Source organism: Schistocerca piceifrons, chromosome 2, assembly GCF_021461385.2.
Source record: "Schistocerca piceifrons isolate TAMUIC-IGC-003096 chromosome 2, iqSchPice1.1, whole genome shotgun sequence".
Lineage (NCBI taxonomy): Eukaryota > Metazoa > Arthropoda > Insecta > Orthoptera > Acrididae > Schistocerca > Schistocerca piceifrons.
Genome location: NC_060139.1, coordinates 870,288,249 through 870,360,337, shown reverse-complemented (window position 1 = coordinate 870,360,337; position 72,089 = coordinate 870,288,249). Strand labels below are relative to the sequence as shown.

The following is a 72,089-nucleotide window of genomic DNA, read 5'->3' as shown; positions in this document are numbered from 1 at the left end:
GCCACCCACTTCACTACCCATTCACTTGATGGATGTGTGAACCTATTCTCGCTGAACATCGCTGACACTCAGACAACGAATTGTATAGGATGGCACCAATTCCGGGAACGGGATCGGTCACATGGGGCTCTGGGGTGAGCTGGGGAGCGTGGGCGGCGTCTTCCCAGCCAGCTGTCGAACTGTTCACACCTGTCTTCCGCTCCTCTCCAGCCACGAGGCCCCTCCTTGTACAAATATTTCAGATTTAATTACTCTGTCCCTTAGAGATAGGTAATAAATCCTACCACCATTCAGCTTCAATGGAAAGTCCTTGTTTCACACCCTCCAACCATCTCCTAGATGTCAGATGACCCAGCCGCTCCTGATGTACATCCCTCCGGCCAAACGTACTTGCAGAATTCGATTGCAATTTGAAAGCGCTACAATCGAGAAAATCTTGTGAGTACTGTTTTTAGCCGTCTGTCTGTTACATTATTACTCCAATCCACGACAATAATCAGTAAGTGAAATCAAATATATCAAAATTATTATAAAAAAGCAGCTACAAGTTAAATTCATTTTGAGACTTAAGCTACTGGAAACTATCACAAATTTCTGTATTTGTGACAGGTTAAGCTGTTAAAACTTTGACGAAACTCAGTTACGTTTGGGCTGTTTACAACACGCACTGTCTAGACAATTAGACTGCCAAGTAAGTCAGTCTAGTTGGCAGTCTTGTTGCCGGCATGACGGCGCGTGCTCAAAGTGTTGTAAATAGGCCACATTTGTGTTCAGGAGCTGACATTGGCTATCTGGCTGTTTCCTCCCAATTCTCTGGGACTTTTAATCACGTTTGGTGCCTCGGATAGGAGTAGGAAGAATGTTATCGTTGATGTAGTGAAGCATCGACTGTACCTATCTGGCTGTTCAATCCCAGTTCTATGGACCTTTAATTACGTTCGACGCCTCGCTCACGATTAGCAAGAATTTTTATCGATTGTCTGATGATGCGTAGAACAGGTTAAAAGCGCCACATGTGCAATCAAGACTTTTTTCTGCATCTAGAGATCTATTACTGTTGCTCTACCAGTGCCACCGCGGTAGTTATGGAAAGGGGTGATTTTAAGTAAACGAATAAGGTTGCCCCCACCTGTTGTCCCCGAGCTACAACCACCCGGTGAATGTCACGCCTGACCTTTGCCAAGATAATCACAAAAATGTATGTCATTTTATATGCATGGCCCTCTCTTAGTTGCAGGTCTTAGAAATTCAGCATTCGTGTCCGCGCACTCCATTATACTTTGATACATTGTGGTTCAAAACAACACTCTTCCTAAAATCAAATTGTAATTAACAAATGGTAGCCCAGTACCCCAGCTGTACTATTGACACTGTCCACTATAATGTGCAGTTTAGATGAAGTAAGATTCATGACGATATCTGTTCAGAGAATATCAAATTATTCGTTTACAGTGTCCCCTTTATACGCAAACCATGTGGCTACTCCCTGTCGGGTAAAGGTGAAGGGGACAGATACAGTACTTGGTACGACCACGTCATAAACATATTGCTTCATACGCCATTCAGATATTTTGGAAGTGGCACGATCTTTAGTGATCTGACCCTTCTCAGGGGCTATTAGCCTATCGATTGATTGAGTTAGGTGGTTGTTCGATCGATAGGCAGCGAAAGCTAGCTGTCAAGTGACGGTAGTACAACGGGCAGTTCCTGCATACACAGTAAGAAGGATGTAACACTTGCATTTTGCACTTATGGGAAATGAGCTGACAATTTAACGGTAGACGTTATTACCTCGCAGCTGGAACTGTTCTATAGGAGTCAAGTGCCCATAAATGTGACTCGGTAAGTCTCAGATGCGAAGATAGGATTATATCAGAGCAGAGCTACTGCAGTTGGCTGTGGTACAGTGTACAGAAGGCTGTTGACGACGTGCACAAACACTGGATCGTGCACCATTACGACTGAGCGGGCGCAGGGAGATGCTTTGACTTCCTTTAGGAAAAGAGCCATTTCAAACTCGGGAACGCCGCTGTATAACTCTGGAGCGTATCACAAGTAAACTTTCACATGCCTGTGTAATTGTAGTTCGGTGGACTACATGACTGACAGTGCAATCAATTGCACAAAAGCGGATTGTTCAAGTGGATTCGTGGAACTTGCTTAAAGTTCACGTACATTGATGAACATTCACTGAAGACCCTAAGAAACTGGTACACTTGCCTAATATCGTGCAGGGCACCCGCGAGCACACAGAAGTAACACAACGTGACTTGGCGTGAACTCGATTAATGTCTGAAGTAGTTCCTGGAGGAAATTGACACCATGAAACCTGCATGACTATCCAGAAATCCGTTAGTGTACAAAGGGATGGAGATCTCTTCTGAACAGCACGTTGCAAGGCATTCCAGAAATACTCAGTAATGTTCATGTCCGGGAGTTTGGTGGCCAGTGGAAGTGTTTGTCCAAGTCTGTCAGAATGCACGATGGACATGAATGGAAACCGGTGATCAGACAGGATACTTACGTATGTGTCACCTGTCAGAGTCGTATCTAGACATATCAGGGGTCCAACATCACTCCAAATGCACACGCCCCACACATTACAGAGCCTCCACCAGTTTGAACAGTCCTCTGCTGACATGCAGGGTCCATGGATTCATGAGGCTGTCTCCATACCCATACACGTCCATCCGCTCGATATAATTTGAAACGAGACTCCTCCGACCAAGCAACATGTTTCCAGTCATCAACAATGCAATGTCGGTGTTGACGGGACCAGGCGAGGAGTGAAGCTTTGTGTCATGCAGTCATCAAGGATACACGAGTGGGCCTTCCGCTTCGAAAGCCCATATCGATGTTGTTTCGTGGATGAGTTCGCACATTGACACCTGTTGATGGACCAACATTGAAATCAGCATCAATCTGCGGAAGGATTGCACTTCTGTCATGTTGATCGATTTTCTTCAGTCGTCGTTGGCACCGTTCTTGCTGGATCTTTGATGTTTTACCGGACTCGTAATATTCCACTGAACACTCGTGAAATGGTCGTACGGGAAAATCTCCACTTCATCGCTACCTTGGAGATGCTGTGTCCCACCGCTCGTGCACCGACTATAACACCACGTTCATACTCACTTAAATATTGATAATCTGCCATTGTAGGAACAGTCACCGAACTGTGCCAGACACTTGTCTTATATAGGCGCTGCCGATCGCAGCGTCGCATTGTGCGTGTTTGCATATCTCTGTATTTGAATACGCATGCCTAAATCATTGTTTCAGTGTATTGAGTTACTGTTGGTGTAAGAGGAACATAATTAAATATAAGAGTTTACAAACAGGAAGAACAAATTGAAAATTAAAAGTAGAATATTTCTGGTTACATTAAGGTAACAGTCCTGGTCTTCTGCTCGAGCTTGTCTCAGCCTAGGCAGCCCATGCGTTGCGCACCGCATCAGATTATCCGTCACGTGACAAACAGGAGACAGATGTTCACACAAAAGTTGGTGTGGAAGCTGATCACTTCAGCCCAACTAAATCAGATTAAGAGAAACCCTGACAGAACACAGAACTGAGGTTTTTGAATAACGATAGACATAAAAATACAAGAAATGGCATTTTGTAAGGCGATTACACTGTGGCAGGAGGAAAGCAGAGAATGTTTCGTTTCCAGTGTGCCTATAATTCACTGGGAAAGGACAAGTGTCGGTAATGCACGTGTAAAAAGTAATGTTTCTGTAAATGTATTACCACATAAATCAATATGGTTAATAATGATTAATAATCTGGCACCGGAAGGCCGGTATTACACTATCAAATTTCTTTGTCCAATATCTTTGTCCAATATCTTTGTCAAAGATTTTTGATAGTGTAATAGGGATCTTTGACAAATGTCGTCCAATATTTGATCAAATCTAGGCCGAGGCCGTATATTTGATCAAAGAAATCGCTTGTCTTCTGTTCACTGCAATGCGATATGTTACCACGCGGAGCGCTAGCATCGCTGCAGCGTTCTGTCGTCTGTAGTGTTTTTATAACCATTGCCGGTAAATACAATTGGTGTGTGCCGACAACTACAGAATTAATAGAGATGTCTGAAGCTTCTGAGGCGCTTTACAACGTGAGGCATCCTGAATAAAGAATAGATTAAGAAGATTGGAGACCTAACCTGACCTAACCTAACCTAACATAACATAACCCTCTCCTGTAGCAAGGAATCGGAGTGTTATAGTGAGCCTGTCTTCTGAAGATGTAGCAGTTCTTAAGTGAAAATTGTGCTTTGTGATATGAGGATACACTTCATTGAGCACATACAGAAATGTATGCTCATCCATTCTTAAGTAATTGATGTACGACTTGACGTCTTCCACTGTAAGCTCACTTAACAAGTTTTGTTGAATGCTTTTATCGTGTAGTAAAACCCACGGCTTCACCCAGATTAGATTAGTTTTTCGTTCCATAGATCCGTGCTGAGGAGATTCTCGTGGATGTGGAACATGTCGATTTTTTTTTAAGCTGAAATAAAAATACTAATGGTATGAATAAATACATCATTTGTTTCTATTAAAAATTTCGCCAATGGAGTAGAAGGAGTTGGCCAGTAGTAAGTCTTTCAGGCTCCTTTTAAACTGATCTTTATTTCTAACTAAATTTTTTATGTTTCCTGGCAAATTATTGAAGATGAGTGTTCCTGAGTCGTGGACCCCTTTTTGAACTAAAGTAAGTGTTTTTAAGTCCTTGTGCAGATCATTTTTGTTCCTGGTATTGTATGTATGAACTGAGTTGTTTGTTGGAAAAAGAGTTATATTATTTACGACAAATTTTATTAAGAAGTAAATATACTGAGAGGCAGTAGTTAACCTGCGAGCCGGAAGTATAGTGAGACTGTCATTTGGGCCTACGAGAGTTATAGTTTTTTTTTGTTTGTTTCTCATGCCTAGATAACTGTACAAACATATCGTTGCATGTATTGTAATAATCATTACATATATTGATCCACATGCAACAATATCTCTACGGAAGTATCTAGGCATGAAATACAAAACAAAAAAAGCTAACCTGCAAATCTCGTACGTCCAAACGACAGTCTCACTGTACTTCTGGCCCGCCAACAGTTCCATTTTCTTTCGTATTTTCCCCCAGTACCAATGCAAGAATCTGAAGTACCCAGTTCTTTGAAGAGGTTTCTGCAGGAGGTCCGTGAATTTACTCCACAAATAATACGTATTACACGCTTTTGGACCTTGAAAACTTTTGTTTGACTTCAAGATTTACCCCAAAATATTATCCCATATGACATTATGGAATGAAAGTATGCAAGCTTTTTCATTTTTATGTTGCCTATGTCTGCTAACACTCGAATTGCAAATACAGATTTCTTAAGGCGTTTCTGCAGTTCTGTGGTGTGCTCCTCCCAACTGAATTTATTATCAAGTTGTAATCCCAGGACTTTTAAGACTGTCAACCTCGTATGTATGGTTCCATTTTCTCCCCCCACTTCTTTTCCGCATGTGCACACAATGCAATTGGAGTACGTAGAACTGCTGCGGTTAATAACAAGTTGTTGTCAGCCATCTTGAACTTTGATGAAAAATTTGATGACAGTGTAATACCCCTTGTAGCGCTACGTCAAAGATCTTTGTCAAATATATTGGACGGAATATTGAATCACATCTTTGATCAAATCTTTGACAAAGAAATTTGATAGTGTAATACCGGCCGAAGGGATTGAAGCATAAGAATCTGTGGCGACAATGTAACCGTAATTACGGAAGCAACACCATTATTACTTTTCACAATGACCAGACACAGAGGCTCTATTTCAAATCCTGTCACGATATCTAGTCCTGTAAAATGATAACAGGTGTAAACAGAAAAGGTACAACAAAATTAACTTGAACAGGCTGTTGGAACTAGTCACCTAATCAACTAAAAAAGGGGAATACCTTAAAAATCTATACAATGTCATTAGCAAAACACAGCAAAATAAGTAACCTTGCAAATGCAGCGTAATCAGTCTCAAAATAATATAAGAGAACTTAAACGTTATAACTCAAATTTCAAAGTGACTTGAGCAGTAGATTCTCCACAACGCAGTTATGATTATAGCATTTTTTGCTTTTTCTTACATAAACTGACCTTATTCCGACACAGTTATCCCTTGCTTCGCGTGTGAAGTGAGCGAATTACGGATGCCTCTCTCTCTTTATGTCAACTAGTATAAACTTACTGTGAGCATCCTTCTAGTATCCTTCTTGTCCCTCTATAGTCACATGTTACTGACGCTTAATGAATGTGGCTGTGAGATGACGTGGTGTCGCGCCCCGAAGGTATAGTCACTAGAACTACTTTCATTTGCCAACCTGCGGCTAAATACTGGTTGTTGTAGAGCCGATTGAAGATTTCAGCGTGCAGCGACGATCAGCAATAAGTGACTTACCGTGACAATAGTTCCCTCCTTTCATTTATAGCAGACACTTTATTTATCTGTTTATTTATTTATATTTTGTTGTTTTTTGTGTCAGGATTGTACCCGAGTGGTAACGGATATTATTCTCTGAACTGTTTGATTGGTGTACTGTCAGAATATTTCGGCATGAACTGTTGTGCTTGGATAATGCTCTCGCATGTACTTATCGGAAAAATGGTGATCAAGTGCAGACAGTTGACTTTAGAAGAGAGAGCAACCACGTGGCACATACGAAATCTGTCTTGTTTTCCGCACAGTTCAGTTTTTTGTATTACTTCAAATATAGACGTAAAAACTCCCTGACTGATATAGTTTAAATTACAATGTATCGCTTTACTGTTTTGTCTGATGTGTCGTGCACAAAGCGAAATTTTAATTCCTCGTAATGAGATTTCATTCAAGACAGTTTTAACTTATTAAACCACAGATCCCACATTAGAGTGTACGGAACTGGTCTTTCTGACGAGTGGTGGTTAGAGCAGTGTGTTCGGTAGCGTCTTCAAATGTACCTAGGTCTAATGTTGGCTGCAAGAATTTACGTGTGCCAGTATAACATATATACTTAGTTCTCTAGACTGAATAATAACTGTCCACAGTCGACCTTAGCTAAAACTGTTTTACATAGAAATTTCAAGTAGTACAGTATAAGATTTCTTACTGAATACAGAATAAACTGATAAACAAAGCTACATTCCTACTATTTTGTCGCTTACCCCTAGTGTACTTGGACTGCTAGAACTGGGAATATTACTAGGTCGTGTGTTAGGACATTCGTAATCTGCTCACTTATGTTTACTAGTCAGGAAAACAGATGTTAACAGATCAGTTTTACCGGTTCAATTCACGGCGCAATTACTTAGTTCATTTTTACACTTCGAAAATCACTTCGGGAGGAGTCTCTGCTCTCTTCAACTTCCTGAATATTGTAATAAACTAACTTAGGTACAGCACATGAAATACATTACAGCATAAATCATCGAGCACTTTCTCCCCTACAACTTATTTGTTTGTGCGGTAAGAAACAGGAAACATCCTCTGGTAACCACCAAAATCAATTTTCTTTTATGTATATAAACTGAAGCGGCGAGTGAAGATTTGTACCAAGGCCGGGAATTGCACCCATGTCTTCTGCTTACTAGGGAGGTACGTTAGCCACAAAACCACTGGGGTACAGCGGTTCCCACAACTGCACGGATCACCCTGGCACACCTCCCTCCTCGATCCAAATCCTCCCTACCATCCAGTCTGCTTTAAATTCCCCCTTACACACTAACAAAATTGTCGAGGCTCGCCATGTTCTGGAATAGCACCTTAGCATCGAACGAGGGGGGAGGAGGGGGGGGATCCAGCCTGAAATCCAAATGCAGGTACTTATAAAAATGAAATGACACAATTTCAGAGAATATACTGGTCTCATACAGATATTATTTTATGTATATACACTCATGCTCATAAATTAAGGATAATGCTGATACATGGTGAAACAATGCTCTGGTAGGCGGTTTGCTGGTTTAAATCACCTCGGGGTATGCCCATGTGGTGTATTTGACTTGCGGTCGTCACACGGTGGCGCTGGCAGCAGTCCACATACGCAGAGGTATGTTGGTGCATCTCAGAGTACGGTGCAGCGAGTAAGCGAACAGACGCTTTCAGACGTGCTAATGATGACTGTGTGTTGAAAATGGCTCAAAGAACACGTATTGATGACGTTATAAGGGGGAGAACACTACGGCGACTGGAGGCTGGTCAAAGGCAGCAGGTTGTAGCACAGGCCTTCCGTGTACCACAAAGTGTGATCTCAAGATTAGGGCAACGATTCCAGCATACAAAAACGTGTCCAGGAGCTACAGTACGGGACGTCCACAGTGTACAACACCACAAGAAGACCGATATCTCATCATCAGTGCCCGCAGACGGCCACGGAATACTGCAGGTAGCCTTGCTCAGGACCTTACTGCAGCAGTTTTCTTCAAACACACAGTCTACAGACGACTGAACAGACATGGTTTATTCGCCCGGAGACCTGCAAGGTGCATTCCACTGACCCCTTGCCACAGGAGAGCCCTTAAAGCCTGGTGACAAGAACACAGTACATGGTCATTGGAACAGTGGTCCCAAGTTATGTTCACCGACGAGTCAAGGTATAGTCTGAACAGTGATTCTCGCCGGGTTTTCATCTGGCGCGATCCAGGAACCAGATACCAACCTCTTAATGTCCTTGAAAGGGACCTGTATGGAGGTCGTGGTTTGATGGTGTGGGGTGGGATTATGATTAGTGCACGTACACCCCTACATGTCTTTGACAGAGGAACTGTATCAGGTCAGGTGTATCGGGACGTCATTTTGCACCAGCATGCCCGCCTTTTCAGGGATGCAGTGGGTTCCACTTCCTCCTGATGGATGATAACGCACGGCCCCACCGAGCTGCCATCGTAGAGGAGTACCTTGAAACAGAAGATATCAGGCGAATGGAGTGGTCTGCCTGTTCTCCAGACCTAAACCCCATCGAGCATGTCTGGGATGCTCTCGGTCGACGTATCGCTGCACGTCTTCAAACCCCTACGACACTTCAGGAGCTCCGACAGGCACTGGTGCAAGAATGGGAGGCTACACCCCAGTAGTTGCTCGACCACCTGATCGAGAGTATGAGAACCCGTTGTGCGGCCTGTGTACGTGTGCATGGTGATTGTATCCCATATTGATGTCGGGGTACAGGCGCAGGAACAGTGGCGTTTTGTAGCACACGTGTTTCGGGACAGTTTTCTCAACTTATCACCAATACCGTGGACTTACAGATCTGTGTCGTGTATGTTCCCTATGTGCCTATGCTATTAGCTCCAGTTTTGTGTAGAGCCACGTTGTGTGGCACACAATTCTGCAATTATCCTTAATTTATGAGCATGAGCGTAGATTGAAACGGTGAGTGGAAATGTGTACCAAAGCCGGGATTCTAGCCTGGGACTCCTGCTTACTTACTTTTGTGGAAAATTTGCTGCTCAACTCCGTTTTGCAGCACAGAACAATAACAAAATTACAAAAAGTCTCCAATACGACAACCAATTGAACAGAATGTCTTTCCAAGCTAATACTCTCATACTGACAACAGAACACTTGCAAATGACAAATATACTGACGGAAAAAAATCACAACATCAAGAAGGAGTTGTACGGCATAAACTTAAGTTGATCAGCTGTTTCCCCTTCTGAAAAATGATGTCTGCTCAGATTTCGTGCCAGTCGCACATGAGTAGGGCTGGTAGGATGCAGATCAGGTAGGATGCAGATCAGGTTTGCTTTAAATGCACCTTGTAACAGTAGTCAGCGTTAGTTTCCTTTGAAATCGGACGTGGTGAGTTGACGTTTGTCAATTATGCCTTTAAGGCGACAAAGACGCCATTAACAACGCTTCACTGAGTTGAACAAGGTAGTGTAATAGAGCTACGTGAAGATGGATGTTCCATCAGCGATACTGCAAAAAGACTTGAGAGGAATGTAACTACTGGACATGATTGCTGGCAGGAGGGGTCATGGAAATATATGGTGGCAAGTACATCGGCCTCCAGACGCGACTTGGCACTACCGAGAGGAAAGACCATCGTGTTCGTTGTATGTCTGTGGCGCATAATACAGCATCTGCAGCAGCAGTCTCGAAAGCAGTTGGCATAACAGTGATACAAAGAACTGTTAGAAATCGGTCACTTTAAGGAGCCAGACGTCCTGTAGCATGTATTTCACTGATCCCAAACTAAGGCCATTTACGACTTCATTGGTGTCGAGCGAGAGATAACTCGACGGCCGGGTGGAGGTCTGTGTGTTTTCTGACGAAAACCGGTTTTGCTTCGGTGCCAGTGGAGGCCGTGTGTTGGTTAGAAGGAACCAGTTGAGGGTCCGAAACCAACCTGTCTACGTGTTAGACACATTAAACACACCTACTCGTGGAGTTATGGTCTGGGTCGTGATTTCGCGTGACGGCAGGAGCACTGTCGTGGTAATCATGCGCACCCTCATTGTAAATTTGTAGGTCAGTCTGGTGATTCGACCTGTTGTACTGCCATTCATGAACAGCATTCCAGGGAATGTTTTCCAACAGCATTACGCTTGCCCACATACCGCTGATGTAACCCAACACTCTCTACAGAGTGTCAACATGTTGCCTTGGCCTGCTCGATCACCAGATCTGTCTCCAGTCGAGCACATATTGGATACTTTTGGACGACAACCCCACCGTCATCCACGACCAGCATTAACCGTCCCGGTATTGACCGACCAAGTGCAACAGGCATGGAACGCCATTCCACAAACTGGCATCTGGCACCTGTACAACACAATGCATGTTGGATTTAACGTTCTGGCGGCTACAGCCGTAATTAACGTACCACTATTTCACATCTGCAATGGCTTACCTGGCACTTACGTTAACCTGAAATCTCGCAAGGTTAATCACTTAAATATGTTAAAAAATGGTTCAAATGGCTCTGAGCACTATGGGACTTAACATCTGACGTCATCAGTCCCCTAGAACTTAGAACTACTTAAACCTAACTAACCTAAGGACATCACACACATCCATGCCCGTGGCAGGATTCGAACCTGCGACCGTAGCGGTCGCGCGGTTCCAGACTGAAGCGCCTAGAACGGCTCGGCCACACCAGCCGGCTTAAATATGTTACCTAGACAAATGTATTCCCGAAATTTCATTACTCTACATTAATTATTTTTTATTGTAATAATTTTTTCCGTCAGTGAAGATTCGTGGAATTCACAACACCACTGTTAGCAAAGCTGTACGCAATAAGGCACGGATGTTTGTTTCTCAAAGCAGAAATATGGTCGGGCAGGAGGCCGTTTAATCACTTTCTACTTAGTTTCTTCATTATAGTGTGTTTTCATTGATATGGGCCTGAAGCTGCAACAGGAGGCGGCGGAACTTGTCCGTGGTATAGCTTTAATCTGTCGAAGTGGATAATAACAGCACGGTCAGGTAGCTGAATTTCGACATTGACAGGGGATGTTAAACGTAAAATTGGATAAGGGCCTTCATACGGGGATGAAATTTCTTTGTTTTCCCCTTATTAATGACTGGTTTTCGAAGCAAAACCAAATCACCTGTTTTGTAAGGGGAAGAAAGAGCTCCTTTGTTGCTATGTTACAATCGTCTGGCAGCAGTTTTGACATTGTTCTGTTGCACTCGACGCCTGGTGTCCACTTTGAGCGGTGATTTCATAGGTCTTCGTAGAGGAATATACAGTCGACTAACGGAATCAGCTGTTATATGCAGAAACTACATACAGAATATACCAGTCGCAATCATTGTGTGCGTGATTTACATAATAAGATAGCATTCATACTGTAGTATGGTGCCATTCGCCTCCGTATGGAAGGTCGTCGCTCCAGTTCCCTTATTCGCAATAGCTTTCATACCTCTACAAAAAGGGAGAACATGAAATTCGTTCCGTGGTCGGTAAGGATAGAGTTCGGAATGCCAAAGGGTGAGACCAAATGAGTAACAAATGATCGAGATACAGTTTGTGCTGTCGTATCAGCCAGAGGTACCAAAATTAGATATCTGCAAAAATGATCAGTGATGGACAAAATGTACTTATTAACTTGTGTACTTTGTGGAAAAGTGCCGACAATGTCGACGGCAATGGTTTGAAATGGTGTTGTTGTTTCTGGGAAGGGTTCATTCAGAGGATCCATGCACAAGGCAATTAATTACGGATGTACTTTTACACATCACTCTGTCTACCTCCCCCCCACGAAGGTGTGTCTGTAGCCCTTCGTCCACTGTGGCATGCTTGTAAACTGTCATGGCACTGAGCTATGGTACCTCTCCGGGAATTACCACTATCTGGCCACGGAATCTTATAATACCGTCCTCTGCAACGAAATCAGGTGACAATCCACATGTCTTTCTTGTGCTTCTGGAACTTCTATTAAAACATCGTCTGTCCGCCATCCTTTTCAGCTTAGAGCATCAGCATTCTAGTGCAAGCGACCCGGTTTGTGGTGCTCGTCATGATTATTTCCCGGTGATTTTTATGCTCAGCAGGTTAAACGACTACTGGTGTCCTTTAAACTAACACCCACAAAATGGCAGCGCAGTAAATTTTCTTCCATACAAGTAACATTTAAAATAGTTCACTCCAAATACAAGAGCAAGTAATACTTTTTCAGTTGTTCTTCATCATCATCATCATCATCATCATCATCATTTAAGACTGATTATGCCTTTCAGCGTTCAGTCTGGAGCATAGCACCCCTTATACAATTCCTCCATGATCCCCTACTCAGTGCTAACATTGGTGCCTCTTCTGATGTTAAACCTATTACTTCAAAATCATTCTTAACCGAATCCAGGTACCTTCTCCTTGGTCTGCCCCGACTACTCCTACCCTCTGCTACTGAACCCATGAGTCTCTTGGGTAACCTTGCTTCTACCATGCGTGTAACATGACCCCACCATCTAAGCCTGTTCGCCCTGACTGCTACATCTATAGAGTTCATTCCCAGTTTTTCTTTGATTTCCTCATTGTGGACACCCTCCTGCCATTGTTCCCATCTACTAGTACCTGCAATCATCCTAGCTTCTTTCATATTCGTAACCTCAACCTTGTTGATAAGGTAACCTGAATCCACCCAGCTTTCGCTCCCATACAACAAAGTTGGTCGAAAGATTGAACGGTGCACAGATAACTTAGTTTTGTTACTGACTTCCTTCTTCCAGAAGAGAGTAGATTGTAGCTGAGCGCTCACTGCATTAGCTTTGCTACACCTCGCTTCCAGTTCTTTCACTATGTTGCCATCCTGTGAGAATATGCATCCTAAGTACTTGAAACCGTCCACCTGTTCTAACTATGTTCCTCCTATTTGGCACTCAATCCGTTTATATTTCTTTCCCACTGACATTACTTTCATTTTGGAGATGCTATTCTTCATACCATAGTCCTTACATTTCTGATCCAGCTCTGAAATATTACTTTGCAAACTTTCAATCGAATCTGCCATTACAACTAAGTCATCCGCAGATGCAAGACTGCTTATTTTGTGTTCTCATATCTTAATCTCACCCAGCCAGTCTATTGTTTTCAACATATGATCCATAAATAATATGAACAACAGTGGAGACAGGTTGCAGCCTTGTCTTACCCCTGAAACTACTCTGAACCATGAACCCAATTTACCGTCAACTCTAAATGCTGCCTGACTATCCATGTAAAGACCTTTAATTGCTTGCAAAAGTTTGCCTCCTATTCCATAATCTCGTAGAACAGACAATAACTTCCTCCTAGGAACCCGGTCATATGCCTTTTCTAGATCTATAAAGCATAGATACAATTCCCTGTTCCACTCATAACACTTCTCCATTATTTGCCGTAAGCTAAAGATCTGGTCCTGACAACCTCTAAGAGGCCTAAACCCACACTGATTTTCATCCAATTGGTCCTCAACTAATACTCGCACTTTCCTTTCAACAATACCTGAAAAGATTTTGCCCACAACGCTGATTAAAAGAGATACCTCTGTAGTTGTTACAGTCTTTTCTGTTTCCATGTTTAAAGATTGGTGTGATTACTGCTTTTGTCCAGTCTGATGGAACCTGTCCCGACTCCCAGGCCATTTAAATTATCCTGTGTAGCCATTTAAGACCTGACATTCCACTGTATTTGATGAGTTCCGACTTAATTTCATCCACCCCAGCCGCTTTATTGCGCTGCAACATATTGACCATTTTCTCCACTTCCTCAAATGTGAGCCTATTTCCATCATCATTCCTATCCCATTCTACCTCGAAATCTGAAACATTACTGATCGCATTTTCACCTACATTGAGCAACTCTTCAAAATATTCCCTCCATCTGCCCAAGGCATCCACAGGATTCACCAGCAGTTTTCCTGACCTGTCTAAAATACTTGACATTTCCTTCTTACCTCCCTTTCGAAGACTGCTAATTACACTCCAGAATGGTTTTCCAGCAGCTTGACCCATAGTCTCCAACCTGTTTCCAAAGTCTTCCCACGATTTCTTCTTGGATGCTGCAATTATCTGTTTGGCTTTGTTTCTTTCTTCAACATAACTTTCTCTGTCTACCTGGGTTCTGGTATGCAGCCATTTTTGATACGCCTTCTTTTTCCTTTTACAGGCTGCCTTGACTGTATCATTCCACCAAGCTGTTTGCTTCATCCTACTTTTACACACTACTGTTCCAAGACATTCTTTAGCCACTTCTAGTACTGTGTCCCTGTACCTTGTCCATTCCTTTTCCAATGACTGTAATTGACTACATTCAACTAACTGGTACCTTTCTGAGATCGCTGTTATGTACTTGTGCCTGATTTCCTTATCCTGACGTTTCTCCACTCTTATCCTCCTACATATGGACCTGACCTCCTGCACTTTCGGCCTCACAATCCCAATTTCACTGCAGATTAAATAATGATCAGTGTCATCAAAGAATCCTCTGAATACACGTGTGTCCCTCACAGCCTTCCTGAATTCCTGATCTGTTATTATATAGTCAATGACAGATCTGGTTCCCCTGCCTTCCCAAGCATACCGGTGAATGTTCTTATGTTTAAAAAAGGAGTTTGTGATTACTAAGCCCTTACTGGCACAATAAATCCAAGAGTTGTTTCCCGTTCCTGTTGGCCTCCATATCCTCTCCAAATTTACCCATAACCTTTTCATACCCTTCTGTTCGATTTCCAATCCTGGCGTTAAAATCACCCATGAGCAGAACACTGTCCTTGTCCTTTACTCTAATAACTACATCACTGAGTGCCTCATAAAAACTATCCATCTTATCTTGATCTGTCCCTTCACAATGCGAATATACTGACACTATCCTAATTTTCTTGCTAGACACTGTCAAATCTATCCACATCAGTCGTTTCTTTACATACCATATTGCAACTACGCTGGGTTCCATTTCTTTCCTGATGTAAAGCCCTACACCCCATTGTGCTATTCCTGCTTTGACTCCTGACAGGTAGACCTTGTATTCTCCCACTTCCTCTTCTTTCTCACCCCTTACCCGAATGTCACTAACAGCTAAAACGTCCAGCCCCATCTTACTTGCAGCCTCTGCCAGCTCTACCTTCTTCCCAGAGTAGCCCCCATTGATATTAATAGCTCCCCATCTCATTACCATTTGTTTGCCAAGTCGTATCTTAGCAGTCCCTGGTTGGTCAGTTAGAGGTGGGACTCCGTCACCTCCAAAAGTCCGAGGCATTTTGCTCTGATTGTTGCCAGCATCATATTTAAAGTACCAGGGAAGCAGATTGCTAGCCTTACTTGCCCCGAGTCCCATTGAGTTTTACCCCTAACGGCTGAGGGACTAACCGGTGGATTTGGTAGTCTTTGCCGTATGAGCACAAAGGTGACCACGACTCAGAATATGTCCGAGATGCCCAGCCTTATTCCAAAGTAACTGGTATCCCGACTGTCGGGACCACTTACTTGGCCACTCATACGTTGCCCGTGGTTCATGAACTAGGACATGACGACAGGAACCCACGCCATGAACCACTTTTCAGTTTTTCTGTAGTTAATTTCTGCCTGATAGAGCCTTCGTGAAGTATAGTTAATAGACCTTCCTTCAGCATTGTGTTCTTGACTAGAACTGCTCCAAAAGCAAAATTCGAGGATAAATAGTTATGATAAATCTGGGAAAATTAACAGGGTTGAGTTTATCAACACCTGTTTGTCTTGTTTCATAGCTAAATCATATTCTTCTGTCCATTCAAAAACTGCATGTCTTTTCTGTACTCTTGTTACCATCTTATTAATCGCGGCATAGTCTCTCACGAAATGATCATAGCAGTTTGCTGATCTGAGAAAACACTATAATTCTTTTATGTTGGCAGAAACTTGAAAACACTTTACTGCATCCGGTAAATGGGGACGTGGCTTCACTCCAGAAGGACTGATGATATGCCCCAGGTACTTGACCTGTGACTCTGCAAAAGAACATTATTCTGTCTTTAAAATTGGGTGCACATTTTGCAACCTTGAAGATGCATTCCTCGATCTATGCACATGTTAGTTAATAGTCTTTGAAATAACGACTATTTCATCAAGACAGACATGACACATGGTAGGCTTCAGTCCTCTCAACAATAAGTTAGCAAAGCCTTGGAAAGTAGCTGGCATATTTCTTAGACCGAAACGCATCCACAAAAACTCGTACAAAACAGGTGGTACTACAAAGACGATTTACGATCTGTTGTGGGGTGCCACTGGAATTTGGTGTTACCCAGAATGCATAATGGGGTGGTAATATACCTACAGTTTCTTAATCTGTCCAGTGTTTCGTCGATACGGGTTGTAGGGTTCGTATCCGGAGTCATTACTCTGTTTATTGCTCTCTTATCGACAAATAGATGAAAGATTTTCTCCTCATTGATTGATTTCTTTGGGACCAGAACAATTGCTGAATACCAGGGGCTAGCTGAAGACTGGATGATTCACGCATCTGGCTAATTTTTGATACTATCCTCCACAATTAATTGTAGATATAAAAGTAGTCAGTGTGGTTTCCACGTAATTGGCCTATCATCTCCCGTTGGAATTTCGTGCTGTATGAGGTCAGTTTCTGGGAACTATTGCTTTTCCTCTAACAGTCAAGAATACTCTTCCAGAACAGGATATGACAGGTTTCTCTGTGAGACAGGTAAGTTCCCTTATTCTTCCCATAACTGTTTGAGAGGTGGCACGCCACTCTCTCACTTTAACAACACTGTCAGTCAGATTGACATTCATATTTCAGGCCATGATCTCGGTGTTTCCCAGTACTACATTTGGTATGCGTGGTTTATGACTTTTTACATGAGAAAATAGTGGGCTGAATGTTCATGTAACTGCATCTGTAGCCTGTAGAGAACTTGTGCTCGAGAGTCCGTAGTGGAGGCGACAGAGAACAGGGAGAAAGATGGATTCCCAGCCATAAATGCTGTGTCCAGCGTCCTGGTTGTGCAAGTGATTCTGGGAAGCAACGCTCTGTGTATTGTACCTGCAGAGGTGCTTTGGGCCATGCCACTCCCCTCTTCCCACTTACGGCTGGAGCAGGAGGATGCTGGTTTGCAAAACATTTTTCCTGGGTCAGGCGACAGACCGCAGCAAATATGGTTAGATGGCGGAAATTTGGTGGAGGGAGCCATTTAAGAACGACTGTTGTAATCTGAGCTTTTGTGCAAATGGTGGGATGGTCATAAAACTCCAAGCATTCTCATGTTGGAAGCTGGGACGATACAGACAGAGTGACTGGTGCGTGTAATACTCCCCTGACGACAGGAAGTCGCCAAGTTCTTTTAGCGATTGGTAAAAACATATATTTCATGGTGACGACAGTTTGGTAAGCTTAACAGCCTTCTTTCAGAAATTGAAAGTGGTCGGCCTGGAAAAATTAGATCTCTCCACAAAAAAAGGTAGACTTTTTTTGTCAAAACATGGCCATGCTCATCATGAGAATGACGCCTCCCTTGTCTAAAATGTTCTTTTTGCAACAAGAGAGATTTTGAGTCACTGATTGGCTCCTCTCAGGATCTGTGAAGCACAGGTTTGCTCCCCCAGCGTGGGAACCCCGGTGTTTTGTCTGGATTGGCTACCAGACCCACACAACAGTTAATACACGAGATTCAGTGAGTAGAGGTCAGTTTGCACAAAGTGAAGACTTTTTTTTTTTACTCAAATTCGCCACTGTTATGATTCATACTCCCTCAACTACTGACCGTTTTTTATTTTTTTATGGTAATACATGGATACACCAATAATTTCTGGTTCAATCTTACCAAATTAGTTAATTTCATTAGTAAAATGAGTTCTGAGAGGACCCACAGACGTAGGCAACGGAAGTGCCAAGAGTAAATTCGCTAAGTTCATAAATATCAAGGATGGAAAATCTTAAGGAAGGAAATGGAGACTATCAACGAATAATACTAGCAATAATAATAATGTTGGTGTTGTTGTGGTCTTCAATCCTGAGACTGATTTGAGCAGCTCTCCATGCTACTCTATCCTGTGCAAGCCTCTTCATCTCCCAGTACGTCCTGCAGCCTACATCCTTCTGAATCTGCTTAGCGTAATCATCTCTAGGTCTACCCCTCTACGATTTTTACCCTCCACGCTGCCCTCCAATACTAAATTGGTGATCCCTTGATGCCTCAGAACACGTCCTACCAACCGATCCCTTCTCCTAGTCAAGTTGTGCCACAAACTCCTCTTCTCCCCAATCCTATTCAGTACCTCCTCATTACTTATATGATCTACCCATCTAATCTTCAGCATTCTTCTGTAGCACCACATTTCGAAAGCTTCTATTCTCTTCTTGCCCAAACTACTTACCGTCCATGTTTCACTTCCATACATGGCTACACTCCATACAAATACTTTCAGAAACGACTTCCTGACACTTAAACCTAAAGTTTCAAAATTGTAATGTTACTCATGTAAAGATTACTAACTCTTTAGACGCAGTTGTTGTTGTTGTGGTCTTCAGTCCAGTGACTGGTTTGATGCAGCTCTCCATGCTACTCTATCAAGTGCAAGGTTCTTTATCCCCCAGTACCTACTGCAGCCTACATCTCTCTGAATCTGCTTAGTGTATTCATCTCTTGGTCTCCCTCTACGATTTTTACCCTCCACGCTGCCCTCCAATACTAAATTGGTGATCCCTTGATGCCTCAGAACATGTCCTACCAACCGATCCCTTCTTCTAGTCAAGTTGTGCCACAAACTCCTCTTCTCCCCAATTCTATTCAATACCTCCTCATTACTTATATGATCTACCCATCTAATCTTCAGCATTCTTCTGTAGCACCACATTTCGAAAGCTTCTATTCTCTTCTTGTCCAGACTATTTATCGTCCATGTTTCACTTCCATACATGGCTACACTCCATACAAATACTTTCAGAAACGACTTCCTGACACTTAAATCTATACTCGATGTTAACAAATTTCTCTTCATCAGAAACGCTTTCCTTACCATTGCCAATCGGCATTTTATATCCGCTCTACTTCGACCATCATCAGTTATTTTGCTCCCCAAATAGAAAAACTCCTTTACTACTTTAAGTGTCTCATTTCCTAATCTAGTTAGCATCACCCCTCTTAATTCGACTACATTCCATTATCCTCGTTTTGCTTTTGTTGTTGTTCATCTTATACCTTCCTTTCATGACACTGTCCATTCCATTCAACAGCTCCTCCAAGTCCTTTGCTGCCTCTGACAGAATTACGATGTCGTCTGTGAACCTCAAAGTTTTTATTTCTTCTCCATGGATTTTAATACCTACTCCGAATTTTTCTTTTGTTTCCTTTACTGCTTGCTCAATATACAGATTGAATAATATCGGGGAGAGGCAACAACCCTGTCTCACTCCCTTCTCAATCACTGCTTCCCTTTCATGTCCCTCGACTCTTATAACTGCCATCTAGTTTCTGTACAAGTTGTAAATAGCCTTCCTCTCCCTGTATTTTACCCCTGCCACCTTCAGAATTTGGAAGAGAGTATTCCAGTCAACATTGTCAAAAGCTTTCTCTAAGTCTACAAATACTAGAAACGTAGGTTTGCCCTTTCTTAATCCAGCTTCTATGATAAGTCGTAGGGTCAGTATTGCCTCACGTGTTCCAATATTTCTACGGAATCCAAACTGATCTTCCCCGAGGTCGGCTTCTACGAGTTTTTCCATTCGTCTGTAAAGAATTCGCGTTAGTATTTTGCAGCCGTGACTTATTAAACTGATAGTCCAGTAATTTTCACATCTGTCAACACCTGCTTTCTTTGGGATTGGAATTATTATATTCTTCTTGAAGTCACAGGGTATTTCGCCTGTCTCATACATTTTACTCACCAGATGGTAGAGTTTTGTCGGGACTGGCTCTCCCAAGGCTGTCAGTAGTTCTAATGGAATGTTGTCTACTCCCGGGGCCATGTTCCGACTTAGGTCTTTCAGCGCTCTGTCAAACTCTTCACGCAGTATCACATCTCCCATTTCATCTTCATCTACATCCTCTTCCATTTCCATAATATTGCCCTGAAGTACCTCGCCCTTGTATAGACACTCTATGTACTCCTTCCACCTTTCTGCTTTCCCTTCTTTGCTTAGAACTGGGTTTCCATCTGAGCTCTTGATATTCATGCAAGTGGTTCTCTTCTCTCCAAAGATCTCTTTAATTTTCCTGTAGGCAGTATCTATCTTACCCCTAGTGAGACAAGCCTCTACATCCTTACATTTGTCCTCTAGCCATCCCTGCTTAGCCATTTTGCACTTCCTGTCGATCTCATTTTTGAGACGTTTGTATTCCTTTTTGCCTGCTTCATTTACTGCATTTTTATATTTTGTTCTTTCATCAATTAAATTCAATATTTCTTCTGTCACCCAAGGATTTCTACTAGCCCTCGTCTTTTTACCTACTTGATCCTCTGCTGTCTTCACTATTTCGTCCCTCATAGCTACCCATTCTTCTACTGTATTTCTTTCCCCCATTCTTGTCAATTGTTTCCTTATGCTCTCTCTGAATCTCTATACAACCTCTGGTTTAGTCAGTTTATCCAGGTCCCATCTCCTTAAATTCCCACCTTTTTGCAGTTTCTTCAGTTTTAATCTACAGTTCATAACCAATAGGGTGGTCAGAGTTCACGTCTGTCCCTGGAAATGTCTTGCAATTTAAAACCTGGTTCCTAAATCTCTGTCATACCATTATATAATCTATCTGAAAGCTGTCAGTATCTCGAGGCGTCTTCCAAGTATACAATCTTCTTTTCTTTATGTAAAGACAAATGTTCAAATGTGTGTGAATTCTTAAGGCCCAAACTGCTGAAGTCATCATTCCCTAAACTTACACACTACGTAAGCTAACTTAAACTAACCAATACTAAGAACAGCATACACACCAATGCCCGAGGGAGGACTCGAACCTCCGGCGGGAGGGGCCTCTCAATCCGTGACATGGCGCCTCAAACCAGACGGCCACTCCGCGCAGCTTGTAAAGACAATAACATTTAGCATCACTCGGTGATATATTCATGATTAAAGCAAGCATCTGTTTGCATGCCTGCTGATAAGTGTTGACATGACATGCGCTTTTTTCACGGGTAACTGCTTCTTTTTTTTAATTTTTAAAGGCTTGTCACACTGTAATCCTTTCTCACCTAAGTCTTGCCCACATGCAAGTTCGGTTCCACAGGGTATCTCTACCTCTCGTTGACAAAAATTATTAACACACACAGGAACATTAATCTTGTTTCCCACAACATCTATTTTCGTCTCACTTCTTTCCACGTGGATCTGAAGGTTGACAAGAATGTCGTTCTGGCTGAACAGATCAACCAGAAAGACAGATCTCGGCTGCTGTCGAGTTCTGACGCCGATGCAGAGAAATCTTCTCTTACCACCTTTAATATTGTAATCAGAGTGGTAGCTTTCAACATTCAAGTGCACGATCAGAAGGTACCAGGGAAACAGTGCTTTTGTCACGGATTTCTAGCGGCTGTGGGGTGCGAGCACTTCTGCCGAAAACAGTGAGCTTGGTCGCTGTATCGAACTGTTTGTATGCCGTGATCTATCACACCTCTATTCTGGTGTAGGAAATCATTCGCTAAAATAATATCAAAATACGTCCTGTTCTTCCTCACAAGTTCCACATTCCAATGGTAATTGCTGTTATCAGTTTGTAACTTTAAATAGGATATACCCGCTGGTATTATAGCTTCATCGCCTGATCCCCTGATGTGACAACGTGCCGGTTTCAGCGCTGGCTTATCACTATTAAACAAAAATAAAACACTTACCTTCACACCTGTCTCAGTCAAAATACTGACAGTTTTCCCTTGGAGTTTCGGCTCTAATATTATATTAGCCGCCTCATCTACATCCTTGTAGTGGACAGGGATTATTGTTTTAACAGGGGGCGGCACTGGATGGCGGGAGCAGACCCCTCGCCCATTTCCCCGCTGTGGTTCGTCGTATCGTCTGCAGTCATTCCTTTGCCGATTGTACTGCCCTCGCCTCTGGGGATAGCAATTGCTAAAGCGTCCTGTCTATCGACAATTCGGGCAAAAAGGCGCCCTACACCGAACAGCAGGGTGTCCGGGTTTTCCGCAACGCCCACAATGTGCATCACAAGAAAACATTTGGCACGGCTCCATACTATACGATAGCATGGATTCACATCTTTCAGCCTCTTCGGGCAGCATCGCTACCCCAGCAGCTTCATGCAATGACGTGAGCGATGCCATTTTCACTTCACTACCAATTTGTGGGGGGTATATTACTGCAAATGCCTCAAATTCTTCACCCGTCTTTTGCCGGAGTGTGGACGGCTTGTACAGGGTGTTTCAAAAATGACCGGTATATTTGAAACGGCAATAAAAACTAAACGAGCAGCGATAGAAATACACCGTTTGTTGCAATATGCTTGGGACAACAGTACATTTTCAGGCGGACAAACTTTCGAAATTACAGTAGTTACAATTTTCAACAACAGATGGCGCTGCAAGTGATGTGAACGATATAGAAGACAACGCAGTCTGTGGGTGCGCCATTCTGTACGTCGTCTTTCTGCTGTAAGCGTGTGCTGTTCACAGCGTGCAAGTGTGCTGTAGACAACATGGTTTATTCCTTAGAACAGAGGATTTTTCTGGTGTTGGAATTCCACCGCCTAGAACACAATGTTGTTGCAACACGACGAAGTTTTCAACGGAGGTTTAACGTAACCAAAGGACCGAAAAGCGATACAATAAAGGATCTGTTTGAAAAATTTCAACGGACTGGGAACGTGACGGATGAACGTGCTGGAAAGGTAGGGCGACCGCGTATGGCAACCACAGAGGGCAACGCGCAGCTAGTGCAGCAGGTGATCCAACAGCGGCCTCGGGTTTCCGTTCGCCGTGTTGCAGCTGCGGTCCAAATGACGCCAACGTCCACGTATCGTCTCATGCGCCAGAGTTTACACCTCTATCCATACAAAATTCAAACGCGGCAACCCCTCAGCGCCGCTACCATTGCTGCACGAGAGACATTCGCTAACGTTATAGTGCACAGGATTGATGACGGCGATATGCATGTGGGCAGCATTTGGTTTACTGACGAAGCTTATTTTTACCTGGACGGCTTCGTCAATAAACAGAACTGGCGCATATGGGGAACCGAAAAGCCCCATGTTGCAGTCCCATCGTCCCTGCATCCTCAAAAAGTACTGGTCTGGGCCGCCATTTCTTCCAAAGGAATCATTGGCCCATTTTTCAGATCAGAAACGATTACTGCATCACGCTATCTGGACATTCTTCGTGAATTTGTTGCGGTACAAACTGCCTTAGACGACACTGCGAACACCTCGTGGTTTATGCAAGATGGTGCCCGGCCACATCGCACGGCCGACGTCTTTAATTTCCTGAATGAATATTTCGATGATCGTGTGATTGCTTTGGGCTATCCGAAACATACAGGAGGCGGCGTGGATTGGCGTCCCTATTCGCCAGACATGAACCCCTGTGACTTTTTTCTGTGGGGACACGTGAAAGACCAGGTGTACCGCCAGAATCCAGAAACAATTGAACAGCTGAAGCAGTACATCTCATCTGCATGTGAAGCCATTCCGCCAGACACGTTGTCAAAGGTTTCGGGTAATTTCATTCAGAGACAACGCCATATTATAGCTACGCATGGTGGATATGTGGAAAATATCGTACTATAGAGTTTCCCAGACCGCAGCGCCATCTGTTGTTGAAAATTGTAACTACTGTAATTTCGAAAGTTTGTCTGCCTGAAAATGTACTGTTGTCCCAAGCATATTGCAACAAACGGTGTATTTCTATCGCTGCTCGTTTAGTTTTTATTGCCGTTTCAAATATACCGATCATTTTTGAAACACCCTGTATTTGCAATAACTCACTACTCAATTATTGGAATATATTCTTGGTAATCCGTGCCCCAATGCATCGAATGTTACTTCATCTCTCAAGCATCTCTGGATTCCACGTATTACGAGCATCACCTAACAGTTTTAAATTTGTAACACGTAACTGATAGTCATCAGGCCAGGAACAAAAACCACCGATATCATTGATTTTTCTCTGAAAGGTGTGTACATTTTCATCGGTCTGGCCTACAAACGACGGGATTAATGTAACTGGGGGTAAACTCTCTGCAACAGCTGGCGGCTGTTTTATTTTTTGCTGTCCTACCGTGAGATTCCTGATTCTATCTCAGAGCACGCTCAGCCAGTCATTGTCATTGATCTCAAACGTTGTTCTTTAATTATGAATTCGACTTCTTCCTCACTAGGGAGTTATTCACCCTCATCACTAACATTATGTAGGAAGGTACGACGGCTACTCGGAAAGTAAGGTCCGATCGGGCGCGAAATGGAAACCACAGTGAAAATCCGATGAAGTTTTGCACAGATGTTTCGGGCAGTGTCTCTAGTATGTCCGAAGATCGCGTCACATCTGTCTTTTCAGTTCTGAGCGCACAGTGAATATGTAAGTAAGAGGATACAATGCCCTCCTTCTATGTGGCGAGGAGGAAGCGACTGTGCCTTCCTTGTCTGGTTTCTTTACTACTAACCTGCTGTCTTGCTCCTTTAGTTGTCCCTCGTCGCAGTAGTAGCGCTCAGATGCCAGGTTCAATGTAGGTTTGTGCTCCTGCTGAAATTGGGTGTGTCGGGATGCCAGTTGTTGAAGGTTACAACGTTTTGTAATATAATCGTTTTAATGAAGAATATACTAAAATGTAAAATAATGTAGAATAAGCTGTAGCCAATCAGATGGACGCTTTCAGGAAAGGGAACTGCACTAGTCAGTTGAGCGAGTATGTTCGGCGCGCGGGGAAAGCTGCCGGGGACGGGCAGGGGGAATGCTGGTGCAGACGCGAAAGCGGACAGTTCGGCTGGAGACACCAAAAGGTACAGTACGGATTGAGACGCAAAAACGGACAGTCGGTATTTAGGCAGCTAGGGTCGCGGGATTAGACTCTGAGCGGTGAGCAGCCGCGCGCCTGTTGTGAACTTTTTATGCAAATATCGAGGTGGAGTATTGGACTTGTGTTTCGCGATAAGATTGTGAATGATCGAACTGCGTCAAATGGATTTGCGCTCGAGTGTAATAGAACACCTTCGCTGTTATTCTAACCAAATCGCAACTGTGTGGCTTACATCATTTACAGGTCGTTAATTTAGCTCCCGATATTATTATTACTGTTACTATATGTTACATTAACTTTGTTGCACACAATTTTGCAAACTTGCCATCAGCCAGACAATTTAACAAAGGGAACAAAAGTGTCTAATTTAGGGCGTGTAATGCGACACAAGCGGTTTAACCCCTAGACGAGTTTGGGTCAAGACATTTCGACGTAGAGGAACCGCAGGTGAGCTCGAACATCTTTGGGATGTTAGCTCGCAGTGAGAAGAGCCGACCGGACTTCCCCGTCCACGCTCCTCAGCTTGTCCCAGCGCTCCACGTGACTGATTCCGTTCCCGTGATTCGTTTCGTCGCATACGATTCGTCGGTTGACAGTGTCAATCATGCTTAACCGTGGTGTTACTTTGTCAGCACAACTTCACTCATCCATCACGTGAAGAGTGTGTGCAGTGGACGGCATATGGCTGACATCCAATGTCACCCAACCCAGGCCCTACTGCAGCTAAGGAAAAAATCCAGCCACGGACGAAAATTTAAAAAATAAATCAGTTTGTTGCGTATTACGCCCACCCGCCTTGTACTGCGTATTGCTCCGATATTTTTGTACCTTGGAATATTTCTCTATCCCTGGAAAAAACCTTAACTTACTGGAGCAATTCTTGTAATTTCACAGAAACAATACGACGCATAAATCATGAATGCCATCATTTAAAAATGGAATAAGAAAATCTATTAAACTTCTATTACAGAACTGGTTACAGGCGAAAAGTTTGAGAAGTGTCTCGAAGTTCCCTACTTATGGCGTCATGGTAGGAGACTGATGTCCACATACATAAAGTCTAAACAAGGTTCCCATGTCGAAGGTTCGAGTCCTCCTTCGGGCATGGGTGTACGTGTTGACCTTAGAGTAAGTTAGTTTAAGTTAAATTAAGTAGTGTGTAAAGCTTAGGGACCGATGTCCTCAGCCCGCATCTCGTGGTCGTGCGGTAGCGTTCTCGCTTCCCACGCCCGGGTTCGATTCCCGGCGGGGTCAGGGATTTTCTCTGCCTCTTGATGGCTGGGTGTTGTGTGATGTCCTTAGGTTAATAAGGTTTAAGTAGTTCTAAGCTCTAGGGGACTGATGACCTAAGATGTTAAGTCCCATAGTGCTCAGAGCCAGCCGATGTCCTCAGCAGTTTGGTCCCATAAGATCTCACCACAAATTTCCAACTCTAAACAAGGAAGGAATTTACTGGCTATGCTTAATATGTTTGTCTGCACAGTATAGGATGTAGTCTCGTTTAGGAATACAGCTATGGCCTGCACGATCCCGAGAGACACGAAAGTTTACGGTGGAAACTTTTTACATGTACTTTGGTGGGAACATGACCAAAATGAGCAACAAGTAACGATCTATTGAGCTAATATATATACAGGGTGCTCCATTGATAGTGACCGGGCCAAATATCTCACGAAGTAAGCATCAAACGAAAAAACTACAAAGAACGAAACTCGTATAGCTTGAAGGGGGAAACCAGATGGCGCTATGGTTGGCCCGCTAGATGGCGCTGCCATAGGTCAAACGGACATCAACTGCGTTTTTTTGAACAGTAACCACCATTTTTATTACATATTCGTGTAGTACGTAAAGAAATATGAATGTTTTAGTTGGACCACTTTTTTCGCTTTGTGATACATGGCGCTGTAATAGTCACAAACGTATAAGTACGTGGTATCACGTAACATTCCGCCAGTGCGGACGGTATTTGCTTCGTGATACATTACCCGTGTTAAAATGGACCGTTTACCAATTGCGGAAAAGGTCGATATCGTGTTGCTGTATGGCTATTGTGATCAAAATGCCCAACGGGCGTGTGCTATGTATGCTGCTTGGTATCCTGAACGACATCATCCAAGTGTCCGGACCGTTCGCCGGATAGTTACGGTATTTCAGGAAACAGGAACGTTCAGCCACATGTGAAACATCAACCACGACTTGCAACAAATGATGATGCCCAAGTAGGTGTTTTAGCTGCTGTCGCCGCTAATACGCACATCAGTAGCAGACAAATTGCGCGAGAATCGGGAATCTCAAAAACGTCGGTGTTGATGAGAATGCTACACCAACATCGATTGCACCCGTACCATATTTCTATGCACCAGGAATTCCATGGCGACGACTTTGAACTTCGTGTACAGTTCTGCCACTGGGCACAAGAGAAATTACGGGATAATGACAGATTTTTTGCACGCGTTCTATTTAGCGACGAAACGTCATTCACCAACAGCGGTAACGTAAACCGGCGTAATATGCACCCCTGGGCAACGGAAAATCCACGATGACTGCGACAAGTGGAACATCAGCGACCTTGACGCGTTAACGTATGGTGCGGTATCATGGGAGGAAGGATAATTGGCCCCCATTTTATCGATGGCAATCTAAATGGTGCAATGTATGATGATTTCCTACGTAATGTTCTACCGGTGTTACTACAAGATGTTTCACTGCACGACGACTTCCAACATGATAGTTGTCCGGCACATAGCTCGCGTGCGGTTGAAGCGGTATTGAATAGCATATTTCAAGACAGGTGGATTGGTCGTCGAAGCACCATACCGTGGCCCGCACGTTCACCGGATCTGAAGCCCACGGATTTCTTTCTGTGGGAAACGTTGAAGGATATTTGGTATCGTGATCCACCGACAATGCCTGACAACATGCGTCAGCGCATTGTCAATGCATGTGCGAACATTACGGAAGGCGAACTACTCGTTTTTGAGAGGAATGTCGTTACACGTATTGCCCTCGCTGTTGAGAGGAATGTCGTTACACGTATTGCCAAATACATTGAGGTTGACGGACATCCTTTTGAGAATTTATTGCATTAATGTGGTATTTAAAGGTAATCACGCTGTAACAGAACGCGTTCTCAGAAATGATAAGTTCACAAAGGTACATGTATCCCATTGGAACAACCGAAATAAAATGTTCAAACGTACCTACGTTCTGTATTTTAATTTTAAAAACCTACCTGTTACCAACTGTTCGTCTAAAATTGTGAGCCATATTTTTGTGACTATTACAGCGCCATTTATCAGAAAGAGAAAGAAGTGGTCCAACTAAAACATTCATATTTCTTTAAGTACTACACGAAAAGGTAATAAAAAATGGGAGTTCCTATTTTTAAAAAACGCATTTGATATCCGTTTAACCTATGGGAGCGCCATCTAGCGGGCCAACCATAGCGCCATCTGGTTTCCCCCATCAAGCTATACGAGCTTCGTTCTTTGTAGTTTTTTCGTTTGACGCTTATTTCTTGAGATATTTGGCCCGGTCACGATCAATGGACCACCCTGTATATACATATCGAAAACCATGGAAGATTAAGCACTCAGTTCTACGATCGTTTTCTTTCAGAACAATACAGAGTGCATAAGTAATCATATTAACATGGGTATGTTCGATTACTTCTTGAAAAGAAAAAAGGAAGCAATAATTCATTAAAGTATATCTTTTGGATGTATGGACAACGATTGTAACGAACACAGACGAGAAGCTAAATGAGTAAGTCTTACATTTAATCCACAGGCTGGGATTTTTGAATGAGTTTAGTGTTGCTACCCACTGGATAAATGAAAGAACTGTTCTTTTAATAAAATCATTGCCGAATCATTTCACCATCCTGTCCGAATTACCACATCATCTCTGGTGACATCGATACTGAAATGTCATACAACAATAATTAAAAGGAAAGTTTGGTAAAAAGGGTAATGAAATAATACAGTAATCAGACGATCAAACAACTTTAGTTTATTGAATTACCACCAAAGTCACAGCATCCACACACTCAGCCTATATACGCTTTAATTTGTCAGACATCAATGCGCAGCTTCAGATCCTAACGATCTCGTCGGCGTTCCTGTGGAAGACGACAGTTTCGCCGAAAAACGAGTTGGGCACGTTAAACTCCAGCTCATCGATTGGCCTGTCGAATGGGAATAGGGAGTTTTTGGGGCACATGTTGTCGATGACTGGATCAGTGTTTCTGATGCTCCTGGGTGAGCACTGGCTGATGATGACGTAGGTGCAGAGCGGGAGACCTTCTCGGGTTCCACGCGGTAGCACCAGGCGGTCCACGTCTCCGAATATGCGCAAGATGTAGTCGGGGAGCGGCTGTATCCCACCGGCGAGGGCGGCCTCCGTAGCTTCGTACAGCTTGTTGTAGCTGACCGGGAGCTGGCTGTACGAGCTGATGTCCTTCGACTTCCTCAGCAGCTCATTCACTCCCTGTTTCACTGCAAAAAGAGTTACGTGGCTTGAGCGTAAGCTGAAGAAAGACGAAAGTAAGGAGCAGTAGTAGAAATGAGATTGGCGATGAACTTAACATCAAAAGTAGGGACCAATTCAGTGAAGGAATGCTACTGCCACTGAAGCAAAATAACACATGACAAGCCGCGCGGAGTAGCCAAGCGGAGTAGCCGCGCGGTTTAATGGCGCCTTGCCACAGGTCAAGCGGCTCCACCTATCGGAGATTCGAGTCCTCCCTCGGGCAAGGGTGTGTATGTTGTCCTTAGTGTATGTTAGTTTGAGTTAAATTAAGTAGTGTGTAAGCCTAGGGACCAATGACATCAGCAGTTTAGTCCCATACGAACTTACCACAAATTTCCAATTCTTCTAACATATGACAGTCGAAACAAGAGTGGCTCAAATGGTTCAAATGGCTCTGAGCAACCATGCGACTTAACATCTGAGGTCATCAGTCCCCTAGAACTTAAACTACTTAAACCTAACTAACCTAAGGACATTACACACATCCATGCCCGAGGCAGGATTCGAATCTGCGACCGTGGTGGTCTCGCGCGGTTCCAGACTGAAGCGCCTAGAACGAAACAAGAAGTGCAAAGCATATTAGCATAGGCAAAGGAGGCACTCATGGCCAAAAGAGGTCTACTAGTAACAGCCATCGGTCTAAATTTGAGGAAGAAATATCTGATAATATATTTTTGGGGCACAACGTTGTACAGACGTCTGTTGGAAAACCAGGAAGGAAAACAATCGAAGCATCTGAGCTGTGGTTCTATAGAAGCATGTTGAAAATGAGATGGACAGATAAGAATATTGTAAGTTCTCTCAGAATCAACATGAAAAGCAATATGTGGAAAATATTGACAAGAAGAAGGTAAAGGATGATAGCAGTGGTGGGGAAATGAGAGTATGGTTGAAGCATGCGTTGCTGTGAGATTTTTGATAATGTCACCCGATGATATCTTGCAACGCTTCCAGACAATTCCCAGTCCCCCTACAATCCTAGATGGCGGAAGCAGGCAGTAAGTTCAAAAAAATTAAAAAACTTAAAATTTAAAAACATTAAAATATCTTATCCTCAAATGATGAGAAATTCCAACAAATCCAATGTGTCCATTTGTGCTAACTTTTTCAGAGTTCAAAAACTAATGAAATATATCGATTTACTAGCTTTGTACCTGTGGTCTAGGGGTAGCATCTTTGATTCATAATCAAAACGTCTTCGGTTCCGGGTTCGATACCCGCCACTGCCTAAATTTTAATAAATAATCAGCATTGGCGGCCGAAGACTTCCGGCATAAGAAGTCAGCCTCATTCTGCCAACGGCCTTGTCAAAGAGGGCAGAGGAGCGGATAGAGGTTCAGGGCACTATCTTGTCCTAGGGGTGGGAAATTGCCCCTAAAAGTGGAAGAATCAGCAATGATCAACGAGATGAGGATGCAGAAGGCAAGGGAAACCACTGAATTAAAGACACGTAACGTGTATCTACAGGACATGTGGCCTGTATTTGAAGAAGTGTCATGATGATCTCTTCATTGGCAAAAGATTCCGGAATAGTCCCCCATTCGGATCTCCGGGAGGGGACTGCCAAGGGGGAGGTTACCATGAGAAAAAGACTGAATAATCAACGAAAGGATAACGTTCTACGAGTCGGGGCGTGGAATGTCAGAAGCTTGAACGTGGTAGGGAAACTAGAAAATCTGAAAAGGGAAATGCAAAGGCTCAATCTAGATATAGTAGGGGTCAGTGAAGTGAAGTGGAAGGAAGACAAGGATTTCTGGTCAGATGAGTATCGGGTAATATCAACAGCAGCAGAAAATGGTATAACAGGTGTAGGATTCGTTATGAATAGGAAGGTAGGGCAGAGGGTGTGTTACTGTGAACAGTTCAGTGACCGGGTTGTTCTAATCAGAATCGGCAGCAGACCAACACCGACAACGATAGTTCAGGTATACATGCCGACGTCGCAAGCTGAAGATGAACAGATAGAGAAAGTGTATGAGGATATTGAAAGGGTAATGCAGTATGAAAGGGGGACGAAAATCTAATAGTCATGGGCGACCGGAATGCAGTTGTAGGGGAAGGAGTAGAAGAAAAGGTTACTGGAGAATATGGGCTTGGGACAAGGAATGAAAGAGGAGAAAGACTAATTGAGTTCTGTAACAAGTTTCAGCTAGTAATAGCGAATACCCTGTTCAAGAATCACAAGAGGAGGAGGTATACTTGGAAAAGGCCGGGAGATACGGGAAGATTTCAATTAGATTACATCATGGTCAGACAGAGATTCCGAAATCAGCTACTGGACTGTAAGGCGTACCCAGGAGCAGATATAGACTCAGATCACAATATAGTAGTGATGAAGAGTAGGCTGAAGTTCAAGACATTAGTCAGGAAGAATCAATACGCAAAGAAGTGGGATATGGAAGTACTAAGGAATGACGAGATACGTTTGAAGTTCTCTAACGCTGTAGATACAGCAATAAGGAATAGCGCAGTAGGCAGTGCAGTTGAAGAGGAATGGACATCTCTAAAAAGGGCCATCACAGAAGTTGGGAAGGAAAACATAGGTACAAAGAAGGAGGTAGCAGCGAAGAAACCATGGGTAACAGAAGAAATACTTCAGTTGATTGATGAAAGGAGGAAGTACAAACATGTTCCGGGAAAATCAGGAATACAGAAATACAAGTCCCTGAGGAATGAAATAAATAGGAAGTGCAGGGAAGCTAAGACGAAATGGCTGCAGGAAAAATGTGAAGACATCGAAAAAGATATGATTGTCGGAAGGACAGACTCAGCATACAGGAAAGTAAAAACAACTTTCGGTGACATTAAAAGCAACGGTGGTAACATTAAGAGTGCAACGGGAATTCCACTGTTAAATGCAGAGGAGAGAGCAGATAGATGGAAAGAATACATTGAAAGCCTCTATGAGGGTGAAGATTTGTCTGATGTGATAGAAGAAGAAACAGGAGTCGATTTAGAAGAGATAGGGGATCCAGTATTAGAATCGGAATTTAAAAGAGCTTTGGAGGACTTACGGTCAAATAAGGCAGAAGGGATAGATAACATTCCATCAGAATTTCTAAAATCATTGGGGGAAGTGGCAACAAAACGACTATTCACGTTGGTGTGTAGAATATATGAGTCTGGCGACATACCATCTGACTTTCGGAAAAGCATCATCCATACAATTCCGAAGACGGCAAGAGCTGACAAATGCGAGAATTATCGCAGAATCAGCTTAACAGCTCATGCATCGAAGCTGCTTACAAGAATAATATACAGAAGAATGGAAAAGAAAATTGAGAATGCGCTAGGTGAAGATCAGTTTGGCTTTAGGAAAAGTAAAGGGACGAGAGAGGCAATTCTGACGTTACGGCTAATAATGGAAGCAAGGCTAAAGAAAAATCAAGACACTTTCATAGGATTTGTCGATCTGGAAAAAGCGTTCGACAATATAAAATGGTGCAAGCTGTTCGAGATTCTGAAAAATGTAGGGGTAAGCTATTGGGAGAGACGGGTCATATACAATATCTACAACAACCAAGAGGGAATAATAAGAGTTGACGATCAAGAACGAAGTGCTCGTATTAAGAAGGGTGTAAGACAAGGCTGTAGCCTTTCGCCCCTACTCTTCAATCTGTACATCGAGGAAGCAATGATGGAAGTAAAAGAAAGGTTCAGGAGTGGAATTAAAATACAAGGTGAAAGGATATCAATGGTACGATTCGCTGATGACATAGCTATCCTGAGTGAAAGTGAAGAAGAATTAAATAACTGTTGAACGGAATGAACAGTCTAATGAGTACAAAGTATGGTTTGAGAGTAAATCGGAGAAAGACGAAGGTAATGAGAAGTAGTAGAAATGAGAACAGCGAGAAACTTAACATCAGGATTGATGGTCACGAAATCAATGAAGTTAAGGAATTCTGCTACCTAGGCAGTAAAATAACCAATGACGGACGGAGCAAGGAGGACATCAAAAGCAGACTCGCTATGGCAAAAAAGGCATTTCTGGCCAAGAGAAGTCTACTAATATCAAATACCGGCCTTAATTTGAGGAAGAAATTTCTGAGGATGTACGTCTGGAGTACAGCATTGTATGGTAGTGAAACATGGACTGTGGGAAAACCGGAACAGAAGAGAATCGAAGCATTTGAGATGTGGTGCTATAGACGAATGTTGAAAATTAGGTGGACTGATAAGGTAAGGAATGAGGAGGTTCTACGCAGAATCGGAGAGGAAAGGAATATGTGGAAAACACTGATAAGGAGAAGGGACAGGATGATAGGACATCTGCTAAGACATGAGGGAATGACTTCCATGGTACTAGAGGGAGCTGTAGAGGGCAAAAACTGTAGAGGAAGAGAGATTGGAATATGTCAAGCAAATAATTGAGGACGTAGGTTGCAAGTGCTACTCTGAGATGAGGAGGTTAGCACAGGAAAGAAATTCGTGGCGGGCCGCATCAAACCAGTCAGTAGACTGATGACCAAAAGAAAAAAAAAAGAAGCAATTTCTTTGCTAAAGTGGTAGAAACATAAGAGTTCTATCATGGAGCACAACAAAGTGTGTCTTCCACATGAGGCGATTAATACTGTTCAGTCGCTTCATAGCTCACTCCATAGCTCACCCCCGAGAAGTCCATTAATATTCCCCAATAAACATACCATGTAGCTAATTCCATACAATAAGTTGATAACATTTTGCATGAAATCCATACCAACAAGTCCATACACAATGCAGAGATCATCATTCTCAACCTAATTTAACTTGGCTGTCTCCTTGAGAAAATTTCCACTTTTAACAGAATTTCATCAGGACAGTAAAGCAATATGGCATGTGTGCTTGAATTCTACATAAGACACTCTAGCACATCTACATATCGAGTGAACCAAATTCTGTGTATAGTTGAAGTGTATGTAATTAAAATTAGGATGCCTTCGTGACGGTTTTGAGTAATATTTATCAAAAGATATATTTGGAAATTTCTCACATTTTGCTGTAACATAGCGATGTAAGTGGTAATATGTTACAATTTCTGCTGTAACATGGTGACGAGTAACGTGAAATGCCATGTACTCTCCACAAAGCGATAGCACAAGTTAGGATTATGAGCAGAACATGACAAACGTTTTTCACACGGAGCAATCTGCTACGATTTTGCTGAAGCATGGTGATTTATGGAGCAGTTCCTTACAATTTTGATATAGCATGCAGCAATTTAGTACAGTTTTGTTCTAATATTGTGATGTACTAGTAACTTTAGGGAGTCTGGGATGTTGTCTCAGTCCAACATGATGTCTCCCAGAGCGATGTAATACTTCAAGCGGGGAAGACTTTCAATTTCACAATTGTCAAACCAACTTCAGACACTTTTGCTTCTAGTGCTGCTGAAACATTTTCTTTGTATTTCTAAGAGGTCTGGCAGTAGTAGCACTACCACGAATATATGCTTTCTGCAGTTCATATCCCAGTGTTTTTGTTGGCACCGTTCTCTAGATGAACATTAAGCCTAGACATCACATTCATGGCATAGACGGGTCACAATCTTTAATGCTGTCTTATGTCTATAACTATATTCAGTTATTCTTCCTATACTACATTTAGAAAACGAGGTTCTCCGTGAACAACATATGCTACCGGTAGCAGTTGATGTAGTATCACGATAACATGCCTGTAGTAAATTTGTGGCGATTTTCTCCATATTTGCTGATGCTTTGCTCTCCATTAGAATCCGTTAGGTCTCATATTATGGTTTATTAATACTCCATAACAGTAGCAGTCACACTGACTGCTACAGATGACTTCAGGACCAGTTGTGTGCCTAACATATAATCAGAAATTACCCTCCAAATAAGAGCCTCATGGTCAAATGTTGGATGAAACTACAAGAAGCTGTAGGAGGAAGTCTATCTCGTAAATCTTTCGTTTCATGACCATACGTATTGCATAGTGATAATGGATTTGAGAATTATCTACATGAAACTATACCATACCACGACAATTACAGACGAAAGACACTTAAGTGATTGCAATTTTCGCTACCCCATCGGAAATGCTAAAAGGATCTTTAATACAAGCCGATTTTGACACAAAATCCACCGATTTTAACACAAAAGTAGCCAATTTAAACTCAAAACTGAGTGATTTCAGCGCAAAATAGACTGATTTAAGAATAAAACTCAAACACATCTCTCCCTGTAGCTTAAATACTTGTGGAGAATAGACTACTGCCGAAAGCTCTATCAAATATATTTCCTACTGAGGTCCACAACAATAGGTTACGTAAAATACTAAATCTGCTGTGGAAACATGAAGATAAAAAGACATATAACTACCATGGGAATCCAGAATGGCTGAGAGATAGTTACCAAAGAATTCTGCACAAGCACTGTGAATTGAGTTGCACTCCCTGTGGACGTTAGAGCCTGCCAAGCGATGAAGTGAAGGGCTGATGTGAATTACATTATTTCTCTGCCATATCTGGCATACTTGCAAGCAGCTTAAACAGAAACCTAGCCAGTCATTAGAATTTATGAGAGGAATCGCTTAAAAATCACCGAAAATGCAGTGCTGACCTGAAAACTAGATCGCATTCTGCTTTTAAGATGGAGAATTGGAGATTAATGTAGGTACGGTCGACCTCGACTTCATCACAGACATATGAATACTCCCACTGACGAAGGTATAAATCTGTAGTGACTTTGCTGAAGGAACCATACTGGCACTCGTTAGAAACCTTGTGGAAATGTCTAATGTCCACATACTGATCACAGGTGCGACTCTAGCAGGCTAAAGCACCAGTGTGAGGCACATTATTACTTTAAAATATAGGTCTGAGGATTGCATAACTGTGTTAAATCATCGCCACATCCACATTATGAATTCTGACAATTGCTGCTATAAAAACAACCACTTACCTCCAACTTGATCATATCCACACCGCATATGTGGACTATACAGTGCTTGTTCAGTTCGTCCCCTGCCATTTTGGATAGTTGTCTTTCTTCATTTCAGTTGATTTCCATCCTACTGTTTACATCCCTTCATGCTTTACGTTTTCCAGTAGGATAACATAAGGAAGGAAGAAATGTGGTATAGTGGTTTGAGGAGCATTCCCTGGTCTGGACCTGATGAGACGTCGGCTCTGCACCCACTTTTACAAGAATTTCGTAAATATTTTATGTCACATACTTCCGGAAACCTATCAAGTGTTGTCCAGTCCAGACACGTAGAATAGCCACCGTGTTAGTTACAACATGCGGACGAACACCCTACTAAGTAGGTGGTTATAATGATTTGGCCGATCAGCACTGATACTAAGGAAGTGGGCACTTTGATCGCGACAGCGTGTTAATCAGCCCCACCTACAGATTCTTCAAAAAAAAATGGTTCAAATGGCTCTGATCACTATGGGACTTAACTTCTGAGGCCATCAGTCCACTAGAACTTAGAACTACTTAAACCTAACTAACCTAAAGACGTCACAGACATCCATGCCCGAGGCAGGACTCGAACCTGCGACCGTAGCGGTGGCGGGGTTCTAGACTGTAGCGCCTACAACCGCATGGCCACTCCGGCCGGCACAGATCCTTCAATTGTCTCCAAAGCTGAGAGAGTATTGCACAAAGTAAGGTTTTCCTGCGAACAGCATGCAGATTTTGAATATGCTTCCAAATGTGGGGTTTTTCCGTAAACCCACCCACCAATGCCGCTGTTGCTCTGACCCCATCAACCAGCCAAGTGTACAGCTGCACCGCACCTCACTGGGCCAGGCCGCATAAGCTGATGCATAGTTACTCTGCTTTACGAGTCACTGGATCGACGTGGCTCTCGTCCACTTAATGAAGCCAGGATCCAGCACCACTGTTGACAGTTTTTCTTCACGATGTCCATTGCGCAACTAGGCAATAGACCATAACTGCTGTAACATGTTGTTCTTTTTGACACCCATATTTGCAAAGTTTTTGATGGCCACGATTCTCTGTCATTTAGTATAAGCTTGTTGTAGAAAGAAGGTTGTATACATGGAAGAACCCTGGAGATACTAAAAGGTATCAGATAGATTATATAATGGTAAGACAGAGTTTTAGGAACTAGGTTTTAAATTGTAAGACATTTCCAGGGGCAGATGTGGTCTCTGACCACAGTCTATTGGTTATGAACTGTAGATTAAAACTGAAGAAACTGCAAAATAGTGGGAATTTAAGGATGTGGGACCTGGATAAACTGAAAGAACCAGAGGTTGTACGGAGTTTCAGGGAGAGCATAAGGGAACAATTGACAGGAATGGGGGAAAGAAATACAGTAGAAGAAGAATGGGTAGCTTTGAGGGATGAAATAGCGAAGGCAGCAGAGGATCAAATAGGCAAAAATACGAGGGCTAGTAGAAAACCTTGGGTAACAGAAGAAATACTGAACTTAATTGATGAAAGGAGAAAATATAAAAATGGAGTAAATGAAGCAGGCAAAAAGGAATACAAACGTCTCAAAAATGATATCGACAGGAAGTGCAAAATGGCTAAGCAGGGATGGCTAGAGGACAAATGTAAGGATGTAGAGGCTTATCTCACTATGGCTAAGATAGATACTGCCCACAGGAAAATTAAAGAGACCTTTGGAGAAAGGAGAACCACTTGCACGAATATCAAGAGCTTCGATTGAAACCCAGTTCTAAGCAAAGAACGGAAAGCAGAAAGGTGGAAGGAGTATATAGAGGGTCTATACAAGGGCGATGTACTTGAGGACAATATTATGGAAATGGAAGGGGATGTAAATGAAGATGAAATGGGAGATATGATAATGCGTGAAGAGTTTGACAGAGCACTGAAAGACCTGAAACAAGGCCCCCGGAGTAGACCACATTCCATTAGAACTACTGACAGAGTTGGAAGAGCCTGTCCTGACAAAACTCTACCATCTGGTGAGCAAGATATATGAGCCAGGCGAAATACCCTCAGACTTCAAGAAGAATATAATAATTGCAATCCCAAAGAGAGCAGGTGTTGACAGATGTGAAAATTACCAAACTATCAGTTTAATAAGTCGCAGCATCAAAATACTAACGCGAATTCTTTACAGACGAATGGAAAGACTGATAGAAGCCGACCTCGGGGAAGATCAGTTTGGATTCCGTAGAAATGTTGGAACACGTGAGGCAATACTGACCTTACGACTTATCTTAGAAGAAAGATTAAGGAAAGGCATACCTACGTTTCTAGCATTTGTAGACTTAGAGAGAGCTTTTGACAATGTTGATTGGAATACTCTCTTTCAAATTCTGAAGATGGCAGGGGTAAAATACAAGGAGCGAAAGGCTATTTACAATTTGTACAGAAACCAGATGGCAGTTATAAGAGTCGAGGGGTATGAAAGGGAAGCAGTGGTTGGGAAGGGAGTGAGACAGAGTTGTAGCCTCTCCCCGATGTTATTCAATCTGTATATTGAGCAAGCAATAAAGGAAACGAAAGAAAAGTTCGGAGTAGGTATTAAAATCCATGGAGAAGGATTAAAAACTTTGAGGTTTGCCGATGACATTGTAATTCTGTCAGAGACAGCAATGGACTTGGAAGAGCAGTTGAACGGAATGGACAGTGTCTTGAAAGGAGGGTATAAGATGAACAACAACAAAAGCAAAACGAGGATAATGGAATGTAGTCGAATTAAGTCGGGTGATGCTGACGGAATCAGATTAGGAAATGAGGCACTTAAAGTAGTAAAGGAGTTTTGCTATTTGGGGAGCAAAATAACTGATGATGGTTGAAGTAGAGAAGATATGAAATGTAGACTATCTGTGGCAAGGAAAGCGTTTCTGAAGAAGAAAAATTTGTTAACATCGAGTATAGCTTTAAATGTCAGGAAGTCGCATCTGAAAGTATATGTATGGAGTGTAGCCATGTATGGAAGTGATATGTGGACGATAAATAGTTTGGACAAGAAGAGAATAGAAGCTTTCGAAATGTGGTGCTACAGAAAAATGCTGAAGATTAGATGGGTAGATCACATAACTAATGAGGAGGTATTGAATAGAATTGGGGAGAAGAGGAGCTTGTAGCACAACTTGACTAGAAGAAGGGATCGGTTGGTAGGACATGTTCTGAGACATCGAGGGATCATCAATTTAGTATTGGAGGGCAGCGTGGAGGGTAAAAATCGTAGAGGGAGGCCAAGAGATGAATACACTAAGCAGATTCAGAAGGATGTAGGCTGCAGTAGGTACTGGGAGATGAAGAAGTTTGCACAGGACAGAGTAGCATGGAGAGCTGCATCAAACCAGTCTCAGGACTGAAGACCACAACAACAACATAACCTTGTTTCACTTTCAGCTGCAGAGGCCATACGCTGGTTGCATACAAGTTTAGTTTGTGTTTGATGCTTCTGTGAGTTGAAACCCCACACTGTTGCAACTTTTGATTTAGACTGGCTAAAGCCATTTTCTGGAGCTAATTTCAAATTTCTTTCGTTGATTTGTCACGCAACTAATTAGGCTACTGCTTGTTTAACTATGCCACCCTTTCCTCACATCAATTTTTTGTGGTGAATTTAAAAAACATAGTACTTGGGCTTGAGAATTTTATAAATTTTCTGCTATTAGGACAATTGCCCATCTTGGATCTTTCTAATGTCCTGCCAGGTTATACTTAAGACAAGTGCTCATATTGTTTAATTTCTCACCACTTTAAACTTAGGACAATAATTGGCCTACCACTATTTTATACTTAGGACAAGTGGCTAGCATGGATTACTTTAATATTCCCACCATTTCGCGGGCCGGGGTGGCCGAGCGGTTCTAGGCGCTACGGTCTGGAACCGCGCGATCGCTACGGTCGCAGGTTCGAATCCTGCCTCGGGCATGGATGTTTGTGGTGTCCTTAGGTTAGTTAGGTTTAAGTAGTTCTCAGTTCCAGGGGACTGATGACCTCAGCAGTTAAATCCCGTAGTGCTCAGAGCCATCTGAACCCACCATTTCGAACTGAGTTTTTGGAATTCCCTGTCATTTTTCCTGTTTACTAACGTGGACAATTGGCCTACTTGCGCCATCTTGGATTGTGACGTCAGAGGGGTGGGAGAAGAATGCGGGGGTAATCTGTAAATGTTGTAAGGTGTCATCAGAAACTTGGCAACAATGTAGAATGTGCCTGTACTCTTATTTCGTAGCTACTGATTGGCATGTGTTAAGATATCAAGGAATAACTTCCATGGTACTTGAGGAATCTGTGAACAGTAAAAACTGTTGGCAAACAGAGATATTAGAGTGTATCTAACTTCAAATAACTGAGGATGTCTGGTGCAAGTTCTATTACTAGATGAAGACAGGAGAGAATTCATGGTGGGCCACTTAAAACCAATCAGAAATTGATGACAAAGGAAAAGCTAAGAGTTGTGGTCCTGATATTTGCAGGGTGAGAACGGAGAGGAGGAGGGGGACAGAAAAGTCACCCACAGAAGGTATTGTTTTTAGATCTGTATGAGTTATAAAATGGCGACTCTGACTGAGCAGTTAAAATGTAATTTGTATAAACAGGTAAGACCCACTTTAACGTCCCGTCAGTACACACAGAGAACTACCTTGAATTTTACAAAGAGGAGGGGAAAACAGCGCTTCTTGAAATAACTATTCTGAAATTATTTGAATGTGCGGACTGGGATTTTGGGTGGCAATTTTATGCAGCTAATATGTAAGTACTCTTTCTATAAATTCAAACGCTTTTTTCTTGGTGTCTAATATTTATTAAAGCTCAAAACGCGTTTAGCGTTTTACATTAATGTCTCTTCAGTAGATTTAATATTTTATTCATTTGTCGTTTCTAAACACGCTGTGACCAGATAAAGGAAATGCAGTTTTTGGCAAGACGAACAAATAAACAATTGAAACCACCGAAGACGACTTAGTATAACGAAACGCGTCTGAAACGTAAATAAATATTAGAATGCATCAAGAAAAAGACTTTTAATTTATAAAATGAGTATTTGATATGACGGTAGAAGACATACGAGATCAATATCAATCGACAATGGTAGCTCATATCTGCTGGATGGTTGAGGCATACGTATACAGCAAAATCTTTACAGCCTTATCTCAGAAGTGTCCACCCTTATTTATAGTAAACAGAGATGGTACAGACAGCGGCTGATTTCTAGTCTGAAGTGCATGTGATAAGTTAAATACTGACAGAGCTGAAACTTGAGTGGTTGGCCGCGAGTCGCGCCTGGATAGCTCAGTAGGTAAGACCACTGTTTGCGAAAGGCAGGGTACCAGGTTCGAATTCCAATCCGACTAGTGTTAACCTACTACAAAGCATGAAAACTGTCATTTTCCTCATGTAAAGCTTACTAAATCTTTAGATATAGTACACTATATTCTGCTTAACAAATAGTTTGCTGTAAATAACTTACATTTGACGCTGAATGAGTCGACATAGACCATGTTGTGCCTCTTCTCGTCGAGAGGCAGCTCCTTGCCATAGGCGTCGTAGACCGGGCCAATGAAGAAGCGAACGAAGACGTCCACCTCCATGTCACTGGTAACTTTGATGTTGTAGTTGAAGGGAACGTGCGTCAGACGTTGGGTGCGGGCCACGACATTCAGTCTGGCGGCCTCCTCCTGGCTCGCCACCGGAACGGCGTTGTTCAGCTCGAAGTCGTAGTCCTCGAAGTACGTGACCAGCTTGTCAACGGTCAGGCTCTCCACTGTCACGCCAGGCAGCATCAGCTTGTGTGAAAAAATAAATAACATGGGGCAATTTCAGCGCTTATGTACTGCGTTATTAGGTCTGTTCGGTACATTTGAGCACCCATAAACAAATAATCACATGCTGTATAAGTCTTGCATAAACAAGGACGTGAATTCGGCGCTCCGGATACGTTGTTCGTCTCACATTACATTTCGTTGCAACTATAACTAGAAAATACAGTGGCCCCCCTGTTGTAAAAGAAAATGGTTAACCTTGAATCCAGTGGAATTTCTGGCTGTGCTAGTACCTTCTGTTTCCGCAGGAGACCTAGAGGCGTGATCCATGCAAGGCCCTTGAGTAATGTAACGCAACCAACCAACAATATCAAATATTTACAAGGTAGCGGTGTAAAAAAATTATCTCGACAATGACACGTGTATTTTCCGTAAACTACTGAACAAGTAAGGATGTTATCTATACGCTGAGATGACAAAAGTCATGGAATACCTGCTAATATCGTGTCAGATCACCTTTTGTCCAGGCGTAGTGAAGCAGCTCGATGTTGCATGAACTCCACAAGCCGACCGCGGTGGCCATGCGGTTCTAGGCGCTGTAGTCCGGAACCGCGCGACTGCTACGGTCGCAGGTTCGAATCCTGCCTCTGGCATGGATGTGTGTGATGTCCTTAGGTTAGTTAGGTTTAAGTAGTTGTAAGTTCTAGGGGACTGATGACCTCAGATGTTAAGTCCCATAGGGCTCAGAGCCATTTGAACCATTGGAACTCCACAAGTCGTTGGAAGCCCCCTGCAGGAATATTTAATCATACTGCCTCTATAGCCATCCATAACTTCGAGAGTGTTGTCAGTGCAGGACTTTGGTCACGAACTGACCTCTCAACTATGTCCCATGTCTCGCCATCTGGGTGGCTAAATCAATTGCTCGAATAGTCCAGAATGTTCTTCAAACCAATTGTGAACAACAGTGGCCCGGTGACATTTTTGGGAACGCGAACTCCATGAATGGATGCAAATTGTCTCCAAGAAGTTGAACATACCCATTCTCAGTTAATGATCGGTTCAGCTGGACCGGAGGATCCAGCCGTTCCACGTAAACGCAGCCTGGCAGTTTGGGTCCACAGCTTCGTGCTGTCTGCGCCGCAGTCGAACCCTACCATCAGCTCTTACCAATTGAAATCGGCTCTCATGTAATCAGGCCATGATTTTCCAGTCGTCTAGATTCTAACCGATATGGTTACGAGCCCGGGATAGGCGCGATGTCGTGCTGTTAGCAAAGAGCCGGACGATGTGGCCGAGCGGTTCTAGGCGCTTCAGTCTGTAACCACTCGACCGCTACGGACGCAGGTTCGAATCCTGCCTTCGGCATGGATGTGTGTGATGTCCTTAGGTTAGTTAGGGTTAAGTATTTCTACGTCTATGGGACTGATTACCTCAGATGTTGAGTCCCATAGTGCTCAGAGCCATTTAAACCATTTTTTTTGTTAGAAAAGATACTCGCGTCGGTTGTCTACCCATTAACATCAAATTCCGCCGCACTGTCGTAACGGATATAGTCGTCATACGTCTCACATTCATTTCTGCGGTTATTTCTCACAGTGTTACTTGTCTGTTAGCACTGACAACTTCACGCAAACGTCACTGCTCTCGCTCGTTAAGTGAAGGCCGTCGGCGACTGCGTTGTCCGTGGTGAGAGGCGATGCCCGAAATTTGGTATTCTCGGCACACTCTCGACACTGTGGATCACAGAATACTGAATTTGCTAACGATTTCCGAGATGGAATGTCCCATGCATCTAGCTCCAACTACCATTCCGCGTTCAGAGCCTGTTAAGTCCTGTCGTGTGGCCACAATCACGTCGGACACCTTTCTGTATGAATCACCTGCGTACAGATGCCAGCTCCGCCAATGCACCGCCGTTTCATACTTTCTGTACGCGATACTAGGGCCATCTGTATGTGTGCATTTCGCTATCCCACGAATTTTGTCATCCCAATGTACAGCCAGAAGCGAATTTATTTGATTCTAAGCAATCTGTACGTAAAATTCTGATTTTCCTACCTCTTTCTGTGTGTAAGGTCCAATGCGGCTCTTGAACTCGTCCAGTGCCATAGCAGCTCGCTTAAGAATCTTGTAGTACAGAGGAGATTTGGAGGCAGATGCTGGTGTGCCCAGCATGGACGGTTTTGTCTAGGAAACAAGCAGGCTGATATCATTAATGTCGAGTCAAACGAATTATAAGAGACAAAATCATCACTGACGGGACGTACCAGGTGGTAAAAGCAGCAGCCACCGTCGTGACCCAGGTACTCCAGCATCCGGTTGTAGAATGAACCGTAGTAATCCTTGTTGATGGAGTCTGCGTTACCTTCAACGATTCGAGCGAACATCTCAAAGCTCGATGGATCACGAAGAGAGTGATTCTTGAGTTCGGTCTGCAAACGAGAGGTATTAAATAGCTTATGAACTGGCTTCAAACATTTTTCTAAAATAAGACCAAGTTTCACTTACATCAAGTACGTATCCAGAATCGAGTGCTTCCCAAAGCCTTTCCTCCACTGTGCTGAGATACCGTGTGAGTGAGCTGTCCGGCTCGACTCCTGGGACTGGTTCCTCGAAGTCAAGGGGTTCGATGTCAGGGAGGTGGTTCGAGAGCCTCTCCAAGTAGTACCGGCTGAGGGTGGCCTTGATATCGTAGGAGAAGTGGTCACCTCGGTTGGTGTCGTTGGCCTGGCCGTAGTCCTCCATCTTGGCCCAGAAAGGGAAGCGGTAGTGCATGAAGTCTCGGAAGGCGAGCAGGCCCATGTCCTCAGTGTAGTAGGACAGCAGCTCGTCAGCTTCGTCAGCATAAGGGAGGCCGCTGTAGTTGGCATGGATCACGTACGGCTGCCCCTTGTTGAAAGTCTTCCCTGTTGTGGGTTTAAGGTAGTTAATCATTAAATGTAACGACAGACTTCTGCTTTCAAAAGCAACGAAAAATTAGGTTGTAGTGGCACAGTAGAATTGTGTATTACTGTATACAGTAGAATTATGTATTATAATACACACCAAGACGAAAAAAACCGACGCTCCACGAAGGATGTATGCAAGTTGGTTACAAATTGATATTCACACAAGTATCTATGGAAAATGAAAAATTGTAAACTTTGGCTGCCGTTGGTGAATGTGTAACGCAGCAGTGCAATTTCACCTTGCAGCTGACAGAGATAGTAAACAGGGAACACGTCTATACCAGACCATTAAGTCTTTGCTGATTTCATTCCGTGAACTAAGTTGGACAGTAACTACACCTCGCAGTCAGGCACGCGAACAATATATGCAGATGCCATTTGAGAGAGGATGTGCAGTTGCGCTCAAAGAAGTTGGTTGGAGTAATCGGCGAATCACTTGGCAACTGAATAGGACAATTTGATCGGAGGCTTTCCCGGCGTATGTGTTGTTTCCAGGGCTCTCGGGTGTCCAGCCTGATGCTATCGTTGAAGTGGGACTCCAAAGATCGCAACCGGCTGGACACCCGAGAGCCCTGGAGACATTATTCGACAATGTTGGCAGGAACGGGTGAACCATGGCCGAACACAGCGTCAAGAAGGAAGCGGTCGACGTGGAGACACGACAGAACCCAAAGACAGACCAGTCGTCATAGAGGTATTTCAGAGCACCCACCGGATTCATCATTATCATCGATCCGACGTGCAACTCGGGTTTCAGGGACCACAAGGACCATTAATAGGCGGCTCGCAGAAATGGGGCCGAGCTGACGGTGCCCTAGCGCCGACTACCATTACCCTCTGTGAGACTGAAGACGCCCGAGACAGTGGTGGGATACCAACATTACTGCCTCCCGCCATGCAAACTGACAACCAAGAGTGATGGTCTTGGCTGCCATTTCATTCAATAGCAGGACGCTTTCGGCGCCCTTGTAACAGAGCAGTACGTCGAAGATATTCTACGTCTCATTTTGTTGCCCTTCATGGCAAGCCATCCTGGGCTTACGTTTCAACATGATAAATTCCACCTGCACAAGCAGAGAGCTTCTACTGCTTCCCTTCGTGCAAGCCAAACTCTTAGCCAGGAAGGTCATAGGATCTCACCCCAATTGGGAATGTTTGGAGCATTATAAACAGGGCCCTCCAACTAGCTTGGGATTTTGACGATCTAAATGACAAATGGGCAGAATTTGGCGCTATATCCCTCAGGAGGACATTCAACAACTCCATCAATCTATGTCAAGGCTAATTACTGTTTGCATAAGGGCTATATGTGGGTCAACGCGTTACTGACTTGCTCAGTTTGTGAAGCTTTTACTCTTGAATAAATCATCCAATTTTTCCTGAAATTTTGATCATTTATATGCCTGTACGTTTATCCCACATCTACCAATTTCCATCCCATTCGGACAATCCCTTCGTGGTGTGTCTTTTTTCTGTCTTAGAATGTATCTCTATATGACTCCTTTTGTCTTTGATGTAAACAAATGTTCTTGTTGTGAAAGCAAGCGACGCGTCTTAGTTTTTGAACTCGGAGCTACACCGATTATTTTTTGGAGCAGAAACCCGGGAAAGCATCGCCGCAGCCGACATGTGAAGATAATTCTGCAGGAATCGTACGGAGACAGTAACAGAACCATTCAGGTGCATCTACGTTACTTGGAAGCGATTGCGCTTTTCAGTTCGTATCTCCAGATAACTTCAATGTAACATTCATAGAACGCAACCGAAGAAAAAATGTTCAAATGTGTGTGAATCCCTAAGGGACCAAACTGCTTAGGCCATCGGTCCCTAGACTTACACATTATTTAAACTAACATATGCTAAGAACAACACAGACACCCATACCCGAGGGAGGACTCGAACCTCTGGCGGGAGAGGCCGCGCAGTTCGTGACAGGACGCCTAAACCGCGCGGCCACTCCGCGCGTAACCAAAGAATACAGGCAATAAAATCCTGTTCGTCGTTGAGTACACCATCGCAGGCGCTCCTGTCTGTGATGCAGCGTCAAGGGTAACCGCAGCCACGGTCTCCGAACTGATAGTCCATGCTGCGGCAAACGTCGTCGAACTGTTCGTGCAAATGGTTGTTGACTTGCAAACGTCACCATCTGTTGACTCAGGGGTCGAGATGTGGCTGCACGATCCGTTACAGCCATGCGCATAAGATGCCTGTCATCTCGACTACTAGTGATACGAGGCCGTCGGGATCCAGCACGGCGTTCCGTATTACCCTCCTGAACCCTCCGATTCCATATTCTGCTAACAGTCATTGGATCTCGACCATCGCGAGCAGCAATGTCGCGATACGATAAACCGGAATCGCTAGACGCTACAATCCGACCTTTATCAAAGACGGAAACGTGATGGTACGCATTTCTCCTCCTTACATGAGGCATCACAACTACGCTTCACCAGGCAACGCCGGTCAACTGCTGTTTGTGTATGAGAAATAGGTTGGAAACGTGCCTCACGTCAGCACGTTGTAAGTGTCGCCACCGGCGCCAACCTTGTGTGAATGCTCTGAATAGCTTATCATTTGCATATCACAGCATCTTCTTCCTGTCGGTTACATTTCGCGTCTGCAGCACGTCATCTTCGTGGTGTAGCAATTTTAATGGCCAGTAGTGTAAAACCCAATTAACAGGTAATAGGTTTAGCAACGCATTTTGTCTGCTGAGCTGAGCGAGCGAGCTCCGGTCTACCGTCTTGATGTATGCGCCGCGGCCTGTCTTTCTCGTGGGCCTCGGCTCGCTACATGTGACGTCACTTGGGTCTCGCGGAGGGGCGGAGCGGCTAGTAGCTGGCCAACTTGCCCTTCGCGCGTGCGCTATTCCAGCTCTCTCTGGAAGGTCCCAGATGCTACCATTACATCTCGTGCTAACCCCCGGAAGTCAGTGATTCAGCTCTTAATGAAGATGGCGGAGACAGTTATCAAACGCTCGAGTCTTTTATTACAAATGATGATGATGATGATGATGATGATGAGGTCCCATACTCCGAGGAGTGCAGGGGACGATGCGGGAGACCCGCACCGCTGTACCAGGCAAGGTCCTAGCGGAGGTGGTTTGCCATTCCCTTCCTCCTACCGTAATGGGGATGAGTGATGATGACGAAGACGACACAACAACACCCAGTCATCTTCAGGCAGGAAAAATCCCTGACCCCGCCGGGAATCGAACCCGGGACCCCGTGCGCGGGAAGCGAGAAAGCTACCGCAAGATCAAGAGCTGCGGCTTGCAAACCGAAAAGACTTTATCGAAGAATGTCACGGCGAAAGACTTCGAGGATACATTGTATGAGGCTGATATATTCAGGGGCCCTATATGATGATTTTTTAAAGAACGACGATTTCTTCTTATCAATCACTGTTCAACACTTTTCAAGCGCCACTGCAAAACCATTCCACTTCCACCATACATCTGCGGAGAGACTGGAGTGTGAGACAATACAACACCGATAAGGACAAGTATGGATGCACGCAGGTTCAGTTTCATATTCCACAACTGTATAGGGAAAGAGAGGGACAAATTACGGTACAAATTAGCCTCTAGAAGATACTTTGATGTAACCTGGGGAGTATTCACGTACGTTTTCGTAAAGAAACGAAATTTGAAGAGATCGTATTTAATATATCCCACCACAGCTATCGATGGGTAAGGTAACACAAACAACATTTCAGTCTGGTCGTAACGTCCCTGCAGTTCCAAAGTGTTTCACACACTACCATTACTGGGACCAGGAGGATGCTATATTATAGTGCGTGACTGTTAAAACGCGGAATTTTGCACTGTAAACAAAGTATGGTGAAGAAAGCAGAGGGTCACGCTTACCTTGTAGGGTAGCTTGCCACGCCTCCTTGATGATGTCATTACCGATAAAAAGCTGGGGGTAGAGCTCGTAGAAGGGCGGCAGCGCGAGGTGGAAAAGATCGTCGCGGTGCAGCTTAACGACGTTGATTGCGTAGCAGAACAGAGCCTCGTTCACGTGTTCCCTGGCCCAGGCGGCTGTCTGTGGATGAACAGAAGGGGTCAGAATGGTTCTCCTGAAGGGTCGTATTTGAATGAACGCCGGTACCCACCTCGTAGAAGGTGTCGAAGTCCTTGGCGGAGTACAGGAGATCGACGAGTGCCTTGACCTGAAGCTCGTCGTACCTGTAGTGGGCCGGCAGCTGTTCGCCGCGCTTCTTGATGTAGCCGTGTGTGTAGTAATTGACGAATTTGTTGACAATTTCTGGATCCTGGAACAAACGATATTCTCTGTAAGACAGCTTGACTCCGGCTGCATCATATTTACAAATTTCCCTGCTTTATCTACCTTGAAGTCTCCAACGTGCTCATCAAACTTAAAGGAACTGGCCATCTCCTTCAGTTCAGGTTGCAGTGCAGGTTGTCCGACATGCCATATGAGCTGCAGAAGTTTCTTCTGCCGGAGGAGGAACTCCTTGCTAGCTGGAAAATGCATTATGATGTGGTCAGTTTATTAATGCACAGTAGTTACATTAAGTAATACCATTCACCATAACAAAAAATAAACATTTTCTTTATGTAATGAAACAATTTTTTTGCTGAATTAGATTTTCACTGTGCAGCGGAGTCTGCGCTGATATGAAACTTCCTGGCAGATTAGAACTGTGTGCTGGCCGGAGTGTCTGTGCGGTTCTAGGCGCTACAGTCTGGAGCCGAGCGACCCCTACGGTCGCAGGTTCGAATCCTGCCTCGGGCATGGATGAGTGTGATGTACTTAGGTTAGTTAGATTTCATTAGTTCTAAGTTCTAGGCGACTGATGACCTCATAAGTTAAGTGGCATAGTGCCCAGAGCCATTTGAACCAGCCAAAGCTGTGTGCCGGACCGAGACTCGAACTCGGGACCTTTGCCTTTCGCGGGCAAGTGCTCTACCAACCTTTTTTTTTTTTTTTTTTTCGTCGTTGATCGTTGTGTTTGGTCGTTGCGGACGTCACATGACATCCGTTAAAGTTCGTTTGTTGATCCCTCCATTCAGTTTTTTATTACAGGGGCCAACCAGCTCTCTGACCGAACACGAGCTGAGCTACCCAAGCACGACTCACGCCCCGTCATCACTGATTTACTTCTGCCAGTAACTCGTCCCCTACCTTCCAAACTTAACAGAAGCTCTCCTGCAGACCTTGCAGAACTAGCACTCCTTTCTATTCCGATTATATGAGACATATGTAGTACAACTGATATACGATATATTCTTTAAAATTTTATAAGAATTTTAATTTTTAAAAATAAAAAAATTACTTTTTTAACAAAGGAATTTTGGTATTCTAATTTGCTCTGGTATTATGTGAGTCCAATACTGTAAAGCTGTACATCTTATTAGCATTCATCACATTACTGATGTACTTCCTAATGCAAATGGCTCTGTACTATACATAGTTCACACCTACAAATGGAGCTGCCATGTTTTTTTGTGGTCGTTGTGGTAATATCCGTATACAATATAATCACCGTTACTTTGATATTGTAATTATATCACTACACTGCAATTTATGTGCATACACTTGTTGAGTACTTAATTCTGGTCTTATACAAATGCTTATTCGGCCACCATGCTACGTTAGCAGGTAGTGTGTTGTTTTCAAGTTAGGCTACAGGAGTGTCATTTGTGTATGATATTTTCAAGAATGCAATATTTGATTTTTCCCTCTTATTTTCTTTCTTTTTTTTATCTCGCTTCTTACCTTATCAGCACATCTACTTTTCAACATTCGTCTGTAGCATCACGTCTCAAATGCTTCGATTCTCTTCTATTCCAGTTCTCCCAAAGTCCATGTTTCACTACCATACAATACTGTACTCGAAAAGCACATTCTCAGAAATTTATTCCTCATACTATGGCCGATCTTTGATACCAACACACTTCTGTTGGGCAGGAACACCTTCTTCACCTGCTAATTTGCTTTTTATGTCCTCCTTTCTTCGTCCATGCTGTGTTAGCTTCAGATAGCAAAATTCCTCGACTTCTTGTGTGTCGTGGTCCGCTATTCTGATAAGTTTATCGCTAATCTCATATCTCCCACTCCTCACTACTTTCGTCTTCCTTCGGTTTACTCTCCATCCATATTCTGCACTCATCAGAATGTTTGTTCCATTCAACATATCCTGTAATTTTTTTCCACTTCCACTGAGAACAGCAATGTTATCAACTAAACTCATCATTGATATCCTTCCACCCTGAATTGTAATCCCACTTTTGAACCTTCCTTTTATTTCCGTCATTGTTTCTTCAGTGTACAGATTGAATAGTCGGGGCGAAAGAATACATTCCTGTGTTTCACCCTTTTTATTCCAGTCTTATTGTTCCATTTTGATTCATGCACTTATTGCATTTCACCCGTCTTTCCCTTCAACTTGCTCCTATTTTCCTCAGAATTTCGAACATCTTGCAACATTGTATAGTGTCGAACGCTTATTCTAGGACGACAAATCCAACAAACATCTCTTGACTTTTCTTAAGTCTTGCTCCCATTATCAATCGCAATGTCATAACTGCCTGTAGTGACCTTACCTTCCCGAAGCCAAACTGATCATCATCTAATATATACTCAATTTTCTTTTCCATTATTCTGTACGTTATTCTTGTCAGCAACTTGGATTCATATGTTCTGTTATGCTCTGACTCTAATAATGGATCCCTTGTGTCTTCCATATCGATTTTCATTTCTTTCTCGCTCAGGAATCCGATACGGTTTGACAAGCACGAAGACATATCTCTCTTAGTGTGCGAGTGGGCATAATCTTGCTGATACATAAGCCTAGGATGGCTTGCCTTTGATTGGGAACAAAACAGGGCGTAGAATATCGTCGACGTTACGTCGTGCTGTAAGGGTGCCGCCGATGACAACCAAAGGGGTCCTGCTATGAAAAAAAAATATATAGCATCCCAGGCCATCACTCCTGGTCGGGCCATATGACGAGCGACAGTCAGGTTGGTATCCCACCACTGTCGTGGGCGACTCCAGACACGTCTTCGACCTGGAGTCTCACTGAATGAAGTAGAATTGACTTCAGTGATGAGTCCCGCTGCGAACAAATCTTAAAATGTGTGTAAATTCCTAAGGGACGAAACTGCTGAGGTCATAAGTCCCTAGACTTACACACTACTTAAAGTAACTTAACCAAACTTACGCTAACAACAACACACACACCCGTGCCCGAGGGAGAACTCGAACCTCCGGCGGGAGAGACCGCGCAACCCGTACAAGGTGCCTCAAGCCGCGTTGCCATTCCGCGCGGCTGTGTTCCCGCTCCGAACTCAGCCCCGATGAACAGCGAAGGTGTACCTAGAGAAGACGTGGACAGCAGTGGAATACCAACCTGACCATCAGAAATAATGATGGTCTGTGGTACCATTTCGTATCATAGCAGGAACCATTGTCATGCGAGTCACCCTTACAGCACAGCCGTACGTCCACAATATTCTACACCATATTTTGTTGTCCATCATGGCAAGCCATCCTGGGCTTACATTTCAGCAAGGCAAAGCCCGCTCGCACACAGCGAGAGTTTCTACTGCTTCTCTTCGTGCTTGCCAAACCCTTCCTTGACGGACAAGGTTACCGGATCTCTCCCCAATTGAGAACGTCTGCAGCATTATGGGCAGAGCCTCCCCCTCCCCCACGCAGGGAGAAGTGCCATAGATGCCTTTGGCTCTCTTAAGATTAATCACCTTTGCGTAGAGAAGGCAGACAATGAGAAAAATCCCCTTTTTGTACACCCCTGCAGGCGCTAAGAGGATGCTTAGATGCAAGTGCCCTGAACGGCATGTGAAACTTGTGGCTTGCTGCAGAAGAACTTCCTGTCTCAAAACGTTCGGCGGTTATTCAGAAACTCCCAATAATTTGCGAACCCCTGCACGCAGTCCTACTCCAACGACTGGGGAAAGAGAACGCTTTCTGCTGGGTACCAGGGCACATCGGCATTGCTGGGAACGAAAGGACAGATCTAGCAGCCAAGGAGGCATGTCTCGATCAGCAGGTATTTCAGTGTGCCATCTTCCCACATGCTCTCACCTAACTGTTGAGCTCAAGAGTCTTGAATCGGTTGGAGGATGAGTGGCTGGAAGTGACCGACAATAAGCTTCGATTAGTGAAACCCACAACGCGGCTATGATGTACTTCCTTCCAGCCACGTTGACGGGATGAGGCCACAGCCACAGCCCTATGACAATGGCTACTAGCATTGGCGAGAGGACCCTCCAATGTGTAGTGCTTGTGGCGTACAGATAACTGTGCGCCACGTTTTGTTGGACTGCATTTTATTTTCTGACCAACGGGCCACTGCTGACTCGCTGGCGGATATGCCACCTCTTTTAGGTAATAAGCAAACGAATGTGGTTAGAGTTCTAAAGTTTTGTGAATTGTTCAATGTTTATAATACGATTTTAGGGAGAGGGTTTTAATTTGTTCACAGGGTTGAAAGGTTCCATGCCCTCTTTTGCACGTTGCCTCTCATTTTCATCAATTTTATTAATGTTTTATGTCACTGCATGTTGGTAACAGGCCGAATAAGGTTATTGTAATGAGAGTATTTGTACTGAGAGCTCAAAATACTTTCCACTGGATTCCTATGCATGTTGTGTTACTTCCCTGGGTGGCCTGTGTGAGGCGAGCACGGAAGGACATGGCACACTGTTTTCAAGTTGGGGGCTGCACTTCCGCGAATACTGAGACGGTCGTACATCAGTTGGCTTAAGCGCCTGGCGGGACTGACGTCGGTCAAGTTTCGCGTATTGTATGCAGGGTGAAACGACCTGCGAGGCGTCTGAGTGGCGCCAGAGTTTATGTGTTTACCGTTCCGGCATGTCTGGAATGAACACTGCTGGCGACGACTGACTGCATTGTCCTCATGATTCTGAGAATACTTGTGGACCGTGCCCTGCTGGGCGCGACTGTCTGATGCCGAATGGCCAGTGGTCTAGGAATGTTGTTTTCATAGACGGTCAAACGGCAAGTTCAGTGCCCTCAGCTGAATAGCAGAGGCATGATTGGTCAACTTAAACTGAGGCTAGTTGACGTCATAAAGCCCCGCTCGAAACTGGAGGGAACGGTCGCTATTGGCGCGAATGATGTTCTGAGACACTGTGGGGGAATTTTGGAATCAGCACTGAATGCTGATTCGCGGTTTTCGAGGGTAGTAGGGAGTTGAGCAATGTTGGCTTTGCACTTGCGTGTGCGAGCTCAGGGCATTCGGGATCTGATCTTCATTGGAGTCGGACGGCCTTGTTACTTAGTCACACTTTTTCGGCAGAATTTAGAATTCTCGGACAGCCTTCGAGGCCAGGGGTTGAAACAGAGTTGCTGCACAGCAGAAGCCGGGGCCTGCATCATCAGAACGCTGCCTACCGACGACCTGCTATAGAGTTCAGGATTGATAACGTATTTTGCGGCTTAGGCATTGTAGGGCCTATCAATTTTATAGTGAAGTCCTCAACAGCACTCGCGCTCGGTTTGCTACAAAGTCCACCTTGTTTGTTTTTCCATGTGATCCCATTTGAGCTCTCACTATTAATCGCGATACTGCAGTATAGTCGGAAGGTGGCCAGCCAGTGACAATTTCCTGTGGCGTCCTTTTAGCTCCTTTCTCGTTTTACTTATGTTTTAGTCTCTGTATAGATCTTTAGTCTTTTCCCGTTGTCTTTGCGGGTATAACCTCATTTTACTAATTTTGTCCACATTCGTTTCCTTTGCTATGTGTCAGGGCTCTGATAATCTCGGCGTTGAGCGCCCATAAGCACCAACACACACACGCACTGAGTTGGAGCGTAGTCACAAAAGTGTCAAGAATGCACACAGGGAGACATGTGAAACTTTGTAATTGCTGTCCTGGGTAAACAAGTTTGACAGACAGTCAGATGGATGCTCATAAATTACGAACATCAGTAGATTCTTAAACGGAATGTGGGCAAACAGCTACACAATGGCATTGAGAATTAATTACATTTCATTCTGGCCGGTTGGTACAGTAACCGTTTGGAAATATTTCAGATTGAAAGACAGTCTGTGTTGCAAAGGTCTTCATTCACGAGAGCGTTTAACCCATTTCGGGCCTCGTCAGATGGTGTAAAAATAAGTGGGTATGAAACGCATCCGTCATTGATTCATACAGAGTGAGAGGTGGACCTTAATCTCACCAGAATATCTTCGCCATAGCAGCACAGCATAGGACTACGCTTACAGAATTATAACTGTGCTATCAACTGTGCATGGGACAACAGGCCTGTTTAGCGCTCCCACAGATATGAGTGTGACATACTAGGAAACACACATACCGCTAAGGTGTTTATCTAGTACGTCATAGTCATATCTGTGTGAGTGCTAAATGGAACTTTTGTGCCGCCCACATCTGATACCGCGTTTACACTTTTGTAATGGAGGCCCCATGCTACGGTGAACGTTTGCTGGTGTGAATAGTGGTCCACCTCTCATTCTGTATGAGTCCATAACAGATGGGTTTTACACCCAGTTACTTTTACAAAATGTGATGATGCCCCAAAAGGGTAAAATAAATAACTTTGCATCTCATACTGTGTTTCGGTCTGAGACAATGGGATGGGTCGAATGCAACCACCGCTGGGAACAGCCTCGACAGAGAAAATGTGAGACAAACGCCAGTTTCCGAGTCTCAAAACAGCTCATACAAGTCCAAAAATTTCTACCCTTCACTGGGAGGCCCGGTCACAAAACGGCAAGAGTCTTTAGGGGCATTTGAAAACGGCCTGCCAGTAACAATGCTTAGAGTCTGTGACCTAAGGAGTGTCAGGAGAGATGAAGAGACTATCTGCCAGGCCACGAGAACAAAAGGATATGGTGGCTCGACAAATCATTGTCCACTTCCATCTGGATGTTCAGTGCCACTTTGTGAGCTATTCTTTTCCTGTTACATGTTGAATGGACGTATCCCTACAGTCCAGTGTTTGGGAATTAAGCACTCAACTGCTCATTTGAATTATCTTACATCCGCCTCGCATCGCTGATAATGCTGCTTACGCATCGCAACTACCACAGCAGGGGGACATGAAAAGCGACTCGGCTCGCTGCAAAGCTGCGAAACACAGATGCCAACTGCCAACTCTTCAAGTGCGATTCCTGGAATGACCTCGGAGATAAGAAAGTGTTGGTATTGACGCCATCAATACGACATGCACAACTGTGTCAGTTGTAATATGACACCGCGGATAAAACAGTGTTGATCATGACGCGATTCCTGTAAATCTGGGCCAGAGCCCTCTGTGTACCTACTGACATTTGCGAGATGCTTAGACACGAGAGCGCCCAGAAGCCAGACACGTGAAACATCTGGCTTCTGCAGAACAATTGGCCTGCCTCAACAAATTTGATGGACATTTTGAAAGGGCTGACAATTCACGGATCCCAGCAGTCACTGACAGGGAGCGTAGACACGAAAGCGCCGAGAATGCACAAAGGGAGGCGAGCGAAGCATTGGAATTGCTGCAGAAAAATTGGCCTGCCTAAAAAGAAGGATGCTTGTAAATCACGAATACCAGCAGATTATAGGGCAAAGCACAGACATAAGACGGTTCAGGCCTCATATGGAGACACCTGTTGCAAAGAAATGACTCTGTAGTTTTGCTGCTTTCGCAACAACTAGGGAATGTGGCGAAACATCGGAACAATGTGCTGGATTGATTGTGACGGTATCGGCAGAGAAAACGTGAGATGAAACGCCATTACTCCAGACACGCACCAGCTCACACAAGACCTGAAATCTCCACCCTGCACTGGAAGGCATGGTCATGACACGGCGATCAGTCATTGGGTGGCGATGCAGATTCGGACCACCAATGACAATGCTGAAAGGACGAAAACTTCTTGCAATCTGTGAGCTAAGGAGAATCAGTAGAGGTGAAGAGAGTTGGACAGACAGCGTGAAAAGAGGAGGACATGGAAACTGGCAAACCGTCCCCTACTTAGTCTGGTTCCCGGGTTCGATTCCCGGCGGTGTCAGGGATTTTCTCTGCCTCGTGATGACTGGGTGTTGTGTGATGTCCTTAGGTTAGTTAGGTTTAAGTAGTTCTAAGTTCTAGGGGAGTGATGACCATAGCTGTTAAGTCCCATAGTGCTCAGAGCCAGCCTACTTAGTCTGCTGACTGATTCTGATCCTTACTCCCGTCTAAATTTTCGCCATCACTTTGTGACTTATTCTTGCTCTGTTCCATGTTGAATGACGAACCCTTATATTCCATTGCTTTGGATTTAAGCACTCGACTGGACATGGAAATTTCCTCGCCCAACATCCACCTCCAAAAACTGCAATAATGCTTCTTTCACAACACAACCACCGCGGCCAGTCAACGCGGAGACCGTCCCGGCCTTGCAGCAAAGCCGGAGTACACGCAAGCAGATTGCAACTCGCCATCATGCAGCTTAAAGGGGACGAGCCGTACCGACTCAGCGTCTGCCACCCTCACCAACACACAACTGATTATATTGAATGGTGAGATGATTCGATCGCCCCTCCTGTCCCTTAACGACTGCACCGTGTCCATGCCCTGTCAAATCGACACTGAGATTTGTATTGTGCTGCTGTATTTCATTATATGGTCTCTGAATTTACTATATTTTTGGCTTCCAGCGTGGGGCGATCTTATTGTTTGCATCCATGTCATATAGAGTTTTGAATTTATATCAGTATTCCTCACAATCCAGTTTCGGAATCTCTGACCGTGATGTAACTCAGTGGTATGTTTCACTGTCTCTGGGTCTTTTCCAAGTACACCTCACTGTCTAGGGATATATATATATATATATATATATATAAACACAATCAATCCAGCACATTGTTCCGGTGTTTGGCCGAATTCCCTATTTCTTGCGGAAGCACAAAAAAGGGGCTCTCTTGTTTATAACACGTGTCTCCCTATGAGGCCTGAGCCGTCTTTTGACTGTGCTTTGCCATATTACTTCCCACGCCCGGGTTCCCGGGTTCGATTCCCGGCGGGGTCGGGGATTTTCTCTGCCTCGTGATGACTGGGTGTTGCGTGATGTCCTTAGGTTAGTTAGGTTTAAGTAGTTCTAAGTTCTAGGGGACTGATGACCATAGCTGTTAAGTCCCATAGTGCTCAGAGCCATTTTTTTGCCATATTGTCTGCTGGTGTGTATGTGTTTGTGTGTGTGTGTGTGTGTGTGTGTGTGTGTGTGTGTTTGTTTTACGTTACTCAATTTGTACATATATTCAAACTGCAATGATATTAACGTAAGTCGTAACACCACCTTTATTTCCAGGGATAGAAACGAGGTTTTCGGCAAATGATAGTACGCTAAGTTTACTTTGGTATGTGATAAAGTGTCTTAACTCTTGTATCGATCGAGATAATGAAGCAAGTACAGTTTTTTAATATAATGATATACTTTTTAACAGCATCCAGAAGCATTTGAAAAGACCAGTAGAGCGATATCTATGTCTATATCTACATACATACTCCGCAAGCTACCGTAGTCATTTCCTCTCATGTTCCACCGGCAAAGAGAGCGAGGGAAAAACGACTGTCTATACACTGAGATGACTAAAGTCATGCGATACCTCCATTTGCCCGGCGAAGTCTCCAGCAAAAATACTGAGCCGTACTGCCGATATAACAGTCCATAATTGCGAAATGGTTGCCAGAGCAGTGTTTTGTACCACAACCGACCTCTCCATTGTGTCCCACAAATGTTCGATGGGATTCGTATCGGTCGATCTGAGTGCTCAAATCGTTCGCTCGAACTGTCCAGAATGTTCTCCGTACCATAAAAATTCCATCGTCGTTGGGGACCTGAAGTCGATGAATGGGTGCAGAAAGCCTCCAAGTAGCTGCACATAACCATTCCCCCTAAATGATCGGTTCAATTGGAGCAGAGGACCAGTCCATCCCATGTAAACACAACCAACACCATTACGGAGCTTGCACAGCGCCTTGATGAGAACTCGGATCCATGGTGCTTTGTGGGGTCTGCGCCACACTCGAACCCTACCATCAGCTCTTACCAACCGAAATCGGGACTCATCCAATCACGCCACGATTTTCCAGTCGTCTAGTGTCCAACCGATATGGTCACGAGCCCAGGAGAGGCGCTAAAGGCGATGTCGTGCTGCTAGCAAAGGGACTCACTTCTATCGTCTGCTGCTATAGCCCATTAACGCCAAGTTTCGCCGTCCTAACGGATATATTCGTCGTACGTTCCACATTTATTTCTGCAGTTTTTTCAAACTTTGTTGCTTGTCTGTTAACACTGACAACTCTACTCAAATGCCGCTGCTCTCCATCGTTAAGTGAAGGTTGTCAGTCACTACGTTGTCCATGGTGTGAGGTAATGCGTGGTATTTTCAGGAATTTTGTTGTGCGTTTTACCGGAAGATATTCTCGGCCGAGTTGGAGGCACAGTGGTTATCGTCGCGGGTTCATCATTTTGCAGCTCGTGTTCGGGACCGGAATATTACTTCTGTTTTTGTTTTTCGTTTATTTACCCGTGTCTGTAGAAGATTACTACACGAATGTTTTCCTTTGTCTACTGAGACAACCTTAACCTTATTCGTCTACTAATTGTAAGTCAGATGAACGAATTAAAAAAAAGAAAGAAAAAAATTATTTGAAATTGTTTTCGATGAAATTCCTATAGTGTATCTAGATTCAAAATGAACTGCAAGCATCAGTTTTCGGAAAAGTCATCCGTTATACATGGTTTGCCGTGAAATTATTGCCGATGTGCGAAATCTTCACTAATGTTAACGGCGTTTCTTTCCCGAATGAGATTAATACTAAGAAATGTCACTGTGGCAAACCCGTCTTTGGGAGATGGTTGTAATGTTCGAAATATCTGTGTTTCGAAAGTTTCTACGATCGGTATCATCCAAGGAAATGCACCAAATCATATGAATAAAATACACTGAAGAGCCAAAGAAACTGATACATCTACCTAATATCGTGTAGGGCCCTCGCGAGCACGCAGGAGTGCCGCAACACGACTTGGCATGGACTCGACTAGTGTCTACAGAAGTGCTGGAGGGAAATGGCACCATGAATCCTGCAGCGCTGTCCATAAATCCGTAAGAGTACGAGGAGTGGAGACCTCTTCTGAACGGCACGTTGCAAGGCATCCCAGATATGCTCGATAATGTTCATTTCTGGGGAATTTGGTAAACAGCGGACGTGTTTAAACTCAGAAGAGTATTGCAGGAGCCACCTGGATTTGTGTGGTGTCGCATTGTCCTGCTAGAATTGCCCAAGTCCGTCGGAATGCACAGTGGACATGAATGGATGCAGGTGACCAAACACGATGCTTACGTACGTGTCACCTGTCATCATCAGGGGTCCCACACCACTCCAACTGCAGCCGCCCCAAGTCATTACAGAGCCTCCACGAGCTTGAACATTCCCCTACTGGCATGCAGAGTCCATAGATTCATGAGCTTGTCTCCATATCCGTACACGTCCATCCGCTCGATACAATTTGAAACGAGACTCGTCCGACCAACATCAACAGTCCAAAGTCGGTGTTGACTGACTCAGGTGAGGCCTAAAGCTTTGTGCCGTGCAGTCATCCAGGGTACATGAATGGGCCTTCGGCTCCGAAAGCCCATATAGATTATGTTCCATTGAGTGGTTCGCACGCTGACATTTGTTGATGGCCAAGCACTGAACCGTTGGTCCCGTTCTTGCAGGATCTTTTTCCACCCACAGCGGAGATTTGATGTGTTACAGTATTCCTGATATCACATTCCTGAAATGGTCGTACGGGAAAATCCCCACTTCATCGCTACCTCGAAGACGCTGTGTCCCATAACACCACGTTCGATCTCATTTAAATCTTGATAACCTGCCATTCTAGCAGCAGTAAGCCATCTAACAACTGCGCTAGACACTTGTTTTCTTACAGAGGCGTCGGCGACCGCAGCTCCGTATTTTACCTGTTTAGATATTCTCTGTATTTAAATACTCCTGCCTGTACATACCAGTTTCTTTGGCCCTTTGGTGTATTAGAATTAATCTAATAATTGATATGAGAATAAAATATAGGAATATTAGAATTTTAAAAGATTTTAACCGCTCAACATACTATACACCAAGAGAACTTAATTCTGTCCGAACAGGATTTGAAGGTCCAATGGTACTGACAGACCGCCGTGTCATCAGCAGCCCGGAGATTAAGGGGACTGGCTCCTGGTGCTCCTGGCGCTAACGATTCCTGATATAGAAGGGCTCTTTCGGCCGTTGTTAGTTTTTGTGACCGGAGGCCCAACAAGTAGCTTCTCAATTGGTCTCAAAAGGGCTGAGTGTACCCCGCTTGCCAATAGGACTTGGAAGACTTGACGGTCACCCATTCGAATGCTGGCCAAGACCTACTGCACTTAACTTCAGTGATCCGACGGGAACCGGTGTTACCACCGCGGCATTGCGTGACCATACAGATATATATTACATGTGTAATAAATGTGTGGCAGTTATTGCGAAATCCGGTTGTAATTATACAGTTAATTTAATGCCTTGTATTCCCTAATCCGACGAGAAACATTCGTGTAGTAACCTTCTAAAGATATTGGTAAATAAATTAAATCAATAAAAAAATGAAATAAATAAAAACAATGGCCGGGGTTCGAACGCAGGTCACAAAATTAAGAATCCGCGATGCTAACCACCGAGTCATCCTTTCGTCTGAGTATGTGTGGTGGTAAAATGGACGAAAAAACTTTGACGGTCGTTATTTCAGAAACGGTCGAGTATCTACGGAGAAGCCGAGGCACGTGTTCGCTTATTTTGACTCCTCTTCCACTGAGTGAAGTTCCTGGAAAATCGGGTGATGATGGCACTTGCCGTGTACTCCTCGTATGCTATAGTCTCACTTTCTATAGAACATAGATACAGGGTAAGCTATGATTTTGTATATGCCAGCTTCTGGCGCATCAGACAGGGCTTAGTACCAACTATTTCAAATGGCTCTATGTTTCCAGATTGTTGTGTAAACAACTACAGTTTCGTAAGCCTGGTTTTCGTTTAAACTCTCCACATTGCTGCATACCTGTCAAAGCCGAATCAGAAACGTCGGTTATTCATACTTCCTAATGATAAATAGCCCTATTCAAGAGAAAATGGAAACACTACATTAATTTTCTTAAATTTGAAAAAAAGAATAATATCTGATCTGTCTTTGAATGGAGATAACTGAATGCTCCTTAAAGTAAAGTCTGCAAATACTACTCGTAACTGTCATTAGACATAAAACACTTTAAGGGAACCCGGAACCTAAAAATGATGAAATTTTGGGTTTTCAGTTTATTGTGAAATAAAATACTACAGATCTTCCTCTTTAAAATGACATATTAATCTTACCTGTTGCTCAACTCCAAGTATTGAAAATATTATTTTCAATATGTGCTGTAGAGGGCTTGTCGCGACACTGAATTTCCATGGATACATGTTCATTGAAAACATCGTTTTTCAAAACTTCCGGTTTTTCTAAAGACTTTATATTATGTTGGCAAAACGATTTCATGGGCAATTGTTTTGTCTGCTTATTGTAGTCTTTGGATACTGTTGTTTGCATTGAGCATTTGGTGGTTATTGCACGATTTGTGTTGTATTTCTATTGCGTAACTGGAACTTATCAAATATACCTCGATTTAGTAACAGAGTTTACAAGAGGACGAAGCCTCCTCCGAGGTACACTAGTTGAACTGTGACAATTTCTCCGACCTTGGGAAATGATTCTGAAAATAGTGAGGTTATTCATGAAGTGAAATCTACTCCTGTCTCTAGCACAAGCAAGAAGTTGCATGGATCAACTGAAAAATACTGCAGTTTATTGGAGAAGTGTAGTGAGGAGAATGTGAACGAAATAATTAACCTTTCATTGCTGTCAAAGGTGATTGAGAGTTCAGTACTTTGTAAGGAATGTTGCAAATTGAGTATGTCAGTAAATGTCAAGCGACACATAGGACTTGCAGCAGAAATCTGTCCCCATTGTACAAGTTATCATTACAGTGTTTCATTTTGGAACTCAGAATATGTCGAAATAGGCCAAGGTGAAACTGATAGCGAGAAAAGCAAGTACTATGGTGTAAATATTAGATGTGTTTATGATCTGAGGTCAACCGGTAAGGTATACTCTGCTGGTCAAATGTTTTATGGTGTAATGAATCTACCACCACCACCAACGAAATTCTCAAAATATAACTCGGTTGTTGGATCACGTGTTGAAAATATTGCCAGAGAATCCATTAAAGAAGCAGTGGAGGAGGCTGTGGCGGTGAATGAAGAAATTCCAGATGTTCAGAATACTCGGGACCTGACTGTCGCACTAGATGGTACGTTGCAGAAGCGGGGGCACACTTGACATAATGGGGTAATAACGGCAACAAGTGCTGTTACTACAAAAGTTATAGATGTTGTAATTAAAGCCAAGCACTGTAGGTGTCCTAAAAGAGTGAAAGATGAGCATGCAGAAAACTGTCGAAGGAATTACAGTGGGTCTAGTGGGGCCATGGAAGTTTGCAGTGTGAAAGACATTTTCAGTCGCTCTTTTCTGTGGTACAAGGTCAGATACATACAGTTCTTGGGTGATGGTGATTCGAAGTCTTTTGCTGCTGTATCTGAGCTGAATCCTTATGGAAATGATGTTACCATTACTAAACAGGAGTGCATAGGTCACGTTCAGAAACGTATGGGAACAAGGCTGCGTCGACTGAAGACCACAATGAAAGGCTAAGTACTTAGTGATGGAAAACCTTTGGGTGGAGCTAAAAGATTGACAGACGAGGTAATCAACAGATTGCAGAGAGACTATGGACTGACAATAAGACAAAATACTCACAGTGTTGATGCAATGGAAAAGGCTGTAATGGCACTTTACTACCACACCTTATCGATTGACGAGGGACCACTACATGGACTATGCCCACAGGAACCCAATTCCTAGTGCAAGTACAACAAATATCAAGGATCTGAACGTGTATACAAGCAGCATCACAGTCTACCGAAAACTGTCATGAAGGCTATAAAACCAATTTTCAGAGATCTTTCTGCAACTGAACTTTTGAAGAAATGTCTCCATGGACGTACACAAAATCAAAATGAGAGTGTGAATAATGTAATTTGGACCAGAATCCAAAAAATGTGTTTGTGGAAATTCATACTCTTCATTTTGGAGTATATGATGCCATTGCTACGTACAACAAAGGTAACATTATAAAGTGCAATGTGCTGCAGAAGTTGGATGTGATGCCCGGAAAGTACATGGGGAGTGTAATGATGTCGATACACAATGAGAGGAAACGGGAAGCTGAAAGGAAAGAAAAGGAGTGTGAGAGGCAAGCCAGACAAAGAATGAAAGGTGTGAAAAGAAGGCTGGATGGGGAGACGTCTAGTGACAGTGAAAACCCCTCTTATAGTGCTGGACTCCACTAAAATGTTAGTGAAACTTTGAAACTCGTTATCCACAAGTAACAAAATAATTAATATCTTCCCAAAAAATACCAATAAATTAAAATCCATATGGTACATGGTATTAAATATATGTAATATTATACTGTAAAAGTTTCATAATTCTGGTGTTAATAGTTCATAAGAAAATGTTCCTTACATTTAACGTTGGTGGTATAGGAAGTTCCCCTTAAATAAACATTTTATTCAGAGTGACTAACGACATGTTACCTAAAAAATAAATACAATCCTTAGCGGAACGTAGTTTTACATTTTACCTACATATGCTTTCAAATTGTTTACCATCGACTACAACGCACATTTGCAATCGCATCTCGAGAGATAGATGAACAGATGAAAGTACATTGGACGATACGTCGTTTCATGCTGCTGCGATTCGACGAAGCATATCATCTGGCGTAGTCGGGGCTTCATGACTAACTACATCTATCAATGCTCCCCATAGTATGAAATCAAAATGGATGGTTCAAATGACTCTGAGCACTATGGGACTTAACTTCTGAGGTCATCAGTCCCCTAGAACTTAGAACTAATTAAACCTAACTAACCTAAGGACATCACACAGACCCATGCCCGAGGCAGGATTCTAACCTGCGACCGTAGCAGCAGCGAGGTTCCGGACTGAAGCGCCTAGAATCGATCAGCCACAGCGGCCGACCGACGTAGACTGGCATGAGCGGGTTTACAACGAAATAGCCGGTTCCGGCCGACTCGCCTTTCAGTTTCAGGATATTACTCGGATTCTTTTGCGACGAGTTTCAACCTCAGTAGTGACAAGCATGGTACTCAGCTTCTCAATCTCTTTCGGATGGCATTAAAGAAAGTATGTTATCCTATTTCAAAAAACAAAACTTGCTTCAATATCTCGATCGATGCTAGCATTAAGATTCTTTATCAAATGCCAAAGAACACACCCATTAGCGTACTATCCTAAAACCTAGCTTTGATACCTGGAACCGTTCACTGAATAAAATGGGTGTCACGTGACTCAACACGTATACAGAGTTTTAAAAAAAAATTCCGTATTTTGAGATTTAGTAGTATGGATCTAAACAAGAAAAATTTGCCCTGTAAACTAGATCTCCGAAATGCCTAAATTAAGGGCTATGAGCCATTATTCATCTTCGCTATTATGAAATCCATCTCTTCTACTGAACAAGTGCTCATAGCATTTACGGTATGATTTTAGAGTCCATGCTTACTGGACTACTTTTTTTGTTTCGGCCCATACTACCATCTCTCAGAACATGGAATACCTACTTTTTATTACTAATTATCACTTTTTATCACACACACACACACACACACACACACACACACACACACACATACTATGTGATGAAAAGTATCCGGAGACTCACAAAAACATACGTTTTTCATATTAGGCGCATTGTGCTGCCACCTACAACCAGGTAATCCATATCAGCGACCTCAGTACTCATTAGACATCGTGAGAGAGCAGAATGGGGCGCTCCGCCCAACTCACGGACTTCGAACGTGGTCAGGTAATTAGGTGTCACTTGTGTCAATATCTATACGCGAGGTTTCCACACTCCTAAACATCCCTAGGGCCACTGTTTCCGATGTGATAGTGAAGTGCAAACGTGAAGGGACACGTACAGCACAAAAGCGTACAGGCCGACCTCGTCCGACATTTGAAGAAGGTCGTAATATGTAGTAGGCAGACATCTATCCAGACCATCACACAAGAATTCCAGACTGCACCAGGATCCAATACAAGTACTATGACAGTTAGGCGGGAGGTGAAAAAATTGGATTTCATGGTCGAGCGGGTGCTCATAAGACACACATCACGCCGGTAAATGTCAAACAACGCCTCGCTTCATGTAATGGACAATTGACCAGTGGAAAAACGTTGTGTGGAGTGACGAATCACGGTACACAATGTGGCGATCGGATGGCAGAGTGTGGGTATGGCGAATGCCCAGTGAACGTCATCTGCCAGCGTGTGAGTGCCAACAGTAAATCTGGGAGGCAGTGGCAATATGGTGTGGTCGTGTTTTTCATGGAGGGGGCTTACACCCTTGCTGTTTTTCGTGGCACTATCACAGCAGAGGCCTACACTGATGTTTTAAGCACGTTCTTGCTTCCCACTGTTGAACAGCGATTCGGGGATGGCGATTGCATCTTTCAACACGATCGAGCACCTGTTCGTAATGCACGGCCTGTTGCGAGTGGTTACACGACAATAACATCCCTGTAATGGACTGGCCTGTACAGAGGCCTGACCTAAATCCTATGGAACACCTTTGGTATGTTTTGGAACGCCGATTTCGTGCCAGACCTCACCGACCGACATCAATACATCTCCTCAGTGCAGAACTCCGTGAAAAATGGGCTGCCATTCCCCAAGAAACCTTCCAGCACCTGACTGAATGTATGCCTGCTAGAGTGGAAGCTGTCTTCAAGGCTAAGGGTGGGCCAACATCATATTGAATTGCAGCATTACGGATGAAGGCCGCCACGAACTTGCAAGTCATTTTCAGCCAGGTGTCCGGATACTTTTGATCACAGAGGATGATTCAGCTGCCTCTACCGCTGAGATTTATGCAGCCTGGCAACACCTTCGAATACCACGTGCAAGATTTTCATATTATCTCACTCGCTACAAGCGAACTGTTAATCATACAGATAAAATGAGCAGGATGTTTGTGTTGCAAATTTAATATAGTTACATTTTGTACTGGTTGCTTTTCACTGCGAGCTACGGTTTTCGAGATATTCAAGAAAAATCAGTTTGAAGGTTATTTCTGTACGTATTTCTTGAACTACTTGAAAACTACGTCCTCAACCGAAAACGAAACCCAGTACTTTGCCTACATTACACTTCCTATAAAAAGGTCATGTTAATTTTTTCTGTAGGGCTAATAGTTAGCATATAGCGAGCGAGAGAATATGAAATCCCGAGTGCGGTATTTTAAGGCCCCTGCAGGTTGCATGAAACCAAGAGTAGGGGCAACTGAATAACACTGTGCGTTTGAGTGTGAGTGTGTGTGTGTGTGTGTGTGTGTGTGTGTGTGTCTGAAAACTGTAAATCGGAGGAGAACGTTGTAAGTAAATCATTGTCTACGGAAATCAATACTGAAGAAGGTAGAACAATTTCAAATTGATGTAGTTGGAGGGAATAATAAATTAAATGGTACTGAAAAATAACTGTGAAGAAAAGTAGCCCTTAGAAAGTATTGTTGAGAGGAGGGTCGTATTAAGGACACAAGGAAAAATATTTGGGAAGAGTTTAACGGCACTGCAGGAGTGACAGTGGGAAGATTATGAGCACAGTCAAAAGCTATAAGATACAGAACAGATTATAGAAATTGATGGGAGTAGTAAAAGCGTAGGGAAGAATTTTTGTAGAAAATAGGATGTGAAGTCAATATAAGGACGTGAAAGGGAAAAAAGGCGTCCGTAAAAAGTTGACGAAGAGAACGACATTGGACTAGGAATAAATGGCGAATGTTATACGAAAGAGTCCTATGTGCATTATATTAAGCCCCTATTACACGATGCGCCTAAACCATATTCCTATGCAACAACGCCCCAAACGGGCATATCTATAACTACATACTGGTTCACGTAACAGGGCATTTATCGGTATTTTATTCATAATATAGACCGGTATGATCACAAAACGTATAAACATATGATTTAACTCTTACTTTCGAGAATGTGAGACAGACTGTGTCACACTTGCTAATTCCATCTTCTATCATAGACAGCAGCTTCTCGAAACAGGCCATGTCCATCGCCACGAAGCTCCGAAATCCATGCGGGTCTTCGAGCCTCAGTTCTTTCATAAGCAGTGAATATAATCCCCTGCCTTTGTCCCTACTTTTCAGTCAGGATCGAACTCAACAACGTCTGCCTTTTTGTTTTCGTCGTCGTTCTGCCCTAATCAGAAGATTTACTGTCACTGCCGGGGCAATAGCTCCAAAAAGAAGTGGGTCCTCCATGTGCAAAATGCTGTATAAATACATTTACCTGTTTAACCAAGTGTCTTAATATAAAACTAATTGTTGAGTCTGTAATTCCGAACAGTAGTTACCCACATAAGAGAATAACAAAATATGATAAAAAACAATTTCTTATGAAATAGGAACCTCGAATCACATAAATAATTCGAATGGATGATGTTCCAATATGTCACACGGCCCCCCTTGTGTTTCGTGCTGTAGAACGAACGACTTTACAAGAGATCAGACGGTTCTGTTTGCGTTTCGCGCGTTATCACTGTCTACTGCGCATGTGTGCCAGGTATATCCCGCGCGGATGGTGTAACAGGTCTACGTGAACCAGCATGTAGTTACAGATATGTAAGCTTGGGGCGCTGGTGCATAAGTATATGGTTTAGTTGCATCGTTTAATATAGGCTTAAAACCAGCTTTACACATCCACCTTTGGCAGGTACTTCTAACAACATGTGGGTGAGAGCCATGTCTTGATATAACTCGGTGGAGATATGAGTGGTGTCTGTTCTGTCGAACATGATCGACGTGGGTAGTGGCTGTTCTGTCAGACATGTGAGACAGAAAAGACGCCACTCATATCTGTAGTTCTGTTTGACAAAATCCTCCAGTTCAGATGCACAACCAATGTCCGAACTCCTATGGGAGTCAGAAATCTGGGAGTAGTGATTTAATGGGCGGAAAACGTTGCTGTGCCACGTGGAGTGGCCGTGCGCTCTGAGACGCCTTGTCACGGACTACTTGTTCTTACAAGGGAACCTCCCCATCGCACCCCCCTCAGATTTAGTTATAAGTTGGCACAGTGGATAGGCCTTGAAAAACTGAACGCAGATCAATCGAGAAAACAGAAAGAAGTTATGTGGAACCATAAAAAAAAAATAAGCAAAATATACAAACTGAGTAGTCCATGCGCAAGATGTGCAACATCAAGGATAATGTGAGCTAAGGAGCGCCATGGTCCCGTGGTTAACGTGAGCAATTGCGGAACGAGAGGTCCTTGGTTCAAGTCTTCCCTCGAGTGAAAAGTTTATTTTCTTTATTTTCGCAAAGTTATGATCTGTCCATTCGTTCATTGACGTCTCTGTTCACTGTAATAAGTTTAGTGTCTGTGTTTTGCAACCGCACCACAAAACCGTGCGATTAGTAGACGAAAGGACATGCCCCTCCAATGGGAACCGAAAAAATTTGATCGCAAGGTCATAGGTCAACCGATTCCTTCACAGGAAAACACGTCTGATATATTCTGTACGACACTGGTGACGGCATGTGCGTCACATGATAGGAATATGTTGTCGACCCACCAAACTTGTACACTTGGCGAATGTGTAAAAAGATTCTTCTATCTTGCCCGATTTAGGTTTTCTTGTGGATATGATAATCACTCCCAAAAAAGTGATGAAAACATAAGAGTTTGTCGCATAAACTGCAACAAATGAATGCGACAGTTTCACAGTCGCACATTTTTCCCTGTGCTCTGTCAAAACATATGTTTTTAACGGTTTCAAATTTTTCCTTGTGTAGACCGTTAAATTCTGCATATGTCCAAGCAAATCTGAACATGTCCCGGCATTTTGGAGAGCGAAGTTGATTATATAATAAGTTAAACTTTTTACACGAGGGAAGACTTGAACCAAGGACCTCTCATTCCGCAGCTGCTCACGCTAACCACGGGACCATGACGCTACTGAGCTCCCACTGTCCTTGATATTGCCTATCGTTCACATGGACTACTCAGTTTGTATATTTTGCTTACTTTTTTCATAGTTCCACACAACTTCTTCCTGTTTTCTCGATTGATCTGTGTTCAGTTTTTCAAGGCCTATCCACTGTGCCAACTTATAACTAAATCTGAGGGAGGTGCGATGGGGAGGTTCCCTTGTTAGCATACGTGAAACTATTGTGTAAGTCTAGGGACCGATGACCTTAGCAGATTGATCCCTTAGGAATTCACACACATTTGAACATTTGAACGTTGTGGTGGGACGAGCAGGAAGATGGGACTTTGTGTGTGTCGGGAAGTGTGTCTGGATGACCGAGGCGGTTATAGTAACTGTTCTAGAGAAGCGGAGCATCTGGGTTCGAGACCCAGGCTGGCACAAATTTTCAACTCTCGACTTAGAATTGTCACCACGCGCTGTGCGATACGAAGTCATTATTTCTCTCCTATCTCTTCCCCATCCTGTATCCTTTCCACCCCTTTCACCACAGTTATTCATGATGTAACTCACCTGTGCCTCGTCTTTCACGGCTGTGTCCAGCGGCCAGGCCCATCAGTGCCACAGCGGCCAGCAGCAACGTCACAGAGGTCTTCATGGCGCTCGTCGTTTGCTGCTGTGCGTCTACGACGAGTCGTTGGCGGACGTGCGGCGGCGGCGTCTTTTATACGGGAGGCTCGACGGAGTGGGCGCGCAGCCTGCCTGCCCTTCTCCCCGCCCCCACCACCCCCTCCTCGTGGTGCCGGCCACGTGTGGCTGTCCGCAGATAACTCTCCGGCCACTAGACACCAGTTGCTAGCCACTGGCTGCCACTCACACTGAAACTTCCCCTTTGAATGTAAAGAATGACTGAGCTGGTAAAACTTCTACGTTACATTATTTTCAAACTCCAGAGTGAAACTGAACATACTGAGACAGTTTTCTCTTTGCTTATTCTGATCATTACTAAACTGACACACAATATTTTAGCGCAACGCAGTCTGACTTATATAACACCTACAAAAGAATAGCCCTGGCTAACAACAACCTACATCCTTCATGAATCACTTACCTCACAAAAATCTTCGTTACTCGAACTACTGCAATACATCGAACGCCAATACTGCCAGCTAAATAAAAGATTCTAATTACTGAAAGCACTAACTACTGTTAGACATATAGTTAGCAAATGAAAGATTTTGATAGTGAACAAACAATGTGTTTACCTTAATAGTGTTCAAAAGCCATTATATATATATAGAGGGTGTTACAAAAAGGTACGGCCAAACTTTCAGGAAACATTCCTCACACACAAAGAAAGAAAATATGTTATGTGGACATGTGTCCGGAAACGCTTACTTTCCATCTTAGAGCT

At 43.6% G+C, this 72,089-nt stretch overlaps 1 protein-coding gene across 1 annotated transcript; it reads right to left on the bottom strand.

Moving 5' to 3' along the window:
* Positions 1–29,483: 29,483 nt before the first annotated feature.
* Positions 29,484–71,333, bottom strand: LOC124775946 (hexamerin-like). Its single transcript, XM_047250790.1, has 9 exons — positions 71,249–71,333; positions 49,892–50,025; positions 49,656–49,814; positions 49,408–49,585; positions 45,100–45,497; positions 44,850–45,023; positions 44,650–44,778; positions 42,297–42,612; positions 29,484–29,887 (listed from the first exon to the last, which is right to left on the bottom strand). The coding sequence occupies exons 1-9, from the start codon at positions 71,331–71,333 to the stop codon at positions 29,484–29,486; spliced, it is 1,977 nt and encodes a 658-aa protein (XP_047106746.1).
* Positions 71,334–72,089: the final 756 nt, after the last annotated feature.

Excerpts from the sequence above, each read along its gene's own strand:
- LOC124775946 (XM_047250790.1), bottom strand. The coding sequence starts at position 71,333 with ATGAAGACCTCTGTGACGTTGCTGCTGGCCGCTGTGGCACTGATGGGC. Across the intron at positions 42,613-44,649 it reads GACCTTACACACAGAAAGAG|CTGATGCTGCCTGGCGTGAC; the intron begins GTAGGAAAATCA and ends TTTTCACACAAG. Across the intron at positions 29,888-42,296 it reads CGACTCATTCAGCGTCAAAT|TGAAACAGGGAGTGAATGAG; the intron begins GTAAGTTATTTA and ends CTCTTTTTGCAG.